Source organism: Lactuca sativa, chromosome 2 (assembly GCF_002870075.4).
Source record: "Lactuca sativa cultivar Salinas chromosome 2, Lsat_Salinas_v11, whole genome shotgun sequence".
NCBI classification, from domain to species: Eukaryota; Viridiplantae; Streptophyta; class Magnoliopsida; order Asterales; family Asteraceae; genus Lactuca; species Lactuca sativa.
The window spans coordinates 92,377,391-92,449,479 of NC_056624.2; the positions used below are offsets into that span (position 1 = coordinate 92,377,391).

Consider the following 72,089-nt stretch of genomic DNA (forward strand, 5'->3'; position numbering starts at 1 on the left):
CAACATAAGCGAAGGAAGATCATCGGACCGAGTTCTGCCCATCATGGTCCGAAGGATTGCCACGAATGTCGAGTAGGGTCAAGCAGCCATTGGTCAAGTTGTAGAAGTGGATGCCAACTCGAATCTCAACACTGTTCACATCCACCAACTTGAAGAAGCCATGGACAGGACAAGGATGACCAACGAGGCCCTGCAGCAACAGCTAGCTGCATCCCGAGCCGGAGTTAGGGAACTCCGAGCATGCCAAAGGACTCATGAACGACACCTTCAGGAAGTTATGCGGCAACTAGCGGATCTGAGGGTTCGCCCAACCAGTAACCGTCGCCCGGAGAAGACGTTTAGTTACCTCACTCTTTTGTTTAAAGGACTAGCTTTCCCTCTCTATGTTTCGTAGATCACTTGCCTGTAAACATTCCTAGCTTAAAAGTACTCTAACTAAACCTCTAAACTGCCAACATATCCTTATGGTTTGATGTAAAACCTACTGTTAGGTCATTCTTCATGAGCTTGTATTACATCATTAATACCAGTAAATTGGCAGTTAACTACTCTATTGCTATGACTCTCATTCTGATCTTTGGATTATGATGATTTAAGCCATGCAACGCTCTATGCATATTCACAATAGACTCTTACTATTGCTATCATTTCTATGGTCTTCCAGTGAAAGATGCCTCCTCGAAAGCGTCCAAACAGAGGAAGACCAGCAACTCAAACCCCTCCTCCGCAGTTCAATCCAGTGCTATTCCAAACGGCTGTGACTGCAACTGTGACAGCAGCCATGGCTCAAATGAACTCTGGTGATGTGAGCGGTGGCAACTCTAGATTTGGTGAAGTCCATCAAAGAGTGTAGGGATGCACTTATAAGGACTTCATGAACTGCAAACCTACCTTCTTCGATGGTACCGGAGGAATTCTAGCGTTGTCTCAGTGGTTTGAAAGAACCAAAGTTGTCTTTGAAATGTGCTCTTGCCCCGAAGAGAGCAAAATCAAGTTCACTACTGCCACCCTCACTAACAGGGCCTTGACATGGTGGAACAGCCATGTCAGTGCACTCTCCTTGGTAACAGCCAATGCCATGGGCTGGGACACTCTGAAAGACCTCATGAGAGGGGAGTACTGCCCTAGGGGCGAAATTCAGAAACTTGAGGAGGAACTCTGGAACCTCAAGATGAAAGGGAATGACATAACAGCTTACACGGCCAGATTCTGCGACTTGGCGGCTATGTGTCCCAGCATGATCCCTTCTGAAAGCAAGAAGATCGAACGATACATTTGGGGTCTAATGCCTCCGTATCAAGGAAATGTTCTAGCCTCACGCCCTACCACTTTTGACAGCGCCAAAGAATTGGCCCAAAGTCTAATCAATCATGAAGTCTCTTCCACTCCAGCAACAGCAACCACAACTGCCACTGCACCACCCGATTCAGCTGACAAAAAGAGAAAGCGTTGGGATAAGAAGAAAGGCAAGAAAACTCAAACCTCCTCCAAGGATCAGCAAATTGTGGCGGTCCATGCTGCCACCACTCCAGCCACTCCTGCACCGACAAAAGCTTATGTTGGGAGCCTGCCCAAGTGTCCCAAGTGCCCTTTCCACCACAACGGCCCCTGCCGTGAATTGCAGTGTTCCAACTACGGCCGGAAGGGCCATACTGTCCGATTTTGTAGGGCCCTACCCAAACCTATCTCGCAAGTTTCCGGCTCGGGAGTGACCCAGACTTGTTATGGTTGCGGTGAAGCTGGTCATTTCAAGAAAAAAATGTCTGAAGGCTGGGAATGTTGGGGGAACTGGGAGACTACACGCTATTGGATACAATGAAGCAGTGGTGGATCCCACAGTAGTCACGGGTACGTTTCTTCTCAACAACTCCTATGTCTGTGTCTTATTCGATAGTGGTGCAGAAAGAAGCTTCATAAACCAAAACTTTAAACACTTACTCAAACAATCCCCACAACCACTAAAAGAAACATTCGTCATAGAAATGGCTAACGGGAAGACCGAAAGCTCTAACGAAATTTACATAGGTTGTACCCTCATGTTAGACGATCATTCATTTCCAATCGATCTCATACCGGTCTCAATCAAGAATTTTGATGCCATTGTTGGCATGGACTGGTTGAGTCTTCATCGCGCCGATATTCTATGTTTCGACAAAGCCATTCGCCTGAATCTTCTGAATCACGAAACTCTATTGATCTATGGAGACAAACCCGGTACGAGCCTACGTATCATCTCCAGTATTCAGGCCCAAAAATACTTGCGTAAAGAATATCGCGCCTTTCTTGCTCACATCGTCGATACAAGCCAAAAAGCGAAAAATCCAAAAGACATCCCTGTTGTATGCGATTTCCCTGACGTCTTTCCGGAAGACCTTCCAGGTTTACCTCCCAAACGTTAGTTTGAGTTCAGAATCGACCTAGTCCCAGGAGCTACCCCCGTAGCTAAGTCGCCCTATCGTTTAGCGCCCGCCGAGATGCAAGAACTATTTGGTCAACTTAACGAGCTGCTCAGCAAGGGCTTTATAAGACCGAGCTTCTCACCTTGGGGAGCTTCGGTCTTGTTCGTGAAAAAGAAGGACGAATCATTCCGTATGTGCATCGATTATAGGGAACTCAACAAACTCACGGTCAAAAACCGCTACCCTCTTCCTCGTATAGACGACCTGTTCGACCAACTGCAAGGGGCGAGTTACTTTTCCAAGATTGATCTTAGGTCCGGGTATCACTAGTTACGAGTGCTTGAGGAGGATGTTCCGAAGACAGCCTTCCGAACCCGTTACAGGCACTACGAGTTCGTAGTGATGCCCTTTGGACTGACAAACGCACCCACGGTATTCATGGACTTGATGAATAGAGTATGTCGTCCATATCTAGATCAGTTCGTCATCGTCTTTATTGATGATATACTCGTCTACTCTCAGAGCGAGGAAGAACACAGAGATCATTTACGACGAGTCCTGGAAAGCCTACGATCAGAGAAGTTATATGCAAAGTTCTCTAAGTGCGAATTTTGGATCCGAAGAGTTGAATTCTTAGGACACGTGGTTAGTGAAGACGGAATCCATGTGGATCCCTCCAAAATTAAAGCTATTGAGAACTGGTCAGCACCAAAGACGCCTACAGAAATTCGACAATTTCTAGGCCTCGCTGGCTACTACCGTAGATTCATCCAAAACTTCTCTCGGATTGCGAAACCTCTCACCATGTTAACACAGAAGGGAGTAACATTCGATTGGGAAGAGAAACAGGAGAAGGCATTTCAGACCCTGAAGCGAGCCCTATGCACCGCACCAGTATTATCCCTTCCCGAAGGAACAGAAGATTTTGTTGTATACTGCGATGCATCGAATCAGGGGCTCGGTTGTGTCTTGATGCAGCGAGGCAAGGTCATCGCCTATGCCTCAAGACAGCTAAAGACACATGAGGTAAACTACACTACTCACGACCTCGAGTTAGGAGCAGTCGTCTTCACACTAAAAATCTGGAGACATTACCTGTATGGCACGAAGAGCATAGTGTACACCGATCATAAAAGCCTCCAACACATACTGAACCAGAAAGATCTCAACATGAGACAATGCCGATGGGTCGAGCTACTCAACGATTACGACTGCAAAATTCGATATCACCCGGGGAAAGCCAACGTGGTAGCAGACACCCTAAGTAGGAAAGAGTATTCTGGTCGAAGAACCAAGTCATTAACGATGACTATCCATTCGCATCTATCCGCACAAATCAAGGAGGCTCAGCTTGAAGCCTTAAAGCCTGAAAATGTGACGTGAGAATCCCTGCGTGGAATGGATAAGAGTTTGGAGGTCAAGGGTGACAAAGCCTACTATCTCATGGGCCGAATCTGGACTTCGCGCCATGGAGGTTTCAGAGATTTGGTCATGAAGGAAGCACACAACACTCGATACTCCGTCCACCCAGGTTCGGATAAGATGTATCTGGATCTCAAAAAGCTATATTGGTGGCCTAACATGAAGGCAGAGATTGCTACCTTCGTGAGTAAGCGCCTTACTTGCACGAAGGTCAAGGTCGAATACCAGAAGCCGTCGGGACTCCTCCAACAACCGGAGATACCGGAATGGAAGTGGGAGCGGATGATAATGGACTTCATAACCAAGCTGCCCAAGACAACGGGTGGGCTGGATACCATTTGGGTCATCGTCGACAGATTGACCAAGTCCGTACACTTCCTACCCATTAAAGAAACAGACAAGATGGAGAAACTCACAAGAACATACATTAAGGAAATAGTACGGCTGCATGGCGTCCCTATATCTATTATCTCTGATAGAGATAGTAGGTTTACTTCAAGATTTTGGCAATCACTCCAAAGCGCATTAGGGACGAGGTTGGACATGAGTACAACTTACCATCCGCAGACAGACGGACAAAGTGAAAGGACTATCCAAGCCCCGGAGGACATGCTGCGAGCCTGTGTGATCGACTTTGGTAAGGCATGGGACACCCATCTACCTCTTGTAGAGTTATCTTACAATAACAGTTACCACACGAGCATCAAGGCAGCTCCATTTAAAGCCCTCTACGGCCGGAAGTGCAGATCCCCTCTGTGCTGGGCTGAGGTGGGTGACACTTAGTTAGCTAAAGGACGAGTTCCTAACAGCGCTCTCACGGGTCCGGAGATTATCAGAGAGACGACCGAAAAGATTGTGTAGATTCGCGAGCGATTAAAAGCCGCCAAGGATTGACAGAAAAGCTACGCAGACAAATGAAGAAAACCTCTGGAATTCCAGGTGGGAGACCATGTCCTTCTGAAAGTCTCACCCTGGAAGGGCACGATACGCTTTGGAAAGCATGGAAAGTTGAATCCAAGGTACATAGGACCTTTTGAGATACTCGCTAGAATCGGCCCCGTAGCTTACAAACTCAACCTACTCCATGAGCTTAGTAACATACATCCTACCTTCCACGTCTTGAACTTGAAAAGTGCCTATCCGACGAGACTCTTGTAATTCCACTTGACGAGATTGAAATCAACAAAAGTCTCAACTTCGTGGAAGAACCTGTGCAAATTAGGGATCGAGAAGTCAAGCGTATGAAGCAGAGTCGCATCCCAATTGTAAAGGTTCGCTGGAATGCTAAGCGAGGACCGGAGTTCACTTGGGAGCGCGAGGATCAAATGAAAAATAAATATCCTCATCTTTTTGCTTAGTTAATATGTAATAGCTTAGTTGGTTGAACTATATTTCTGGACGAAATTCCCCTAACGGGGGGAGGATGTGACAACCTGATAATTTTACACTAAGCAATTGATCCATATATCTATAATTCACTTGAATTTAGCCTCTTGTAATAGTATATTGAGTCCGCGCTAGTGTTTTAGGCTTAATATATCATAGATATGGACCTTAGGAAAGATTAGCAAGGGTGTTGCATCACAAAATCCAGCCAAACACACCAAAAGAGGTGTGTGCGGCCGCACACACTCCGCACACTAGTGTGTGCGGCCAAGCCAGCCGCACACCCATCAGCAAACCCCTCCAGCCTCACACTCAACCCTATATAAAGTAGAGGACCCCCCCCTTCCATTCACTTTTGGCTGCATCCTTTCTCACTCTATACTTTCTCTCTCTAGAAAACCACCCAAGAACACCTAGAAGACTCCCAAAACATGAAGAACACCATCATTTTACTTGTCATAGAGGTGAAACACTTGAATCCATGCCTCAAACTCATAATGTTCTTCATGTTCTTCATCCTATGAAGGAGTGCGGCCGCACACCTTCATCAGGTGGCCGCACACACATAATACCCTCCAAAGTGAGAGTAAGGCCACAAAAATCGACACATGGGACACGAACAAGGAATGTACCGCCGCACACTCTAGTGTGCAGCCTCACTCACAAGTCTGGCCACATACCCCAGCCGCACACTCACCTTTATGGCCATATACACACCCTAATACTCATATTTGGCCTTAAACTTGCATAGATCATTGGGTATAAAACATGGGACACTTAGTCTTAGTGATTTCATGCCCTTAGGAAGGATTTCCCCTAATGTTTAGTCATGAAAACACTTTAGCACTAACTTATATATGTGTCACGGTATGATTAATAGGGGCTGCTTGCGTTCAAAACCTCCGTTGACACTCAACAACAATACGAATTGCAAACTTGAACCCTACAGTAAACGGTGAGTTCATACCCCTTAATGAACCTTTCAAATGTTTTCATATGTTTTAGGGGGAGGATACAAGTCAAATATACATTTTTATGAAAACCAATCACATGTGATTTACTATTCGTAGTTCAAATCACATGTGATTTACCACTATGTTTATTAAAAGAACTTTACGCTTTCAAAACTACTTTGGAAAAATAAACTATTTTCTAAATGCTTTCTTCGGTCAAGATTTTTATTAAATTACTTTTCTTATAAAATGTATCTACACTAATATATCTATATAAGTAAGACTTGAAGGACTTAGGACCGATAGCTCGCCTTATTTCCTGTTCTTGTTTGATGTGGACTTAGGGTATTTGTTATCCGTCCGACTGTCGTTGATTTCTTAGTTATATATCATGTATATTGGTGTTAGATATGAACATTTTCATCTCATTCGATGCCTATATTACTTAATTGCCAAGAACCATATACACTAAGTTAACTATAATAGGTATAGTTAAGGTCACTACTACTTTTTACCGCTACTACTATACATACTATAATTCATACTATTACAAAACGATATACGAATAAGAGAACACACTATGAACTACATAAAAGACTACTACACTATATTACAAGAGAAAGCACTAATCCGGAACATAACACACTAACTCTCTACAAGATAATCTACGCGCTACACACTATGACCAGAGCTTTCCAGAAGTGATACATTCGTGGAAGTGACAAATTTTGAAAATGATAATGGTTACAATGTGGATTTGGGAGGAGACCATGGAATGCATGCTACCTTTAATGTGGGAGATCTTTCACCTTATCTTGATAATGATGGACTTGATGAATTGAGGTCAATTCCTTTCAAAGGGGGAGGGGATGATCCATGCATGGATTATGAAAGCCTAAAAGGTGATGGATTAGTGATTACTAGTGGGCTAGAAGGTGGCTTGGGCTCAATGGTTGGGTTATGCATGGTAACCCACAAATTGAATTAGGGTTGCATGAAGGGTAGGGCAACATTTTTAAGGATTCATAAGTGCTACAAACGTTACTTTTTGCTTCATAAAGCCTCCTAGCCGTTTTTATCACTCTTTGGTGCATTAGGGTTACACTTTAATGTTTCTGATGGCTCATTAATGCTTCTTATGGCTCCTTAATGAAGCATAGACGTTTTTTCTTCATCCTCAAGTGTCTTGGACGTTTTTTTTGTGTTATTTCAAGAGTTTCCTTAATTTTCATTTACTAGTTTTAATGAATATTTGGTTGGTTGGCTTGTAACCACCAAATTTGTAATAAAGGCTTCATATAAAGCCAAGTTTATGCATGGAAAAAGGAATAGACGAATTTTTAAGAAAAAAGCCTTTGTTCAATTGGAATTATTGTTATAATTCACGAATTATCTTGTTAGGACGTGTTCTTGACTTGATACGAACTCAATCCAATAGGTCTTGGATTGTTTTCACCGGTATACAACTTAATAGGTCTTGAGTTGTTACTAATCTATCCAATTCTTTCCATTCACATATCATTCGTGGTTACTATTCTCTCTTAATTTACCTAAACACCACCCTACTCACCAAATCAAGCCCATACACGTATCATAAGTGGTATCAGAGCCTAGTTCCGATTGGGTGTAACTAAGTTCTTGTTCAAAAAAAAATCTGCTAAGTTTGTTTGAATTCAGTTGTTGTCCAAAAATGTTGCGCAAGCTATATGATGAAGAAGATATAGAGGAAGAGAAAATTGAAAAAGATGAGGAAGAAGATTCCGGTCCCATCTACGACACCGATGGAGAAGGGGAATTTTGTGAAAGAATACATTTCTTGGTTGAAGAGGAATTTATTGAAGAAATTGAAGAAGGAACTAATTTTGTGATCGGAGATGAAATTGTTGAAGCAATTGTGGAAGAAATCAATTTTGTTGATATGCACAAAATTGTTGAAGAAATGGTGATTTTTGTTGAACAACTAAAATCATTCCGAGAGCTCACAACCTTGAGAACCAATGACTATAAGTGCCACAAAAATTCAGGTTCTCATATCTTTTATGAACACAATTCCTTTTCTAAAGTGTGGGGTATTTACATTTTTCATCTTTATATTCGTTACAAAGTGTGGGAGATTTTTACACTTTGGATGCCATGGGATGCTTATATTTTGCATTTTGAAGGCCTTAGTGACAAGAAGAAGTATGGTGAGAGGTTGGATTTTACTAATTATGATCTTAATAATGATGTTTTTGTTTTGTCTTCATTCATTGATCAAAAGGAGAAAAATGACTTACGTATTACTTTTGATAAAAAGTTTTGTGCAATTAGAGATGAAGACTTTTCATTCATGGCTCAAAAACAGCAAGACAAATTATTTTTGGATGATGGTAGAATTTTGTACCCTCCAAAAGACGATATGATGATTTCCAAAACAAGATGTGTTCATGGTGGTAGCAATCAGTCACGAAAAAAGACATTGTGTGACAATTCGTATGCCAATTTTTTGTGTTGTCCACAAACAAAAGATATCTTAATTAATTCGTCATTCGTTGTTCAAAAACACCAAGAGCGAAGGCTTGAAGTTTGTGGTGAAAGAAAGACGAACGATGGTATCCATCTTTCTACAAACCATCTTTCTACGAGCAAAGAAGAAAGAATTAATCAATATGAAGATCTAAGTCCCAAGTATTTACATGGGAGGATGCTCATGAAGTTTGGACTCATATTCTTTTGGTGTGCCTTAAATTGGGAAACCATGATATTAAGGCGTACTGCTCATCAACTTACAAATACAAACCATGATCCATTCTTTAAAATGACTACAATTAACCATTTAAATTATTGCAAGGTTAATTTGCAGGGCCAAGTTCATGGGAATGTACGGAAGTGGTTTTTCATCCACAAATGGAAGACGCGGTTAGGATTTCATTTGGCGAGTTCTTTTAGTTATTTGAAGAAAATGTGTATGTGGAGAAGAGACCAACTTGGAGTAAAGAAAAGGTCACATTCCGCAATTAAAATATGTTTTCAAGACCTGCTGTCATGGAAGGTTTATATGGGAGAACAACAAAATTTGGTTCTTACTGAATTGAGGACAATTCCTTTCGAAGAAGGAGGGAATGATACATTCGTGGAAGTGACAAATTTTGAAAATGATAATGGTTACAATGTGGATTTGGGAGGAGACCATGGAATGCATGCTACCTTTAATGTGGGAGATCTTTCACCTTATCTTGATAATGATGGACTTGATGAATTGAGGTCAATTCCTTTCAAAGGGGGAGGGGATGATCCATGCATGGATTATGAAAGCCTAAAAGGTGATGGATTAGTGATTACTAGTGGGCTAGAAGGTGGCTTGGGCTCAATGGTTGGGTTATGCATGGTAACCCACAAATTGAATTAGGGTTGCATGAAGGGTAGGGCAACATTTTTAAGGATTCATAAGTGCTACAAACGTTACTTTTTGCTTCATAAAGCCTCCTAGCCGTTTTTATCACTCTTTGGTTCATTAGGGTTACACTTTAATGTTTCTGATGGCTCATTAATGCTTCTTATGGCTCCTTAATGAAGCATAGACGTTTTTTCTTCATCCTCAAGTGTCTTGGACGTTTTTTTTGTGTTATTTCAAGAGTTTCCTTAATTTTCATTTACTAGTTTTAATGAATATTTGGTTGGTTGGCTTGTAACCACCAAATTTGTAATAAAGGCTTCATATAAAGCCAAGTTTATGCATGGAAAAAGGAATAGACGAATTTTTAAGAAAAAAGCCTTTGTTCAATTGGAATTATTGTTATAATTCACGAATTATCTTGTTAGGACGTGTTCTTGACTTGATACGAACTCAATCCAATAGGTCTTGGATTGTTTTCACCGGTATACAACTTAATAGGTCTTGAGTTGTTACTAATCTATCCAATTCTTTCCATTCACATATCATTCGTGGTTACTATTCTCTCTTAATTTACCTAAACACCACCCTACTCACCAAATCAAGCCCATACACGTATCAAGAAGGAAGGCGATGCTACATGTATAGATCTATACGGGGCAGACACTATTAGATCCCGACTGTTAACTTCAGTCCGAGCCGAGCAGGCCTAGGGATGGCACCACCTCACTACACTGTGTATGACCGGGAAGGTCATGGGATCCTCTATTACTCACACTATAGGACACATACAAGGAATACACTATATCCACACTAAAATACTAAGACTATAGTCTCAGTTAATATCCCGAAGTAAGTAAGTATCTATTACTAATGGAAGTTCGCACCACTGTCACTGTCAGCAGGCATAACTTTTCTTCTATCTACACTACATACTGGAGATTTAGTACCACACTTTTACAACAAACAGTTCTCAATGATAAAACTTACATGCAACCTAGAGTTTTTCACTTACGATATATTTTCTGAAAAATATAGGATTTTCTAGAGTTTTCTACTGATTATAAGTGTACATTGCAGCTTTTCACACTATATGTTCTAATACATTTTATACATTAACCACACTAAATTCTTATGAACTCACCAGCTTTATGCTGATACTCGTTTTCAAAATAACTTGTATCCTCAGGTCAAAGATAGACAGGTACATGTGTAGCATTTTGGAGAAGATGGAGCATACAAGATCCATCTCTTATTTTTGTTATACTTTTGGTGTCTATTGAAACTTTACAGAACACACTTGTAATTAAACTCACTATGTAAATGAAATGGTTGTATGTTTCTTGTTTTTACTATTATGCAATTGTGATGATACTGTACATGACGTCCTCCACCCCGAAACGTATTCCGCCGTTATCGGTTTTGGGATGTGACAGGTGCGACCAAATGCCTCGTCTAACGTCGGTATCAGGTAGAATTCCACCGTGTCCCGAACTTGAAACATATTTAAAGTGCAAAAGGCTTCCATTTGAAGCTTTTGCACCCTCTCTCACTACTCTCTCTCTCTCTCTCTCTCTCTCTCTACAAACTCATTTCTTGGCCAAAATCATCAAATTCAAGCTCCATTTCATCAAGGTAACCTTCCTAACTTGTTGTATAACCTTTCTAGCTTCCAAATCCATGTTCAATCTTTGATCTAGGACCACAAACATGTGTTTATGGCCTTGGAATGCTCTTGGGCCGTGAACACATATAAGTTGGGTTTTAGAGCCTAAAAATCCTCCCAAATCACTCTTGAAGCTTGGAATCGACCTAAGGACTCATTGGAATGGACTTGGAACACCTTGAACTCATCATTTAGGGGGTAAATGAGAGTTTACGGCCCAAGAACATGCTTGGACCATAAACACCCATTTATGGGCAGTAAACTCATTCAGGGTGTTAAGATGCCCCTAAAACACCTCATAAGCCTTTTAGTCTAGAAGCAACCACAATGGAGTTAAGGGCCTTAAACTTGATTAAAACCACTCAAGGAGCTTACGGCCGTAAACCCCCCAAGAATGGGTTCCTGGGCTGTAAACTCCTAAAACTTGGTCAAACGGTGCCCTAAATTCACCCTATGACTTGTAAAATTAGTTTGAATCAAATATGATTAATCTAGGGCCATCAAAACATGAAAGGAAAGAGTATATAGGAGCTTACGGACATAAACACCTAGTTCACGGCCGTAAACTCCATTTGGTAGTCTCTTTGGTGGTTAAATCCATTCTAATGCCTTAGATTAAATCCTAACAACAATTCCCATGTGATATTTGACCCTTGAACACCTTAAAACCCATCATCCATGAGTTCACGGCCGTGAACTCATGTGGACATGGTCTTAGGGCAGTAAACTCCCTAAGGAGTTTACTCTTGAAGAGCAAACACGTTATCTAAGCCCTATACGTCCGTAGATGTCTAATAAGTGTTTTCGCGTCTTGGAGTGTAAAATCATATCTAATTAGTGAATTGAAGTCTAATTAGATACATTTGTATATAATTCCATATTACGTAGGAACCTCGCGCGTTATCAAGCCCAGAACCGACGTCTAGCATCCAAATCGACTCGTTTCTCGACTGGTGAGTTCATACCCCTATACCTTTTTCAGTGTTTTTCAATGTTATCAGTGGGGGGGGGGGGGGGGAATACAGGCAAACTATAAATTTTTTTGAAACTTAAACTGATGTAATTCTATAAATATCTGGCAAACTTTTAGATATCTATACCCCTTATGTATTATGCGGAACATAAGGGATGTTTTATCGATTATAACTACATGGATTTCAGTAAAGGAAACAATCAAACTAATCAAATTATTATGGGAATAATTTGGGATCTTCAATTCTCGTTTTATGAATTCGGATTTCATGCAATGTTAATAGATAAACTATGTTTGATTCAGTTTATCTTTGTTTATTGTAAAGTATTATGTGAGATAGTTGCTTTGTATTAAATCGTTTTACTTTATTATGTTACAAAACGATTATGATATTCGATAGCCATAGAGTACACTGTGAATAATTTAATACTAGCTTGTGAGATTCGTCTTCATTAAACCCTTTGGGTTATCAGTAAATCCTCCCCGAAAGTGTAACCAGAGTCTCTTGGAGGGAAAGCGTGGAATTTGTGAATAGATCTATTCGGGACTGACAATCCCATACCTTACCTGCTAGCTACAGTTAGGCAGGCACGCCTGGGGTGACAAATTCTGGATATCGTCCGACGTCTGACGAACGTCAAGGAGGTCTCGTTGTCATATCAGCATGGTTACCCGACTCACAATACGTATTAATATAAGTTTATTCACGGATTTTATATCTATCTTTGATCTATTACGGGATGGTATTCCCAAGGTTTTTAATCTATAGAATTTATATCTAGTACGGAATGTTATTCCCATGGTTTTTAATCGATAGATTTTATATCTAGTGTGGGATAGTAATCCCATGGTTTTCAATCTATAGTTTTATGTATTAAAACTACCTATTGTGATACGGGATGGTATCCCATGGTTTTAAGTCTATAGTTTCATGTATTAAAACTACCTACTGTGATACGGGACAGTATTCCCATGGTTTTCAATCTAGAGTTATATGTATTAAACTGTCTTAATAAGAAAATATGGGATTTTCTTGGATAACAACTTTTTCAGAAAACTAAAGGAAACATGTTCATTTTCCAAAAACAAAACACTTATGAACTCACCAACTTTATGCTAATTTTCAAACTGCTTGTATTCTCAGGTTCGCATTAGACAGGTACCTCAGCAATCCTTTTGGTGAAGATGGAGTTCGTAGAAGACACGTCATTACTTTTGATCATATATACATGTGTATAACACTTGTGACATTTTACTTTCAAACAAATGTAAATTTCAATATGTAATGTAATGTTTGTTACTTCGCTTACTATGTACATTAGTTGTGATACTTAACATGAAGTCACCTCTGCCCCGGAACGTTTCCGCCCTGGGTTTCGGGGGGTGTCAATTTCTTTATGCTTGAGTTCCACAATAGAAGTCTATGCAATTTAAGCAAAGATTTGATGAGCATTGTTTGATTCTAGAGTTCCACAATAGAATTCTATACAATTTAGCAAAGCTTTCTTGAGCATTGTTTCATTCTTGGGTTCCACATTAGATGTCTATCCAATTTAGCATAGCATTGATGAGGATTGTTTAGTTCTTGAGTTCCACAATAAAAGTAGTCTTTGCAATTTAGCAAAGCTTTGATGAGCATTTTTTAATTCTTGAGTTCCATAATAGAAGTGTATGCAAGTTAAACAAAGATTTGACGAGCATTGTTTCATTCTTGAGTTCCGCATTAGAAGTCTATGCAATTTAGGAAAGCTTTGGTGAGCAATGTTTAGTTCTTGAGTTCCATAAGAGAAGTAGACTTCGCAATTTAGAAAAGCTTTGATCAGCATTTCTTTATTCTTGAGTTCCACAATAGAAGTCTATGCAATTTAAGCAAAGCTTTGACGAGCAATGTTTGATTTTTTAGTTCCACAATATAAGTCTATGCAATTTAAGCAAAGCATTGATGAGCCTTGTTTAATTCTTGCGTTCCACTATAGAAGCAATGTTTGCATAGCAAAGCTTTGATGAGAATTGTTTAAGTCTTGAGTTCCACAATAGAGGTATATGCAATTTATGCAAAGCTTTGATGAGCATTGTTTCATTCTTGAGTTCCACATTAGAAGTCTATGCAATTTAGCAAAGATTTGATGAGCGTTGTTTAATTCTTGAGTTCCATAATAGAAGTAGTCTTCGCAATTTAGCAAAGCTTTGATGAGCATTGTTTAATTCTTGAGTTCCTCAATAGAAGTCTATGCAATTTAAGCAATGCTTTGATGAGCATTGTTTCATTCTTGGCTTCCACATTAGAAGTCTATGCAATTTAGCAAAGCTTTGATGAGCATTGTTTAATTCTTGAGTTCCTCAATAGAAGTCTATGCAATTTAAGCAATGCTTTGATGAGCATTGTTTCATTCTTGGCTTCCACATTAGATGTCTATGCAATTTAGCAAAGCTTTGATGAGCATTGTTTAATTCTTGAGTTCCACAATATAAGTAGTCTTCGCTATTTAGCAATTTTTTATGAGAATTGTTTAAGTCTTGAGTTCCACAATAGAAGTGTATGCAATTTATGCAAATCTTTGATGAGCATTGTTTCATTCTTGAGTTCCACATTAGAAGTCTATGCAATTTACCAAAGCTTTTATATGCATTGTTTATTGAGTTCCACAAAAGAAGTAGTCTTCGCAATTTAGCAAAGCTTTGATGAGCATTGTTTAATTCTTGAGTTCCAAAATAGAAGTCTATGATATTTAAGCAAAGCATTATTAAGAATTATTTCATTCTTTAGTTCCACATTAGAAGTCTATGCAATTAAGCAAAGCTTTGGTAACCATTGTTTAATTCTTGAGTTACACAATAGAAGTCTATACAATTTAAGCAAAGCTCTGATGATCATTGTTTCATTCTTGAGTTCCAGATTAGAAGTCAATGCAATTTAGTAAAGATTTGATGAGCTTTGTTTCAATCTTGAGTTCTACAATAGAAGTAGTCTTCGCAATTTAGCAAAGCTTTGATGAGCATTGTTTAATTCTTGAGTTCCCCAATAGAAGTGTATGCAATTTATGCAAAGCTTTGATGAGCATTGTTTCATTCTTGAGTTCCACATTAGAAGTCTATGAAATTTAGCAAAGCTTTGATGAGCATTGTTTAATTCTTGAGTTTCACAATAGAAGGTAGTCTTTGCAATTTAGCAAAGCTGTGATGAGAATTGTTTAAGTCTTAAGTTCCACAATAGAAGTGTATGCAATTTATGCAAAGCTTTGATGAGCATTGTTTCATTCTTGAGTTCCACATTATAAGTCTAGGCAATTTAGCAAAGCTTTGATATGCATTGTTTATTGAGTTCCAAAATAGAGATAGTCTTCGCAATTTTAGCAAAGCTTTGATGAACATTGTTTAATTCTTGAGTTCCACAATAGAAGTCTATGCAATTTAAGTAAAGCATTGATAAGAATTATTTCATTCTTTAGTTCCACATTAGAAGTCAATGCAATTTAGCAAAGCTTTGATAACCATAGTTTAAATCTTGAGTACCTCAATAAAATTCGTCTTCACAATTTAGCAAAGGTTTGAAGAGCATTGTTTAATTCTTGAGTTACACAATAGAAGTCTATACAATTTAAACAAAGCTCTGATGAGCATTGTTTCATTCTTGAGTTCCAGATACATTTTAGTAAAGATTTGATGAGCGTTGTTTAATTCTTGAGTTCCACAATAGAAGTAGTCTTCTCAATTTAGCAATTTTTTATGAGAATTATTTAAGTCTTGAGTTCCACAATAGAAGTGTATGTAATTTATGCAAAGCTTTGATGAGCATTGTTTCATTCTTGAGTTCCACATTAGAAGTCTATGCAATTTAGCAAAACTTTGATATGCATTGTTTACTGAGTTCCATAACAGGAGTAGTCTTCGCAATTTAGCAAAGCTTTGATGAGCATGGTTTAATTCTTGAGTTCCACAATAGAAGTCTATGCAATTTAAGCAAAGCATTGATAAGAATTATTTCATTCTTTAGTTCCACATTAGAAGTCTATGCAATTTAGCAAAGCTTTGATAACCATTCTTTAATTCTTGAGTACCTCAATAAACGTCGTGTTCGCAATTTAGCAAAGCTTTGAAGAGCATTGTTTAATTCTTGAGTTACACAATAGAAGTCTAAACAACTTAAACAAAGCTCTGATGAGTATTGTTTCATTCTTGAGTTCCAGACGAGAAGTCTATGCAATTTAGTAAAGATTTGATGAGCTTTGTTTCAATCTTGAGTTCCACAATAGAAGTAGTCTTCGCAATTTAGCAAAGCTTTGATGAGCATTGTTTAATTCTTGAGTTCCCCAATAGAAGTGTATGCAATTTATGCAAAGCTTTGATGAGCATTGTTTCATTCTTGAGTTCCACATTAGAAGTCTATGAAATTTAGCAAAGCTTTGATGAGCATTGTTTAATTCTTGAGTTTCACAATAGAAGTAGTCTTCGCAATTTAGCAAAGCTTTGATGAGCATTGTTTAATTCTTGAGTTCCTCAATAGAAGTCTATGTAATTTAAGAAGTGCTTTGATGAGCATTGTTTCATTCTTGAATTCCACATTAGAAGTCTATGCAATTTAGCAAAGCATTGATATGCATTGTTTATTGAGTTCCACAATAGAAGTAGTCTTCGCAATTTAGCAAAGCTTTGATGAGCATGGTTTAAATCTTGAGTTCCACAATAGAAGTCTATGCAATTTTAGCAAAGCATCGATAAGAATTATTTCATTCTTTAGTTCCACATTAAAAGTCTATGCAATTTAGTTCAATAAGCATTGTTTAATTCTTGAGTACTTCAATAAAAGTTGTCTTCAAAATTTAGCAAAGATTTGAAGAGCATTGTTTAATTCTTTAGTTCCACAATAGAAGTCTATACAATTTTAGAAAAGATTTCATGAGCATTGTTTCATTCTTGAGTTCCGCATTAGAAGTCTATGCAATTTAGCAAAGCTTTGATGAGCGTTGTTTAATTGTTGAGTTCCACAATAGAAGTAGTCTTCGCAATTTAGAAAAGCTTTTGATGAGCATTGTTTAATTCTTGAGTTCCTCAATAGAAGTCTATGAAATTTAAGCAATGCTTTCGAGCATTGTTTCATTCTTGAGTTCCACATTAGAAGTCTATGTAATTTAGTAAAGCTTTGTTGAGCATTGTTTAATTCTTGAGTTCCACAATAGAAGTAGTCTTTGTAATTTAGCAAAGCTTTGATGAGCATTTTTTTATTCTTGAGTTCCACAATAGATGTCTATGCGGTTTAAGCAAAGCTTTGACGAGAATTCTTTCATTCATGAGTTCCACATTAGAAGTCTATGCAATTTAGCAAAGCTTTAATGAGCATCGTTTCATTCTTGAGTTCCACAATAGAATTCTATGCAATTTAGCAAAGCTTTCATGAGCATTGTTTCAATCTTGGGTTCCACATTAGATATCTATGCAATTTAGCAAAGCATTGATGAGCATTGTTTAGTTCTTGAGTTCCACAATAGAAGTAGTCTTTGAATTTTAGCAAAGCTTTAATGAACATTGTTTAATTCTTGAGTTTCACAATAGAAGTTTATGCAATTTCAATAAAGCTTTGATGAGCATTGTTTCATTCTTGAGTTCCATATTAGAAGTCTATGCAATTTAGCAAAGCTTTGATGAGCATTGTTTAGTTCTTGAGTTCCATAATAGAATTAGAATTCGCAATTAAGCAAAGCTTTGATGAGCATTATTTGATTTTTTAGTTCCACAATATAAGTCTATGCAATTTAATCAAAGCATTGATGACCATTGTTTAATTCTTGAGTTCCACAATAGCTGCAGTGTTTGCAATTTAGCAAAGCTTTGATGAGAATTGTATAAGTCTTGAGTTCCACAATAGATGTGTATGCAATTTATGTAAAGGTTTGATGAGCATTGTTTCATTCTTGACTTCTACATTAGAAGTCTATGCAATTTAGCAAAGATTTGATGAGCGTTGTTTAATTCTTGAGTTCCACAATAGAAGTAGTCTTCGAAATTTAGCAAAGCTTTGATGAGCATTGTTTAATTCTTTAGTTCCTCAATAGAAGTCTATGTAATTTAAGCAATGCTTTGATGAGCATTGTTTCATTCTTCGGTTCGACATTAGAAGTCTATGCAATTTAGCAAAGCTTTGATAAGCATTGTTTAATTTTTGAGTTCCACAATAGAAGTAGTCTTCGCAATTTAGCAATTCTTTTATGAGAATTGTTTAAGTTTTGAGTTCCACAATAGAAGTTTATGTAATTTATGCAAAGCTTTGATGAGCATTGTTTCATTCTTGAGTTCCACATTAGAAGTCTATGCAATTTAGCTAAGCTTCTATATGCATTGTTTATTGAGTTCCATAAAAGAAGTAGTCTTCGCAATTTAGCAAATCTTTGATGAACATTGTTTAATTCTTTAGTTCTACATTAAAAGTCTATGCAATTTAGTTCAATAAGCATTGTTTAATTCTTGAGTACCTTAAGAAAAATGGTCTTCAAAATTTAGTAAAGATTTGAAGAACACTGTTTAATTCTTGAGTTCCACAATAGAAGTCTATACAATTTAAGCAAAGCTTTGACGAGCATTGTTTCATTCTTGAGTTCCACGTTAGAAGTCTATGCAATTTAGCAAAGCTTTGATGAGCGTTGTTTAATTCTTGAGTTCCACAAAAGAAATAGTCTTCGCAATTTAGAAAAGCTTTGATGAACATTGTTTAATTCTTGAGTTCCTCAATAGAAGTCTATGCAATTTAAGCAATGCTTTGTTGAGCATTATTTCATTCTGGAGTTCCACATTAGAAGTCTATGTAATTTAGCAATGCTTTGATGAGCATTGTTTAATTCTTGGGTTCCACAGTAGAAGTAGTCTTTGTAATTTAGCAAACCTTTGATGAACATTTATTTATTTTTGAGTTCCACAATAGATGTCTATGCAGTTTAAGCAAAGCTTTGACGAGAATTGTTTCATTCATGAGTTCCACATTAGAAGTCTACGCAATTTAGAAAAGCTTTGACGAGCTTCGTTTCATTCTTGAGTTCCACAATAGAAGTCTATGCAATTTAAGCGAAGCTTTGATGAGCATTGTTTGATGAGTTCCACCAGAGAAGTAGTCATTGCAATTTAGCAAAGCTTTGATGAGCATTGTTTAAGTCTTGAATTAGACGATAGAAGTAATCTTCGCAATTTAGCAAAGCATTGATGAGCATTTCTTTATTCTTGAGTTCCACAATAGAAGTCTATGCAATTTAAGCAAATCTTTGACGAGAATTGTTTCATTCTTGAGTTCCACATAAGAAGTCTATGCAATTTAGCAAAGCTTTGATGAGCATCGTTTCATTCTTGAGTTCTACAATAGAAATCTATGCAATTTAAGCAAAGCTTTGATGAGCATTGTTTGATTCTTGAGTTCCACAATAGAAGTCTATGCAAATTAGCACAACTTTCATGAGCGTTTTTTCATTCTTGGGTTCCACATTTGAAGTTTATGCAATTTAGCAAAGCATAATTGACCATTGTTTAGTTCTTGAGTTCCACAATAGAAGTAGTCTTTGCAATTTAGGAAAGCTTTGATGAGCATTGTTTAATTCTTGTGTTCCACAATAAAAGTGTATCCAATTTAAACAAAGCTTTGATGAGCATTGCTTCATTCTTGAGTTCCACATTAAAAGTCTATGCAATTTAGCAAAGTTTTGATGAGCATTGTTTAATTCTTCAGGTCCACAATAGAAGTTGTCCTCGCAATTTAGCAAAGCTTTGATGATCATTTCTTTATGATTGAGTTCCACAATAGATGTCTATGCACTTTAAACAAAGCTTTGATGAGCATTATTTCATTCTCAAGTTCCACATTAGAAGTCTATACAATATAGCAATGCTTTGAAGAGCATTGTTTAGTTCTTGCGCTCCGAAATACAAGTAGTCTTCGCAATTTTGCAAAGCTTTGATGAACATTTCTTTACTCTTGAGTTCCACAATAGAAGTCTACGCAACTTAAGCAAAGCTTTGACGAGCATTGTTTGATTTTTGAGTTCCACAATATAAGTCTATGCAATTTAAGCAACGCATTGATGAGCATTGTTTAACTCTTCAGTTCCACAATAGATGTAGTCTTTGCAATTTAGCAAAGCTTTGTTGAGAATTGTTTAAGTCTTGAGTTCCACAATAAAGGTGTATGCAATTTATGAAAAGTTTTGATGAGCATTGTTTCATTCTTGAGTTCCACATTAGAAGTCTATGCAATTTTGAAAAGCTTTGATATGCATTGTTTATTGAGTTCCAAAATAGAAGTAGTCTTCACAATTTAGCAAAGCTTTGATGAGCATTGTTTAATTCTTGAGTTCCTCAATAGAATTCTATGCATTTTAAGCAATGCTTTGATGAGTGTTGTGTCATTCTTGAGTTCCACATTTTTAAGTCTGTGCAATTTAGCAAAGCTTTGATGAGCAACATTTCATTCTTGAGTTTCACAAAAGAAGTCTATGCAATTTAATCAAAGCTTTGATGCGCATTGTGTTATTCTTGAGTTCCACAATAGAATTTTATGCAATTTAGCAAAGCTTTCATGAGCATTGTTACATTCCTGGGTTCCACATGAGATGTCTATGCAATTTAGCAAAGCATTGATGAGCATTGTTTATTTCTTGAGTTCCACAATAGAAGTAGTCTTTGCAATTTAAACAAAGCTTTGATGAGCATTGTTTCATTCTTGAGTTCCACATTAGAAGTCTATGCAATTAAAGCAAAGTCTTGATGAGCATTGTATAATTCTTGAGTTCCACAATAAAAGAAGTCCTCGCAATTTAGCAAACTTTTGATGAGCATTTCTTTATGCTTGAGTTCCACAATAGAAGTCTATACACTTTAAGCAAAGCTTTGATGAGCATTGTTTCATTCTTGAGTTCCACATTATAAGTCTATGCAATTTATTGATGAACATTGATTAATTCTTGAGTTCCACAATAAAAGTAGTCTTCGCAATTTAGCAAAGCTTTGATGAGCATTTCTTTATTCTTGAGTTCCACAACAGAAGTCTATGCAATTTAAGCAAAGCTTTGACGAGAATTGTTTCATTCTTGAGTTCCACATAAGAGGTCTACGCAATTTAGCAAAGCTTTGATGAGCACCATTTCGTTATTGAGTTCCACAATAGAAGTCTATGCAATTTAAGCAAGGCTTTGATGAGCATTGTTTAATTCTTAAGTTCCACAATAGAATTCTATGCAATTTAGGAAAGCTTTCATGAGCATTGTTTCATTCTTGGTTTGCACATTAGATGTCTATGCAAATTACCAAAGCATTGATGAGCATTGTTTAGTTCTTGAGCTCCACCATAGAAGTAGTGAGTGCAATTTAGAAAAGCTTTGATGAGCATTGTTTAATTCTTGAGTTACACAATAGAAGTAGTCTTCACAATTTAGCAAAGCTTTGATGAGCATTTCTTTATTCTTGAGTTCCACAATAGAAGTCTATGCAATTTAAGCAAATCTTTGACGAGAATTGTTTCATTTTTGAGTTCCACATAAGAAGTCTACGCAATTTAGCAAAGATTTGATGAGCATCGTTTCATTCTTGAGTTCCACAATAGAAGTCTATGCAATTTAAGCAATGTTTTATAAGCATTGTTTGATTCTTGAGTTCCACAATAGAAGTATATGCAATTTAGCAAAGCTTTCATGAGCATTGTTTCATTCTTGGGTTCCACATTTGAAGTTTATGCAATTTAGCAAAGCATTGATGAGCATTGTTTAGTTCTTGAGTTTCACAATAGAAGTAGTCTTTGCAATTTAGGAAAGATTTGATGAGCATTGTTTAATTCTTGTGTTCCATAATAAAAGTGTATGTAATTTAAACAAAGCTTTGATGAGCATTGCTTCATTATTGAGTTCCACATTAGAAGTCTATGCAATTCAGCAAATTTTGATGAGCATTGTTTAATTCTTGAGTTCCATAATAGAGGTAGTCCTCGAAATTTAGCAAAGATTTGATGATCATTTCTTTATGCTTGTGTTCCACAATAGATGTCTATGCACTTTAAACAAAGCTTTGATGAGTGTTGTTTCATTCTTGAGTTCCACAATAGAAGTGTATGAAATTTACGCAAAGCTTTGATGAGCATTGTTTCATTCTTGCGTTCCACATTAGAAGTCTATGCAATTAAGCAATGTTTTGATGAGCATTGTTTAATTCTTGAGTTCCATAACCGAAGTAGTCTTCGCAGTTTTGCAAAGCTTTGATGAGCACTGTTTAATTCTTGAGTTCCACAGTAGAAGTCTATGCAATTTAAGCAATGCTGTGATGAGCATTGTTTCATTCTCGAGTTCCACATTAGAAGTCTATGCAATTTAGCAAAGCTTTGATGAGCATTGTTTAGTTCTTGAGTTCCACAATACAAGTAGTCTTCGCAATTTAGCAATGTTTTGATGAGCATTTCTTTACTCTTGAGTTCCAGAATATAAGTCTACTCAATTTAAGCAAAGCTTTGACGAGCATTGTTTGATTTTTGAATTCCACAATATAAGTCTATGCAATTTAAGCAACGCATTGATGAGCATAGTTTAATTCTTCAGTTCCACGATAGATGTAGTCTTTGCAATTTAGCAAAGCTTTGATGAGAATTGTTTAAGTCTTGAGTTCCACAATAAAGGTGTATGCAATTTATGCAAAGCTTTGATGAGCATTGTTTCATTCTTGAGTTCCACATTAGAAGTCTATGCAATTTTGCAAAGCTTTGATATGCATTGTTTATTAAGTTCCACAATAGAAGTAGTCTTCAAAATTTAGCAAAGCTTTGATGAGCATTTATTAATTCTTGAGTTCCTCAATAGAAGTCTATGCAGTTTAAGCAATGCTTGGATGAGCGTTGTTTCATTCTTGAGTTCCACATTTTTAAGACTGTTCAATTTAGCAAATCTTTGATGAGCATCGTTTCATACTTGAGTTTCACAAAAGAAGTCTATGCAATTTAAGCAAAGCTTTGATGCGCATTGTTTGATTCTTGAGTTCCATAATAGAATTATATGCAATTTAGCAAAGCTTTCATGAGCATTGTTACATTATTGGGTTCCACATGAGATGTCTATGCAATTTAGCAAAGCATTGATTAGTATTGTTTATTTCTTGAGTTCAACAATAGAAGTATTCTTTGCATTTTAAACAAAGCTTGGATGAGCATTGTTTCATTCTTGAGTTCCACATTAGAAGTCTATGCAATTAAAGCATAGTTTTGATGAGCATTGTTTAATTCTTGAGTTCTACAATAAAAGTAGTCCTCGCAATTTAGCAAAGCTTTGATGAGCATTTCTTTATGCTTGAGCTCCACAATACATGTCTATGCACTTTAAGCAAAGATTTGACGAGCATTGTTTCATTCTTGAGTTCCACATTATAAGTCTATGCAATTTAGCAAAGCTTTGATGAGCTTTGTTTAATTCTTGAGTTCCACAATAGCAGTAGTCTTCGCAATTTAGAAAAGCTTTTAATGAGCATTGTTTAATTCTTTAGTTCCTCAACAGAAGTCTATGAAATTTAAGCAATGCTTTGGAGCATTGTTTCATTCTTGAGTTCCACATTAGAAGTCTATGCAATTTAGTAAAGCTTTGTTGAGCATTGTTTAATTCTTGAGTTCCACAATAGAAGTAGTCTTTGTAATTTAGCAAAGCTTTGATGAGCATTTCTTTATTCTTGAGTTCCACAATAGATGTCTATGCAGTTTAAGCAAAGATTTGACGAGAATTCTTTCATTCATGAGTTCCACATTAGAAGTCTACGCAATTTAGCAAAGCTTTGATGAGCATCGTTTCATTCTTGAGTTCCACAATAGAATTCTATGCAATTTAGCAAAGCTTTCATGAGCATTGTTTCAATTTTGGGTTCCACATTAGATATCTATGCAATTTAGTAAAGCATTGATCAGCATTGTTTAGTTCTTGAGTTCCACAATAGAAGTAGTCTTTGAATTTTAGCAAAGCTTTAATGAACATTGTTTAATTCTTGAGTTCCACAATAGAAGTTTATGCAATTTAAATATAGCTTTGATGAGCATTGTTTCATTCTTGAGTTTCATATTAGAAGTCTATGCAATTTCGCAAAGCTTTAATGAGCATTGTTTAGTTCTTGAGTTTCATAATTGATGTGATCTCACCCGAAAACTAGGTTTGAACACACTGTGCCCGATCGTTCTATTGGTTGTTGTAATGTGATGGTGGAAACCGCGACCCATTGCCTATAAAGAGACAAGAACCTTGGTATAGAAACGCCACAACCAACCCACCAAGTTGATTGATAAGTTTTGAACGCCACAAGTTACATAACTTGATAAGTTCCTAAAGTTCCAAAAAGAACGACAAAGAGTATAAAACTCACATTGTTTTTATTCCAAACTTGATTGATTAAAATGAGAACATAAGCAACCTATTTATATGCGATTTGGAGACACCTCAAAAGTCATGAATTAAAGATGCAACTTTAATTCAATCAACTTTAAGGCATTAAATTCCATGACTTAAAACTATGAATCTAGACATACTTATGAGCAGGGTTCAAGTAACATATGACTCTTACAACTCCTACTAACTTATTTAGGAGAATAAAAACGAAAATTACATAATTAAATTATAAAAATTCGAAATGGGCTTGTTAATGGCTCTTATTGGGTCTTGTAAATCTTTCTTGGACTTATGGTAATCCAACCTTAATCGGGTCAAATGGGTCTTCATGCACTTTCTTGAGTACAAACTTCTCTAATCAGCCCGTTTAAAGCCTTATTGAATGCTTTATAGCTCGTGCCTTTGCAAGTGAACTATTTTTGAGCGAAACACATGAGTGAGTGTTGGGAGGAAGTAAATTATTATTATTATTATTATTATTATTATTTTTGGCAGAAATATAAGATGGGTGATCAAAACCCCCCACCAAACCTTCAAGTTCAAGCTATGATGGATGAGATGCGAGGTTTGATGACAAATGAATTTAACCAAGTACATGAAAGAATGGACCGAATGGAGGCACAAGTACAAAGAACTCGATCTCGAGCATCATCACAGTTTTCTAACGGGGAAGAGGAGGATGATGGTTGGGAACCTGAAAGGCGACCAAATAGAAGGAGGTCACGAAGAGATGACAATTTAAGTTCTATTAAAATGAAAGTTCCTTCTTTCAAAGGCAAATCAGACCCGGACGCGTACATTGAATGGGAGACAAAAATGGAGTTCATATTTGATTGTCATGAATATTCCAACCGTAAGAAGGTAAAACTAGTCGTAGTTGAGTTTTCTGATTATGCACTAACATGGTGGGATCAACTTCTAATCACTAGACGGAGAAATGGAGAAAGGCCTATTGAGACATGGGATGAAATGAAGAGTGTCATGCGAAGACGGTTTGTGCCAAGTCATTACTTTCGTGATCTCCACAATAAACTTCAAAGCTTAAAACAAGGCAGCAAGTGTGTTGATGATTACTTCAAAGAAATGGAGGTTATGATGGTTCGTGCCAATATTGAGGAGGATCCTGAGGCAACCATGGCCAGATTCTTAAATGGCTTAAATCTTGAAATTCGTGATCGCGTTGAGATGCAACATTATGTTGAAATTGAAGACATGGTCCATTTGGCTGTTAAAATTGAAAAACAATTAAAAAGAGGTGGCGGGTCTCGAAATAACACTTGGAAGGCTAGTACTTCAAAAAATCAGAAAATACACCTACTTCTTCTTCTAATTCCAAATCTGATCCTAAAACAACAAACTCTTCAAAAGGAAAAACTGATTCTTCTACTTTTAGGAATCGTGACATAAAGTGTTTCAAGTGTCAAGGAAGGGGTCATATTGCAAGTCAATGTCCAAATAAGCTTACCATGGTGGTTAGAGAAAATGGCAAGATCGAAACGGATGAATCAGATTCTATAGTTTCACCGGAAGATTGTAGTGATGATGAAGAGGTGGCTGTTCAAGGTGATTTGTTGGTTGCAAGACGAGCTCTAAACATTCAATCCAAGGAGGGAGACGATGCCCAAAGGGAGAATATATTTCATACTCGTTGCTATGTTCATGGCAAGGTATGTAGTGTTATAATTGATGGTGGGAGTTGTACTAACGTTGCAAGTACTTCCATGGTTGAAAAGTTAGGTATACCCACGATGAAGCATCAAAAACCATACAAACTTCAATGGCTCAATGATAGTGGTGAGGTGCGAGTTACAAAACAGGTGATGGTTTCATTTCGGATTGGAAGATATGAAGACGAGGTGTTGTGTGATGTTGTTCCTATGCAAGCCACTCACTTGCTGCTAGGTAGACCATGGCAATATGATAGACACGTAAGTCACGACGGTTTCACTAACAAATACACTTTTGTTTACAAAACAAAACCGGTAACTCTTGTACCAATGTCACCAATTCAAGTTTACCAAGATCAAGTAAAACTTCAACAAGATGCGAAAAAAGAGAGCGAAGGAAAAAAAGAGAGTGAGAAAAAAAAAGATGATGAACAAAAAAAAAAATGAGTGAGAAAACAGAAGAAAATGAACAAAAAAAAAGAAAGTGAACAAAAAAAAGAGAGTGAAAAAAACAAAGAAAACATGAAAACAAGAGGGAAAGAAAAAAAGGAAAATAAATATATTGCACTGGCAAAAAAAAGTGAGATAAAAGAAGCTTTTAAATCAGAAATGCATTTTGTGCTTCTTTTGTTCAAAGAAGCTCCAATAGCCACTAACATTTCAGCCGGAACTCTTCCGAGCGATGTTACCACTCTCTTGCAGGAATTTGGAGACTTGTTTGCTGAAGATGTTCCAAATGGATTGCCACCAATTCGTGGGATTGAACACCAAATTGACTTTATGCCTGGGGCGTCTATTCCCAACAAACCAGCCTATAGAACAAGCCCTGAAGAAACCAAGGAGCTACAAAGGCAAGTTGAAGAGTTACTTGCAAAGGGATTGGTTCAAGAAAGTATGAGCCCTTGTGTCGTTCCAGTCTTGTTGGTGCCAAAGAAGGATGGTTCTTGGAGAATGTGCGTAGATTGTCGTGCCATCAACAATATTACGGTAAAGTATCGTCATCCCATTCCCCGACTCGATGATATGCTTGATGAGTTGTATGGAGCAAAACTTTTTTCCAAAATTGATTTAAAAAGCGGGTATCACCAAATTCGCATGAAAGATGGTGATGAGTGGAAAACAGCTTTTAAAACAAAACATGGTTTATATGAATGGTTAGTAATGCCTTTTGGCCTAACTAATGCTCCTAGTACCTTCATGAGATTAATGAAACCATGTTTTGCGTGAATATATTGGCAAATTTGTGGTTGTTTACTTCGATGATATTTTGATTTATTCAAAGTGTCCAAAAGATCACCTTGAGCATCTGACATGTGTTTTGAGTGTGCTTAGGAAAGAAAGGCTATATGCTAACTTGAAGAAGTGTACCTTTTGTACTGACCAAGTTGTTTTCCTTGGGTATGTGGTGAGCTCCCAAGGAGTGGCTGTTGATGAAGAAAAGGTAAAAGTCATCCAAGATTGGCCAACTCCAAAGACTATAAGTGAAGTTAGAAGTTTTCATGGCCTGGCAAGTTTTTATCGCCGGTTTGTCAAACATTTTAGCACTTTAGCATCACCACTTACAGAAATCATCAAAAAGAATGTTGGGTTTAAATGGGGCAAAGAACAAGAGCATGCTTTTCAACAACTCAAGTTTCACTTAACTCATGCTCCTTTGTTGTCTTTGCCTAATTTTGACAAAACATTTGAAATTGAATGTGATGCATCAGGAATTGGAATTGGTGCTGTTTTGATGCAAGAGGGTAAACCTTTGGCATATTTCAGTGAAAAATTAAGTGGGGCAACTTTAAATTACCCAACTTATGACAAAGAGCTTTATTCTTTGGTCCGAGCATTGAAAACATGGCAACATTATCTGTGGGCTAAAGAATTTGTAATTCATTCAGATCATGAGTCCTTAAAGTTTCTAAAAGGACAACACAAATTAAACAAAAGACATGCTAGGTGGATGGAGTTCATTGAGACATTTCCTTATGTCATCCGATACAAGAAAGGTAAGGAAAATGTTGTGGCTGATGCTTTGTCACGTAGACACTCTCTACTTTCTTCTCTAGATTTCAAAATTCTAGGATTTGAACAAATCAAGGAATTATACCACAATGACGTTGATTTTGGGCAGATTTACCAAGCTTGTGAACAATGCTCTTTTGAAAAGTTTTTCTTACATAATGGTTTTTTGTTCAAAGAATCAAGACTTTGCATTCCTAAATCTTCCTTGCGTGAGCTTTTAGTTAGAGAAGCACATAGTGGAGGCCTTATGGGACATTTTGGGATCGCAAAAACATTATCTACTTTGCAGGAACATTTCTTTTGGCCAAAAATGAAGGTGGATGTTGGAAGAATTTGCAATAATTGTATTGTGTGCAAGCAAGCCAAATCCAAGGTTCAACATCATGGTTTATATACTCCACTTCCAATACCATGTGAACCATGGGTTGATATTTCAATGGACTTCGTGTTGGGTCTACCAAGATCCAAAAGTGGAAAGGACTCTATTTTTGTGATTGTTGATAGGTTTTCTAAAATGGCTCATTTTATTGCGTGCAATAAAACTAATGATGCATCTCACATTGCTGATTTGTTTTTTAGAGAAATTGTCAGGTTGCATGGAATGCCAAAAACCATTGTCTCAGATCGGGATTCTAAGTTTTTGAGTTATTTTTGGAAAACTTTATGGGCAAAATTAGGGACAAAACTCTTGTTTTCAACAACTTGCCACCCACAAACGGATGGTCAAACAGAAATGGTGAATAGGACCTTGTCCACCTTGTTGAGGGCTTTAATAAAGAAGAACATCAAAACATGGGAGGATTGTTTGCCACATGTTGAGTTTGCATACAATCGTGCCACTCATTCTGCTACAAAAATGTCACCATTTGAAATTGTATACGGTTTTAATCCTTTAACTCCTTTGGATTTATCACCTTTGCCTTTTTCTGAGCAGGTTAACTTAGATGGAAACAAAAAGGCTGAATTTGTGAAACAGATACATGAGAAAGCAAGACTAAATATAGAAAGAAGAACGGAGCAATATTCAAAACAAGCGAATAAAGGGCGACGCAAGATGATTTTTGAACCGGGTGATTGGGTTTGGTTACATATGAGAAAAGAACGATTTCCAGCCCAACGACGTTCAAAATTGCTTCCAAGAGGGGACGGTCCTTTCCAAGTTTTAGAGCGTATCAATGACAATGCATACAAATTGGACCTGCCGGGTGAGTATAATGTTAGTGCAACTTTCAATGTAACTGATCTAGCTCCTTTTGATGTAGGTTCTGATTTGAGGACAAATCCTTTTCAAGAGGAGGGGAATGATGCAAACCCACAGCTATCAACAAAGGATCCAAATCAAATGCCAGATGGACCAGTTACGAGGGCACGAGCTAAAACATTCAAAGAGGCTTTAAATGGATTGGTTAGAGAAGTTTGTACTCAAGAAAGTGTATGGAGACCCATTGGACCCAATCAAAGTTGGATTACCATAATTCAAGTCCAAGAGTGATTTACAAGATACAATAAGAGCCTTTATAAGCCCATTTCGTTTTTTTTCTATATTTTTATGTAATTTTCGTTTTTATATATCCTAAATAAGTGTTGGGGAGATAAAAGGGTCTTAGGTTACATGAAGCTTGTGATAAACCATGTCTAGGTTCATAGTTTTAAACTTGGGGGTTAAATGCCTTAAATTAAAGACACTTCTTTAATTCATGGCTCTTTAGGTGCTCTTCCCACACTATAAAAACGTGGTATTTGTATCCATTTGAAATCAATCAAGTTTTGAATACAATTTGTGAGTTTTTAACTCTTTTTTCGTTCTTTGTGAACTTTAGAACTTATCAGGTTTTCATAGCTTGTGGCGTTCAAACTTATCAATCAATTTGGTGGGTTGATTGCGAAAAATAGGTTTGAACACACTTTGCCCGATCGTTCTATTGGTTGTTGTAATGTGATGGTGGAAACCGCGACCCATTGCCTATAAAGAGACAAGAACCTTGGTATAGAAACGCCACAACCAACCCACCAAGTTGATTGATAAGTTTTGAACGCCACAAGTTACATAACTTGATAAGTTCCTAAAGTTCCAAAAAGAACGACAAAGAGTATAAAACTCACATTGTTTTTATTCCAAACTTGATTGATTAAAATGAGAACATAAGCAACCTATTTATATGCGATTTGGAGACACCTCAAAAGTCATGAATTAAAGATGCAACTTTAATTCAATCAACTTTAAGGCATTAAATTCCATGACTTAAAACTATGAATCTAGACATACTTATGAGCAGGGTTCAAGTAACATATGACTCTTACAACTCCTACTAACTTATTTAGGAGAATAAAAACGAAAATTACATAATTAAATTATAAAAATTCGAAATGGACTTGTTAATGGCTCTTATTGGGTCTTGTAAATCTTTCTTGGACTTGAATTATGGTAATCCAACCATAATCGGGTCAAATGGGTCTTCATGCACTTTCTTGAGTACAAACTTCTCTAATCAGCCCGTTTAAAGCCTTATTGAATGCTTTATAGCTCGTGCCTTTGCAAGTTGTCCATTTTCACAATGTTATTAGATGAATCATATCATTCCCCTTTCCTTGAAGATGATTCGACCTCGAATCTAAATAATGTTGAGCATTTTGTTTGTACTCGAATCATCTCATATCATTCTCCTTTTTTTCAAGATGGTTCATCATGCAAAAAAAAAAGTTGTACTTGGAATTTTATTCTTTCTCTCTTTTTTTTTCATTTTCCCTTTCTTTCTTTTTTTCTTTTCTCTTCATCTTCTTTCTTCACATTTTTTTCTTTTCTTTTTCATTCTATTTTTTCCGAACATTCTTTTTCATCGATTTTTCTTTTCAACAAATACAAGAAAAAAAATAAGAAAACTTGAACCAAAACCCAATAATAAGAACCACACCAACTTGTGATATGACCCACTATTAATACTTGTATCTTGATTCAATAAAAAGAAATATAGACGAGGAGAGGAAAACTTAGAGATTCAATAAACACTAGTAAGAACCATGCCAACCTGTGACAAGACCCATTACCAATACGTGTATCTTGAATTCCATGTAATCGAGAATAAGAAAGATAAAAAAAACAAAAAAAAAGGATATGCAAACCAATAGATCTGGCTCTGATACCAAATGATGTGATCTCACCCAAAATTGAGGTTTGAACACGTTTCGCCCGATCGTTCTTTTGGTTACAGAATTGTAAAACAAAGGTGGAAACCGCGACCCGTTGTCTATAAAGAGACAAGAACCTTGGTATAAAACGCCACAATCAACCCACCAAATTGATTGATAAGTTTGAACGCCACAAGCTATGAAAACCTGATAAGTTCTAAAGTTCACAAAGAACGAAAAAAGAGTTAAAAACTCACAAATTGTATTCAAAACTTGATTGATTTCAAATGGATACAAATACCATGTTTTTATAGTGTGGGAAGAGCACCTAAAGAGCCATGAATTAAAGAAGTGTCTTTAATTTAAGGCATTTAACCCCCAAGTTTAAAACTATGAACCTAGACATGGTTTATCACAAGGTTCATGTAACCTAAGACCCTTTTATCTCCCCAACACTTATTTAGGATATATAAAAACGAAAATTACATAAAAATATAGAAAAAAAATGAAATGGGCTTATAAAGGCTCTTATTGTATCTTGTAAATCACTCTTGGACTTGAATTATGGTAATCCAACTTTGATTGGGTCCAATGGGTCTCCATACACTTTCTTGAGTACAAACTTCTCTAACCAATCCATTTAAAGCCTCTTTGAATGTTTTAGCTCGTGCCCTCGTAACTGGTCCATCTGGCATTTGATTTGGATCCTTTGTTGACAGCTGTGGGTTTGCATCAATAATAGAATTAGAATTCGCAATTAAGCAAAGCTTTGACGAACATTATTTGATTTTTTAGTTCCACAATATAAGTCTATGCAATTTAGTCAAAGCATTGATAACCATTGTTTAATTCTTGAGTTCCACAATAGCAGCAGTGTTTGCAATTTAGCAAAGCTTTGATGAGAATTGTATAAGTCTTGAGTTCCACAATAGATGTGTATGCAATTTATGCAAAGGTTTGATGAGCATTGTTTCATTCTTGACTTCCACATTAGAAGTCTATGCAATTTAGCAAAGATTTAATAAGCGTTGTTTAATTCTTGAGTTCCACAATAGAAGTAGTCTTCGCAATTTAGCAAAGCTTTGATGAGCATTGTTTAATTCTTGAGTTCCTCAATAGAAGTCTACGTAATTTAAGCAATGCTTTGATGAGCATTGTTTCATTCTTCGGTTCCACATTAGAAGTCTATGCAATTTAGCAAAGCTTTGATGAGCATTGTTTAATTCTTGAGTTCCACAATAGAAGTAGTCTTCGCAATTTAGCAATTTTTTTATGAGAATTGTTTAAGTTTTGAGTTCCACAATAGAAGTGTATGTAATTTATGCAAAGCTTTGACGAGCATTGTTTCATTCTTGAGTTCCACATTAGAAGTCTATGCAATTTAGCAAAGCTTCTATATGCATTGTTTATTGAGTTCCATAAAAGAAGTAGTGTTCGCAATTTAGCAAATCTTTGATGAGCATTGTTTAATTCTTTAGTTCTACATTAAAAGTCTATGAAATTTAGTTCAATAAGCATTGTTTAATTCTTGAGTACGTTAATAAAAGTGGTCTTCGAAATTTAGTAAATATTTGAAGAACATTGTTTAGTTCTTGATGTGACAACCCAAGTTGTTCCGTTACGTTTTCCTCGTTACCGTTAACGGAATATTCCAGTTTATAAAAGTTCCATTAATTAGAGGTCGTCAATTCAATAAACATTCCATTTGTTTGCCCCTTTTATGCCGTTAAGTCGTGGTAAAAGAAAATAAAAGCACTTAACACACATATCCATTTATTTGGAAAATGTTGAGTTTTAATATTACGACCACTAAATCGGGTGCGACCTAAAGCCCCGTTTAACGGCAGTATCGGGTAGAATTCCACTGAGCCCCGACTCGGAAACCTATATAAAGGTGAGTGGAGTCCATTGGAGACTTTTTACAGTCTCTCTCTATACTCTCTCTCTAGACCCGTTTTCGCCCCAAATCCGCAACCAAACGCTTCCAAATTGTAAGTCCGTTTACCCTAGCTTATTCTAAACATATTGATTCATGTTTATAGCCCAAAATTCGGACTTAGAAGCTGTTAGAATGGAGTTTACGGCCTAAGCTCCTTCTTAGGCCGTAAACCCCTTAAACAAGGCCAAAAGACCCCAAACTTGTCCCTATAGGCTTGGAAATAAATTAAGGGAATTGCCTAGGAGTGTTTAAACATCAAAACACAATGATTTAGGGCATAAATGAGAGTTTACGGCCCAAGCACATGCTTAGGCCGTAAACCCCTCAAAACCTTGTCAAAATGCCCCAAAAACATTCCCAAATCACCCTTAGGCTTCATACATAATTTAGGGACTTAGTATTTTGGGTTTAGCACAATTAAACACAATGAAATGAAAGGGAAAAAGGAGTTTACGGCCCAGGTGTATACCAAGGCCGTAAACACCCCTAAATGTGCCAAAAGTGTGGTTTTTGCCCCCCAAATGGCCTTAGACATTTGCCATAAAATACTAGGATTGAAACAAGGGCTTAAACACAAGAAATGGAGGGATAAAAAGGAGTTTACGGCCCAAGCAAGTGTCTAGGCCGTAAACTCCCCAAAACACATCCAAATGATGGTTTTAATCCCCCAAAATGGCATCACACTCCATTAGAAATTGCTAGAAAGGTAATAGGGGCTTAAAACTTCACTTAACTCAAAGAATGAGAGTTTACGGCCGTAAACTCCCATAGGAGTGTCCCTAGGCCGTAAACTCCTATAAGGTGCCCTTAGAAGCCTTAAACCCACTCATGCCTTTTTAGAAAAGTACTTAGAATAATCCCATGAACAAGCTAGAAGCCTTAAAACACCATAGAACCCATCACCATGAGTTTACGGCCGTAAACTCATGGTGAGTAGTCCCTAGGCCGTAAACTATGTGATAAGGGTTTACTCTTGGAGAGTAAACTCCATTCCTAAGCCATATGCACCTTTAGACGTTACCCGGGTCACCCAAACACTTAACCAAAGTGTTTTCCGCTCCTGTGAGCACGTATATTTGTTTAAATTAGTATTAATCTACTAATTGTATGTGAACATATGTTATCATATGTTAAATAGGTCATTGTGTGTGTTCGAGTCCTTGCGTGACACCGAGCGCCCAGACGACACCTTCATCGGACCTACTTACACCAAGTGAGTTCATACCCCTGAATGAACCTTTTAAATGTTTTTACATGTTTTATAGGGGGGGGGGAATACAAGTTAAACATGCCAGTTATCATATCAATCACATGTGATTGATAACCCGCATGCACAAGATTTTACCACTATATACTGTTTTACCGAGTAGGACACTATAATGGTTTTCAATTGTTTCAAAACTCTTACTTATACTGTTTTAACTAGATTCATTCTAAACTGATTTATGAAAGATTTTCTAAGGTTTTCAAACATATTTTACAAAAGAATACAATTTGTGATTTTCTCTGGACATAAAGGTTTTTCATCAAAGATTCCCTTTTTCGACATATACTTTACTTGTTAAATATTGCTGCTTCGCTTATACTTATTTTATACTCCTACTCTGTAATGCTTTCACTTATATTTGAAGTCACTTATACCTGATGGACGTTTATACTTATTCACACTCATACTTAGTGATGCGATTCTACTTCGCTTATACTTAATATCGACTATACTTCACTTATACTCGATACGCTCTTACTTCACTTATTGTCGTCTCTACTTCGGGATACGCTTATACTTGTTCGACACTCCTACTTCATTTGAGACCGATCCTACTTCACTTATTAGACACTCCTACTTCACAAGAATCACTTCTACTTGATACACACTCAGTCATAGTTAGATGTATGTCTGTGCTTGTATAGATGCATATAGATAATGATTGAAGGACTCAGGAAGGCTTGTCTGCCCTATTTCCTTTTCTTCGTTGAGATGTGGTCTGGTGGGATCGGATGTCCATCCGAAGGCCGTTTGATTCATTACTTATATATTATGTACACAAGCATAGACATACGGGTTTACTTCAGTCAATTCAGTTAAGAGTCTCTACCTCTAGTTCAACACTTACATTAGAAACCCACTAGTTGGAAGTCTCTACCCACTATTTGGGATGCATCTTCAGGACACGGCCTTCTCCGTCGTCTAGTTGGTAACCAGAGTCTCCTGTAGGGAGAGCGGACATTGTGTGTATAGATCTATACGGGATTGACAACCCCGCACCCAGACTGCTAGCTACAGTCCCAGCCTACCAAGCCAACGGGTGACAAATGTCACATTTTAGACGCTTGTAGAGCGTCTGTACTCTAGTCAGTATGGTTACGAGTATCCCGGGTTACCTTATAATTCATTGGCTTTAAGGTAACGGTATTTCGCCATCAATTTACACTGTATGCTGGTAACTCACTTTCAGAGTCATACTGTTTTGACCTTACAAGACATATCTTTCATTTGATGTTGTCTGGGGTCTGTATTCACTGTATTCACAGGATCCACTGTATTCATTGTATTCACTGTGTGTTTTAGACCTTGCTAGACGTATCTTTCATTTGATATTGTCTGCGGTCTGTATTCACCGTTTTAGACTCTACTAGTTGTACCTTTCATTTGGTACCTTCTGGGGTCTGTGTCTCCACTTGTTAGACTGAACCAGGCATGTCGTTGTTTTGATACTTTCCTGGAGTCTATGGTTCCTTGCCTTAGTCAGCAGTCCTCACTGTTGAGGCATATGATATTCCCTGATGTCGTTTGCTTTCCTCAATAATCAAATTCAGTATTTTGATAGTGACAGCAACTTAGGGAAAAATACTTTTTTTTACCACACATCACTAACCAGTCTTGGTAGAAGGCTGCTTTTATTAAAGAAAATATAGGATTTTCTGGAAAGAACTCTAATACACTGTAAACACTTAAACTATTACTTTAAAAAGTTATTTGAATGAAATGCCACTAAATACTTATGAACTCACCAACATTTATAAAAATGCTGATACTCGCTTTTCAAATAACTTGTATTCTCAGGTTAGCATTAAACAGGTACATCCCCGGAGCTGTTGATGAAGATAGCTTAGTATCGCGCTGTATTTATTCTATTACTTGTATTACTTTGATGTATTAATGTAACCATGTAAAACTATTATTATTAATGCAATGTTTTGTTGTACTTTGATTACTATAATGCATGTGTTGTGATACTTGACATGACGTCATCCACCCCAGAACGTTTCCGACGTTCCGGTTTTGGGGTGTGACACTTCAATTCCACAATAGAAGTCTATACAATTTATGTAAAGCTTTGACGAGCATTGTTTCATTCTTGAGTTCCACGTTAGAAGTCTATGCAATTTAGCAAAGCTTTGATGAGCGTTGTTTAATTCTTGAGTTCCACAATAGAAGTAGTCTTCGCAATTTAGAAAAGCTTTGATGAGCATTGTTTAATTCTTGAGTTCCTCAATAGAAGTCTATGCAATTTAAGCAATGCTTTGTTGAGCATTGTTTCATTCTGGAGTTCCACATTAGACGTCTATGCAATTTAGCAATGCTTTGATGAGCATTGTTTAATTCTTGAGTTCCACAATAGAAGTAGTCTTTGTAATTTAGCAAAGCTTTGATGAGCATTTCTTTATTTTTGAGTTCCATAATTGATGTCTATGCAGTTTAAGCAATGTTTTGACGAGAATTGTTTCATTCATGAGTTCCACATTAGAAGTCTACGCAATTTAGAAAAGCTTTGACAAGCTTCGTTTCATTCTTGAGTTCCACAATAGAAGTCTATGCAATTTAAGCAAAGGTTTGATGAGCATTGTTTGATTCTTAAGTTCCACAATATAATTCTTTGCAATTTAGTAAAGCTTTCATGAGCATTGTTTCATTCTTTGTTTCCACATTAGATGTCTATGCAATTTAGTAAAGCATTGATGAGCATAGTTCTTGAGTTCCACCAGTGAAGTAGTCATTGCAATTTAGCAAAGCTTTGATGAGCATTGTTTAAGTCTTGAGTTAGACAATAGAAGTAATCTTTGCAATTTAGCAAAGCATTGATGAGCATTTCTTTATTCTTGAGTTCCACAATAGAAGTCTATGCAATTTAAGCAAATCTTTGTCGAGAATTGTTTCATTCTTGAGTTCCACATAAGAAGTCTACGCAATTTAGCAAAGCTTTGATGAGCATTATTTCATTCTTGAGTTCCACAATAGAAATCTATGCAATTTAAGCAAAGCTTTGATGAGCATTGTTTGATTCTTGAGTTCCACAATAGAAGTCTATGCAATTTAGCACAACCTTCATGAGCATTTTTTTCATTCTTGGGTTCCACATTTGAAGTTTATGCAATTTAGCAAAGCATAATTGACCATTGTTTAGTTCTTGAGTTCCACAATAGAAGTAGTCTTTGCAATTTAGGAAAGCTTTGATGAGCATTGTTTAATTTTTGTGTTCCACAATAAAAGTGTCTGCAATTTAAACAAAGCTTTGATGAGCATTGCTTCATTCTTGAGTTCCACATTAAAAGTCTATGCAATTTAGCAAAGTTTTGATGAGCATTGTTTAATTCTTCAGTTCCACAATAGAAGTTGTCCTCGCAATTTAGCAAAGCTTTGATGATCATTTCTTTATGATTGAGTTCCACAATAGATGTCTATGCACTTTAAACAAAGCTTTGATGAGCTTTGTTTCATTCTCAAGTTCCACATTAGAAGTCTATACAATTTAGCAAAATGCTTTGAAGAGCATTGTTTAGTTCTTGAGCTCCGAAATACAAGTAGTCTTCGCAATTTGGCAAAGCTTTGATGAACATTTCTTTACTCTTGAGTTCCACAATAGAAGTGTACGCCATTTAAGCAAAGCTTTGACGAGCACTGTTTGATTTTTGAGATCCACAATATAAGTCTATGCAATCTATGCAACGCATTGATGAGCATTGTTTAACCCTTCAGTTCCACAATAGATGTAGTCTTTGCAATTTAGCAAAGCTTTGTTGAGAATTGTTTAAGTCTTGAGTTCCACAATAAAGGTGTATGCAATTTATGCAAAGTTTTGATGAGCAATGTTTCATTCTTGAGTTCCACATTAGAAGTGTACGCAATTTTGCAAAGCTTTGATATGCATTGTTTATTGAGTTCCAAAATAGATGTAGTCTTCACAATTTAGCAAAGCTTTGATGAGCATTGTTTAATTCTTGAGTTACTCAATAGAAGTCAATGCAGTTTAAGCAATGCTTTGATGAGTGTTGTGTCATTCTTGAGTTCCACATTTTTAAGTCTGTGCAATTTAGCAAAGCTTTGATAAGCAACATTTCATTCTTGAGTTTCACAAAAGAAGTCTATGCAATTTAATCAAAGCTTTGATGCGCATTGTGTTATTCTTAAGTTCCACAATAGAAATTTATGCAATTTAGCAAAGCTTTCATGAGCATTGTTACATTCCTGGGTTCCACATGAGATGTCTATGCAATTTAGCAAAGCATTGATGAGCATTGTTTATTTCTTGAGTTCTACAATAGAATTCTGTTCACTTTAAGCAAAGCTTTGATGAGCATTGTTTCATTCTTGAGTTCCACATTATAAGTCTATGCAATTTAGCAAAGCTTTGATGTGCATTGATTAATTCTTGAGTTCCACAATAAAAGTAGTCTTCACAATTTAGCAAAGCTTTGATGAGCATTTCTTTATTCTTGAGTTCCACAACAGAAGTCTATGCAATTTAAGCAAAGCTTTGACGAGAATTGTTTCATTCTTGAGTTCCACATAAGAAGTCTACGCAATTTAGCAAAGCTTTGATGAGCATCATTTCATTCTTGAGTTCCACAATAGAAGTCTATGCAATTTAAGCAAGGCTTTGATGAGCATTGTTTTATTCTTAAGTTCCACAATAGAATTCTATGCAATTTAGGAAAGCTTTCATGAGCATTGTTTCATTCTTGGTTTCCACATTAGATGTCTATGCAAATTACCAAAGCATTGATGAGCATTGTTTAGTTCTTGAGCTGCACCATAGAAGTAGTCATTGCAATTTAGCAAAGCTTTGATGAGCATTGTTTAATTCTTGAGTTACACAATAGAAGTAGTCTTCGCAATTTAGCAAAGCTTTGATGAGCATTTCTTTATTCTTGAGTTCCACAATAGAAGTCTATGCAATTTAAGCAAATGTTTGATGAGAATTGTTTCATTTTTGAGTTCCACATAAGAAGTCTACGCAATTTAGCAAAGAGTTGATGAGCATCGTTTCATTCTTGAGTTCCACAATAGAAGTCTATGCAATTTAAGCAAAGTTTTATAAGCATTGTTTGATTCTTGAGTTCCACAATAGAAGTCTATGCAATTTAGCCAAGCTTTCATGAGCATTGTTTCATTCTTGGGTTCCACATTAGAAGTCTATGCAATTTAGCAAAGCTTTGATGAGCATTGTTTAGTTCTTGAGTTCCACAATACAAGTACTCTTCGCAATTTAACAATGCTTTGATGAGCATTTCTTTACTCTTGAGTTCCACAATAGAAGTCTACGCAATTTAAGCAAAGCTTTGACGAGCATTGCTTGTTTTTTGAGTTCCACAATATAAGTCTATGCAATTTAAGCAACGCATTGATAAGCATAGTTTAATTCTTCAGTTCCACAATAGATGTAGTCTTTGCAATTTAGCAAAGCTTTGATGAGAATTGTTTAAGTCTTGAGTTCCACATTAAAGGTGTATGCAATTTATGCAAAGCTTTGATGAACATTGTTTCATTCTTGAGTTCCACATTAGAAGTCTATGCAATTTTGCAAAGCTTTGATATGCAATGTTTATTAAGTTCCACAATAGAAGTAGTCTTCACAATTTAGCAAAGCTTTGATGTGCATTTTTTAATTCTTGAGCTACTCAATAGAAGTCTATGCAGTTTAAGCAATGCTTGGATGAGCGTTGTTTCATACTTGAGTTCCACATATTTAAGTCTGTTCAATTAAGCAAATCTTTGATGAGCATCGTTTCATACTTGAGTTTCACAAAAGAAGTTTATGCAATTTATTCAAAGCTTTGATGCGCATTGTTTGATTCTTGAGTTCCACAATAGAATTATATGCAATTTAGCAAAGCTTTCATGAGCATTGTTACATTATTGGGTTCCACATGAGATGTCTATGCAATTTAGCAAAGCATTGATGAGCATTGTTTATTTCTTGAGTTCAACAATAGAAGTAGTCTTTGCATTTTAAACAAAGCTTGGATGAGCATTGTTTCTTTCTTGAGTTCCACATTAGAAGTCTATGCAATTAAAGCATAGTTTTGATGAGCATTGTTTAATTCTTGAGTTTCACAATAAAAGTAGTCCTCGCAATTTAGCAAAGCTTTGATGAGCATTTCCTTATGCTTGAGCTCCACAATAGATGTCTATGCACTTTAAGCAAAGATTTGATGAGCATTGTTTCATTCTTGAGTTCCACATTATAAGTCTATGCAATTTAGCAAAGCTTTGATGAGCATTGATTAATTCTTGAGTTCCACAATAGAAGTAGTCTTCGCAATTTAACAAAGCTTTGATGAGCATTTCTTTATTCTTGAGTTCCATAACAGAAGTCTATGCAATTTAAGCAAAGCTTTGACGAGAATTGTTTCATTCTTGAGTTCCACATAAGAAGTCTAGGCAATTTAGCAAAGCTTTGATGAGCATCGTTTCGTTCTTGACTTCCACAATACAAGTCTATGCAATTTAAGCAAAGATTTGATGAGCATTGTTTGATTCTTGAGTTCCACAACAGAAGTCTATGCAATTTAGCAAAGCTTTCATGAGCATTGTTTCATTCTTGGGTTCCACATTAGAAGTTTATGCCATTTAGCAAAGCATTGATGAGCATTGTTTAGTTCTTGAGTTCCACAATAGAAGTAGTCTTTGCAATTTAGCAAAGCTTTGATGAGCATTGTTTAATTCTCGAGTTCCATAATAAAAGTGTATGCTATTTAAACAAAGCTTTGATTAGCATTGTTTCATTCTTGAGTTCCACATTAGAAGTCTATGCAATTTAGCAAAGTTTTGATGAGCATCGTTTAATTCTCTAGTTCCACAATAGAAGTAGTCCTCGCAATTTAGCAAAGCTTTGATGATCATGTCGTTATGCTTGAGTTCCACAATAGATGTCTATGCACTTTTAATAAAGCTTTCATGAGCATTGTTTCATTTTTGAGTTCCACAACAGAAGTGTATGCAGTTTAAGCAAAGCTTTTATGAGCATTCTTTCATTCCTTAGTTCCGCATTAGAAGTCTATGCAATTTAGCAATGTTTTGATGAACATTGTTTAATTCTTGAGTTCCATAACAGAAGTAGTCTTCGTAATTTAGCAAAGGTTTGATGAGCACTGTTTAATTCTTGAGTTCTACAGTAGAAGTCAATGTAATTTAAGCAATGCTTTGATGAGCATTGTTTCATTCTTGAGTTCCACATTAAAAGTCTATGCAATTTAGCACAACTTTAATGAGCATTGTTTAGTTCTTGAGTTCCACAATAGAAGTAGTCTTCGCAATTTAGCAAAGTTTTGATGAGCATTTCTTTATTCTTTTTGTTTTGAAAGAGCCAAAGCTCAGCAAACTTTATTAAAAAGAATACAAGAATACAACATCAAAAAGTCAAACAAAATACAATATTAACCAACCTATCCATAACCAACTACCAAACCACTTTCTAATAACAAGAAATAACCATCCAAAAACCCAATAAACCCTAAAATCCTTAAAGGTAGCCCAAAGACTTATTGAAAGAGGGAAAAAAGGTTAACCCCCAGACAATTCCCATCCTCTAACATGATCCTGAGTTTTTAATCTTTTCAAAATGGCCATCCACAAAATAAACGAGTTGCGAGGAATGCAATTAGTATACCAAACAATATCATGCCAAGGAACTTTATCTCCAAAGTTATTAATATCACACCACACCTGTTTACAAGAAATTTTTTTACACATACCCTTCTTATCCCTCCAACCTGCAACATCCCTCAAATTATGATCAATACAAAACATAGGAGCATCCTTCAATCCAGGGAACTTGTTAACCCATTTAACCAGCCAAGTATAAGTATCATAGTCAAGAACATCACTGACCAAAGAAGAATCGCTAAACCCATTACTAACCCAGTCTCTTCTAGATATAATTGAACAAAGAATACCCAATGGGTGCCACCAATCATGCCATAGAGATGTATTCCTACCATTTCCCACACACGAAACAATATGGGGCCTGACAATTTTCCTCATCTCCAGAAACCTCTTCCTAGTCCAACTCATACTTTTTCTACAAAATGTCCCAAAAATTTCTGTTACCAATATAATTGACTCTCACCCACTGCACCCACAGGGAATTTTTGTTATTAATCACATTCCACACATGTTTAGCTAGCAAAGCATCATTCCATTTCCTTAAATTCTTGACTCCCAGACCACTATACTCCTTAGGCTTACAAATATCATACCAATTGACTTTAGCTTTGCCTTTGACTATCTCACCATTCGCCCATAAGAAACTTCTGCACATCTTTTCAATCTCATTAATAGTAGCAATGGGAATTTTAAAGATCGAAGCCCAATAAACATGAATGGATGTTAAAACAGAGTTAATGAGCTGCAACCTACCAGCAAACGATAAAGTCTTACTTTTCCAATTGAAAATTCTCATCTTAATCTTCTCTATCAGCTTTTTACAATCTCTATCAAACAGCTTAGTAACACACATAGGCACACCCAAATATTTAAACGGAAATGCACGATGCTAAGATCCGTCCCATACAAACTCGGTAGCGAAATGGCAGAATCAGTCCCTCCATTTGACAATCTCTTCATTTTAAATCCGAATTTTACATTTTAGCCCCTTGCTTCTCTAATTCGTTTCATAATAAATCCAAACTTACCATTCAGCCCCCGAGCCTCACAAATCTTTTCAAATTAATTCTCAATAATTTACCAACTTCTAAAATTGTATCAATTTACTCCCCAAAACCAACACCCCGCTAAATATTATTTATTTATTTAATAAACGGGATGTTACAATTCTCCCCCACTTAAATTAGATTTCGTCCTCGAAATCTTTCCTCACCATTCCTCACACGCCCGACAACTTGAACGGCATGGCTAAGCTCGAGTATAACCTCAGCCATTCAATCCAACAGAGCTTTCTCAACCAACCACATGTACATGCAACCATTAAGTTCGCTTTATTCCAAACAATATTACATCCGATCCACAGTCACACATCACCTCCGACCTTTGTAGTCTAACACTCACTAACTTCATGCGTGTTGCGGTCCTTCTCAAGCCAAACAGACCGACTTTCTCAGGTCAAAAACATCAAATGGAAACCTCAACTACCCAAAAGAAATCCTCCAAGAATCTGAAATCTTCACTAATTTATCCGTTACCCAGATAGGGTCAAACTCAAACTTGAGAGTCTGATTCAACAGCAGAATTGGAACCTCTCAAATCCAGTCTGATACTCAACTCACAACCCATGATTTACGAGTCCACGCATACATTACTTCTCCGATTCCCTCCAATGTGCCACAACCTCTACTCAATTCGAGATATAACGGATCCCAATCATCATGGAGACCACATTCTCACCCCTGCCCCTGCCACCAGGTTCCTATAGACTCAATTATTAGGGCTACCCAAGCCTAAAACTTTTCTGCGTTAAGCTCTGATCAGAGAGCACTTCATCACAATGTTCTCTCGCTGACTAGTGGGTACTACGGCTCCCCGCAGTATCACAGCGACCTCTCATTGAACATTGAGTACTACGGCTCCCCGTAGCATCACCACATCCTCTTACTGAATAGTGAGTACTACGGCTCCCCGTAGCATCACCACAACCTCTCACTGAATAGTGAGTACTACGGCTCCCCGTAGCATCACCACAACCTCTCACTGAATAGTGAGTACTACGGCTTCCCGTAGCATCACCACACCCCTCACTGAATAGTGAGTACTACGGATCCACGTAGCATCACCACAATCTCTCACTGAATAGTGAGTACTACGGCTCCCCGTAACATCACCACAACCTCTCTACACTGACTCATTGAAGCTGCAGCTACCGCGGTCTTACCGCACTTACTCTTATCACTTCACAATCTCATCCTCAGGTTGACACCACACTACGATCATTAACTCATGCTATGCGGCCCAGCATAGATAGGTACACACACACCCATCCAGGCTAAACATCACTACTTTGGACGACCACCGTCATGACAAAACCTCTTTTTCTCGCTGCAATTCACATTCTCAGATAAATCTATTTGATGTCAATTAGGTGAAGGGCCCCCACCGAAACCATAGACACTTGATACACCACTCGTCATCTCATAACTCAAGACTTGAAATAAACTGAAATTTAGGACATCATACCCGGATGTCTCGGCACACCATCAAAAAATCTCATGATGTCTTGCCCCCCCCCCACCACTGATCCCCTACTCACGACATCATACTCAAATACCGCAATGTACTCTGTCGGAATCTCGCAACTGATCTTCCTCTCACACATCTTATAACTTCGAAAATCCCAATCCTCAACTTGAAACACAGAGAAATCATCGATGACTCAAAACACGATGTCGACAATCCTAAACTCCCTACTCTGTCACTCAAAACCTCTGCAAGGATATTCATACCAACTCTAAAGCTGGTTGCACGATCATCTTTTACCCTTTCCAAAGAGCATAGAACAATCCATTCATCGAATTGACCACCTTGAAAATTCTTACCTACTACAAGGCCTTTGCCTAACGGCCACCTGTTGTACAGACACTCATCCTTTCTTGAACACGTACCACATGCACAATCTCGCTCTGCACTTCGCCTTGACCATCAATAATCCTGGTCTCAGGAATCCGCACCGCAGGTCTCTATATCCAGTTCTCTAACCGCTCTTCAACAGATCTCTGATCTCCTCAAAAGCACCCGATCCTCCCCCACTCAAGGTTTGAACCATCACCAATTGGTTCACCAACAATCTATCCCACAGATTTTTTTTACCAGCAACATCGCACCTACTCTTGGAAGGTGATACGTAATGCTCAATGATCTCCCCAATGGAGATCGAGCAACTCCAATTACCCGAATCTCAGATGAAATCCTCAGAAACTTCTCATCATGACTACCCCTAGTCATTCAGAATCTCGTATCATCCCACTACCGGACATCTCAACTGTCCAGTAGTAACTCTGACTCTTAATCTGAAATAATGAACTATCATACTCCTCATCCTCGACTCTTCAATCAACGTCCCATCATGTGGATTGTAATAAGAGCGGAGCCCTCATTACCATACTCGATACTCCTCATAGACAATAAGAGCCACCGCCCAATATCCTCTTCTTGATCGCCTGCCGCTGCAGCTAATACATGCCCTACTATGCTCAAATAGGGTGTATCCTTGTCCTTAACAATCTCAGTCCCCACTGACAACCTGCTCAGCCCGACTGCGAACGGTAGTTGTCCCTGTCGGTTTGAAAGCTGGCGTCACTATACCCTCGCACCTTCAAGTCATCACTTCCTCCGAGGACTAAGAACCATTCCTTCGTCCTCCGAAGGTACTTAAGGATATTCTTCACCGCAATCCAATGTGCTTTGCCAGGATTCCCTTGATATCTGCTAACCATGCTTAAAGCGAAGGCTACATCAGGTCGAGTACAAGTCATAGCGTACATGATTGAGCCAACTGCGGAAGCGTATGGTACTCGGCTCATTTCTGCTATCTCAGCTTCGGTACTCGGACTTTGAGTCTTACTCAATTTGGCATTACTTTGTATCGGTAGTTCTCCCTTCTTTGAGTTTTCCATACTAAAACGTTTTAGTACCTTCTCTAAGTAAGTATTTTGACTAAGTCCAATTAGTCTCTTACTTCTTTCTCTTACTATCCTTATTCCCAAAATGTAAGAAGCCTCTCCGAGGTCCTTCATAGCGAAACACTTCCCGAGCCAGGACTTTACCTCCTGCAGAGTCGGGATGTCGTTTCCTATGAGTAATATGTCATCGACATATAGAACGAGGAAGCTTACTATACTCCCACTGGCTTTGACATATACACAAGATTCGTCTTTGCTTCGTACAAATCCAAACTCTTTGACTTTCTCATCGAAACAAAGATTCCATCTGCGAGATGCTTGCTTAAGTCCATAAATGGACTTCTCAAGCTTACACACTCTATCCGGATGCTTCGGATCCACAAACCCCTCTGGCTGAGCCATGTAAACATCCTCAGCCAACTTTCCGTTAAGGAAAGCGGTCTTGACATCCATTTGCCAAATCTCATAATTATGAAATGCGGCAATTGCTAACATCACTCTAATAGATTTAATCTTCGCAACTGGTGAGAAGGTCTCATCATAGTCAACTCCGGGAGTTTGAGTAAAGCCCTTCGCGACCAATCGCGCTTTATATGTGTGTACGTTCCCATCCACGTCGGTCTTCTTCTTGAAGATCCATTTGCACCCAACGGTCTTACGTCCGGGCACGTAATCAACCAAATTCCAAACTTGGTTATCATACATGGATTGGATCTCGCTATCCATTGCCTCTTTCCATTTTACAGACTCCGGGCCTGCCATGGCTTCCTTATAGCTATTAGGTTCATCAAGATTTATTAGTGTACCATCACTAATATACGTGTCCCCTTCGGTAGTAATATGAAAACCATAAAACTGGGGTTGAACTCTAAATCTATCGGAACGTCTAAGAGGTAAGGATTCGTCAATCGGTTCAACCGGAGTTTCCTCCTCGGGTTGAACGCCAGCGGTAGAGGTTCCTTCATCTATCTCTTCAAGTTCGATTTGCCTCCCACTGTCTCCTTGGCTTATGAGTTCTCGCTCTCGGAAAACTCCTCTCCTCGCAACATTTTCCTTCGGTCTATAGAAGAGATATCCAAAGGAAGTTTGCGGGTAGCCGATGAAAATACATCGCTCACTTCGAGGTTCAAGCTTGTCGTGAGTATCTCGTCTTACGAAAGCCTCGCAACCCCAAACCTTGATATGTGCCAACGAGGGAGCTTTCCCTGTCCACATCTCGTGAGGTGTTTTGGCAACCTTCTTAGTAGGGACTCGGTTAAGGATATGGGCGGCAGTCTCTAAGGCATACCCCCAGAAAGAAATTGGTAGTGAAGCACGACTCATCATAGAGCGAACCATATCCAATAAGGTTCGATTACGCCTTTCTGCCACACCATTCAACTGCGGTGTCCTAGGAGGCGTCAATTGCGAAACTATTCCACACTCCTTGAGATAATCGTGGAATTCAAGACTTAGGTACTCTCCTCCTCGATCGGATCGAAGCATCTTGATTTTCCTGCCCAATTGATTCTCCACTTCATTCTTGAACTCTTTGAACTTTTCAAAGGTGTCTGACTTTTGCTTGATTAAGTAGATATACCCATATCTACTATAGTCATCGGTAAAAGTCACATAGAAGCGGTTCCCATCCTTCGTGGTTGATCTAAACGGTCCACATACATCGGTATGTATTAGGTCCAATAGACCCTCGCCCCTTTCACAAGTACTCGTGAAGGGCGACTTAGTCATCTTTCCAAGCAAACAAGACTCGCATGTGTCATCTTCCCTAAGGTCGAATGACTCCAACACTCCTTCCTTTTGGAGTTGGGCTATGCGTTTCTTGTTGACATGTCCAAGACGACAATGCCACAAGGATGCTTTATCCATACTAGTGGAAGAATCAATATTCAAAACATCATTTCCAAAGTCATCAACAATCATAACAGTTTCATATATTCCATTACATGGTATAGCTTCAAAGTAAAAGACACCATTTAGATAAGCCAAAATAGAACCATTCTCATTATTAAAAGAAAATCTAAATCCTTGTCTATATAAACCATGAAATGAAATGATGTTTCTTGCCATTTCTGGCGAATAGCAACAATTGTTCAAATCTAAAACTAAACTATTCCTAAGCACTAAGGAATACACTCCAATCTTGGTCACAGGCGACGATCTTCTGTTCCCCATGATTAGATTGATCCTTCCTTGCTCCACATCCCTACTTCTTCTTAGTCCCTGCACATTAGAACAAATGTGATAACCACAACCGGTATCAAGAACCCAAGAAATAACATGATTAGAATCGTTAGATTTGATTGTATATGTACCTGCGAAAGATGGCTTGATCTTTCCTTCTTTGATTGCTTGCAGGTAATCCGGGCAGCTTCTCTTCCAATGTCCTATCTTGTGGCAGTGGTGGCACTCTGCCTCCTTCGGGTTAGAGCAGGGCTTGGCGGGATCAACTTTGGTCCCACTAGAAGAGGCACCATCTCGGGCTTTCACCTTGCGATAGTTCTTCGATGAAGCTTTCCTCTTCTTTCCCTTCCCTTGTCCAATAGCCAAGACAGGAGCAGCGGGCGGATTGGGAGTAGGTGCAACAGACTTGTCTTTGAAGTTGCTCTCAGCAACCCTCAAGAGACCTTGGAGCTTGCTTAGGGTGACCTCTTCTTTGTTCATGTGGTAGGTCATCCTAAATTGGTTGTACATCGGAGGTAAAGAGTGAAGCACCATGTCGATTGCCAAGTCCTCACCGAAGTCAACATTTAACTTGCGAAGGCGGTCGACATACCTTTGCATCTTTTGCAAGTGCACGGTAAGAGATTCTCCATGACCCATCTTCGCGGAAATCATGTTAGTGAAAATCTCGTACCTCTCTTGTCTCGCGTTTTGGTGATACCTCTCCAATAAGTCTTGGTGCATCTCGTACGGGTACATGTCCTCGTAGGACTTTTGGAATTCGGAGTTCATGGTGGCGATCATGATGCAATGTACCTTCGTTGCATCTCGCTCATGAGTTTCAAATGCGGTGATTTCGGCTGGAGTAGCGATTTCGGTGTTGATTTTCTCGAGCTTCTCATCAAGGACATACTCTTTGTCCTCATACCGAGCAATGGTGCGAATGTATCTTATCCATTCGCTAAAGTTCGTTCCATCGAAGGTGACCTTTTGGCAAAGGCTCATCAATGTGAAAGAACTAGCAGCAGCGTTGTTTGCGTTCGACATCTACAATTAGAAAAGGACAAAGATAGATTAGAATAAGAATCCCTAATTATCACCCAATAAGAAAATTAGGGCTAGGATCCAACAATAACATTTACATACTAGAAAAGGGATGCCGTAATCTAACATGCAAATAAATTGAAGGTAAGTGAATGACGATTCACTAATTCTCCATCACGAAACTTAAACTATTAGTCCTAAGTGTTTTTGAGAATTCCTAGGTTCGGATGAGATTCATTGAAACTATTCAATGGCATGTTTAAATCTCGATATGCCCCTCTTGTTTGTGACTGGGATGCCGAGGATCACAAAGCGGGTGTGAATTACCATGCAAATTCACATGGCGCCTTCATTGTAACAATCACCTATTCGATGTGCCGGTAAACCACACACGCTCCATTGAACTATGATAAACAACGAATCACCCTTTGCCACCTTCGCTTAGAACCAATTAGTGTGCCGGTAAACCACACGCGCTCCACTAACATCTTAGCAAGGTGCAAAGTGTAATTTCATGGGATTGCATCAATTCACTTTTCCTAAAGTAACTAGGATTGGGATTTTTTTTTTTTTTAAGAAAATGTGTAGTTACTTTATATTTCTTATTATACTTTTAATGAGAGGATGAGGTTGCCCTATCCTACTCGTTCGGCTAACGACCCTCCACCAATCAAGCAAGCGGTGGGTGTGAGTGTACACCCATTAAGCGCCATTTTATAGGCCGCAACCTTATACCCACCTTATAGACCGGCTTCGTGAATGAGGCCTACTATCGGTAAGACTAGCATTTAGTTATACATATATATATTATTCTAGTAATATCATATTAGTATAGGGTTGTATTTTAAAACTTTTAAAATCTAGGGCTTGAAATTTAAGTTGTCTAAATTAAAGCTTTTAATCACAAAAGTAAATTTCAAAACATGAGGGTAGGTTTTAAACATTTAAAACATGGAGGATCAAATAACAAATAATTCCAATTAACAATTAATATCCTAATTATCTATATTTGATTTATTCAAGATTTCTTTTTAAGATAATTACCAAAATAATCAAAATAATTAATTAATTATCATATAAGGAAATTAAATATTTAATTAGTTGATAATTACCTTTAACTAGATCAAGATAATAGTTATATTTATCAGAAAAACGAATTAATATTGATCTAATTAGTTTATGGTAAGTTAAGATAAGATAAACACAAAGAAATCCCGAATCTGGCCATTCCTGACGCCTGGACTCGCCGAGTGCACAAAGGGACTCGCCGAGTCAGGCCTACTCGCCGAGTCCACTTTGAGACTCGCCGAGTCCATGACTCAGAAACCTAAAAATCGAATTTTGCAGGTTTGTTTCAGTTAATCAAGCAACAATTTACAGAAAACCAAGCTAGGCTCTGATACCACTGATGGGTTTTAGCCATAAGAACTTTCCTATGTGCGCATGCAAAACCCTAATGCTTGGATCTAGGCTTTCTAATAAACATGCTTTGTATCCAAGACTTCTAATTACTAATTAGGTTAAATAACAACATTGAAACAGATCTAGAATCACACCTTTGGGTTCCTTGTTGATCTTGAGGTCTTGGAGCTTCTAGAGTCACAAATGTCACTCCTCTAATGGCTTACAAACACTAAAGCAAGGAGGATGATTTGGGAGAGAGGAGAGGGAAGGAATTTCGACCAGAGTTCTCTTACTTAATCAGAGGTGTCGAATTCCCTATGCCATGGGGTCTATTTATACTTGTAGACTCCTTAAGGGTTACAACCTAAACCCTAATTGGATAATCTTCTCTTAAGGCTATCCAAATCCATTCCTAGATAAGCATATGGACGATTTTAGCTTTCCTAATCCTCTTAGAATTCGTCCATAGTATATCCAAATGGATTTACAGTCTAAAGCTTAACTATCAAACAATTGACAGTTTATACCCATTTATTTAATTAATCTCTTTAAGTCACCAAATTAATTCTAATTAACTCTATGACTTATATTAATCAAATAACAAATATATTATTCATTATCCCATAATATATATTAATAATATTTACTCTCTCTTATTAAATCATCCTATCAAGTTGCTATGGTGAAGGCAACCCAAAAGGACCATGCACAACCGGATATAGTTACGGCCTTAGACACTATTCCAACAATAATGTGGAAAACCATTTGTGAAAATATAAAATACAACATTTTATAACATTTTTCACAAATAATACGGTAATGTGTTCTACAAGTTCAAACGGTTATCTGTTATGATTGTCAACGTTAAAAGCATATGAAATATGAAACACAACACATGTAAAACAAGTTTTTGAGTACAAATATTCCTTGTACTTTGCTTGTATCCCCCTGAAAACAGTGTAAACATTGAAAAAGGGTAGGGGTATGAACTCACCAGGCGAGAAAATGTGACGGTTTGGATGCTAAGTGTCGGTTCGGGGCTTGATAACGCGCGAGGTTCCTATGTAATATGAAATGATATACAAATGTATCTAATTAGACTTTAAATCACTAATTAGATATGATTATACACTCCAATACAAGAAAACACTTCAAATCAAGTGTTTGGAGTGACCCGGGTGACATCTACGGACATATAGGGCTCGGATAATGTGTTTGCTCTTCAAGAGTAAACTCCTTAGTGAGTTTACGGCCCTAAGATCATGACCACATGAGTTCACGGCCGTGAACTCATGGTTGATGGGTTTTAAGGTGCTAAATGGTCAAATATCACTTGGGGAATGTTGGTATGATTTAATCTAAGGCATATGAATGAATTAAACCACCAAAGGTATTACCAAATGGAGTTTACGGCTGTAAACTAGGAGTTTATGACCGTAAGCTCCTATATATCCATTCATTTCATGATTTGGTGGCCCTAGATCAATCACATGTGATTCAAACTAATTTTACAAGCCTTAGAATGAATTTAGGGCATCATTTGACTAGTGTATATGAGTTTACGGCCCAAGAACCCATTCTTGGGGGGTTTACGGCTGTGAAATCCTATAGGGAAGGTTTTCATCATGTTTAAGGCCCCTAAATCGATTGTGGTTGGTTCAAGACTTTAATCCAAGGCTATTGGTGTGTTTAAGTGGCATTTAAACACTTGAAATTGAGTTTACTACCCATGATAATGAGTTTAGGGCCCAAGAATGTTCTTGGGCAGTAAACTCAAGTTTACTCCCCAAAAGTTAAGTTCAAGGTGTTCTAAGTCCGTTCTATTAAGCCATTTAGCCATATCTAAGCTCTAAAGGTGGATTGGAAGGGTTTTAAGGCTCAGAAACCCCATCTATGTGTGTTCACGGCCCAAGAGTGTTCCAGGGCCGTAAACACATGAATATGGTCCTTTTTCATAGATAAAACATGAATATGAAGGCTAAGGATGTTAATCTATGAGTTAGGGTAGTTACCTTGATGATTTGGAGCCTTAATTTGATGATTTTGGACCTAAATCTTGGGTTTGAGGAGAGAGGTTAGAGAGAGAGTAGTGAGAGTGTGAAAAAGCTTCAAAATGAAGTCTTTTGAGCTTTAAATAGGTTCTAAGTTTGGGACACGGTGGAATTCTACCCAATACCGACGTTAGACGTGGCTTTTGGTCGCACCCGATTAAGTTACCGTAACCCGATATGGCCGATTCTAAAATTTTCCGATTACTAAAATGGGGTGTTATTATGAGTTCTAAATGCGTTTGGACACCCATTAAGTCATAATAGCAAATCTCAAATTTATGACTTAATTTAATAACGTAAACGGAAACGAATTCGAAAACGACGAATTTATTAACGGAAAGGGTTACAAATGATGAAACGAACTTCGGGTTGTCACATTATCCCCCTGTTAGAGGGAATTTCGTCCTGAAATTCAAAATTAAGATACAAATCATGGATCTGGGAAGAGATGCGGATACTTCTGTTCCATCGAGTCTTCACGCTCCCATGTGAATTCCGGTCCCCGCTTGGCATTCCAGTGAACCTTCACTATCGGGATGCAGCTTTGTTTCGTGTGTTTGATCTCTCGATCCATGATTTTGATCGGTTCCTCCACGAAGTTCAAGTTTTCGTTGATCTCGATCTCGTCTAGGGGAATCACGAGTGTTTCATCGGATAAGCACTTCTTAAGGTTAGAGACGTGGAATACTGGATGGATGTTACTAAGCTCATGGGGTAATCGAAGTTTATAGGCTACCGGACCGATCCTGGTGAGGATCTCAAAGGGTCCAATGTACCTCGGATTAAGTTTCCCACGCTTTCCAAAGCGTACCATGCCTTTCCAAGGAGAGACCTTCAACAGGGCACGATCTCCAACCTGGAACTCCAGAGGTTTCCGTCGGTTATCATCGTAACTCTTTTGGCGATCTCGTGAAGCTTTCAACCGTTCCCAGATTTGGATGATCTTTTCGGTAGTTTTGTGAATGATTTCAGGACCAGTGAGAGCACTGTCGGGGAATCGACTCTTGGCTAGCTGCGTGTCTCCTACCTCGGTCCAGCACAGAGGAGATCTACACTTGCGACCGTAGAGAGCTTCAAACGGGGCAGCCTTGATGCTGGTGTGGTAACTGTTGTTGTACGAGAACTCGATCAAAGGCAGATGTGTGTCCCACGACTTTCCGAAATCGATGACACATGCTCTAAGCATGTCTTCCAGGGTTTGGATAGTTCTCTCACTCTATCCATCGGTCTGGGGATGATAAGCCGTGCTCATTTCTAGTTTAGTTCCAAGAGCCTTCTGGAGAGACTGCCAAAATCTGGAGGTAAACCTGCTATCTCGATCAGAGATAATGGACGCAGGTACACCGTGCAGTCGGACTACCTCTTGGATGTAGAGTCGCGTGAGTCTTTCCATCTTGAATGATTCTTTGATCGGAATGAAGTGAGCGGATTTTGTCAAACGATCGACAATTACCCAAATGGTATCGTACCCACTCAGACATTTGGGTAACTTGGTGATGAAATCCATGGTAATCATCTCCCATTTCCACTTAGGTATCTCGGGTTACTGGAGCAGACCCGAGGGTTTCTGATACTCGAATTTCACTTTGGCGCAAGTCAAGCACTTGCCCACGAATGTAGCGATTTCGGCTTTCATGTTTGGCCACCAGTATTGTTTCTTGAGATCCAGGTACATCTTATCCGAACCTGGGTGAACAGAGTATCTAGTCTTGTGCGCTTCCTCCATGACAATCTCCCTGAATCCTCCGAACTTTGGGATCCAGATTCGGTCCATGAAACAGTAGACTCCGTCACCTCTGATCTCAAGTTTCTTATCCATTCCCCTCAAAGCTTTGTTTGACACGTTCTCGGGTTTGAGGGCTTCTAATTGGGCTTCTCGGATTTGCATGGATAAATAGGAATGGATAGTCATCGTCAGGGTCTTCACTTTGCGGCTTGAACTTTCCTTTCGGCTAAGGGCATCTGCTACCATATTGGCCTTGCCGGGATGGTAGCGGATCTCGCACTCATAATCACTGAGTAGCTCTACCCATCGACGTTGCCTCATGTTTAAGTCTTTCTGATCGAAGATGTGTTGCAGGCTCTTATGGTCAGTGAAAATCGTACACTTGGTTTCGTAGAGATAATGTCTCCAAATCTTCAGTGCAAAGACTATGGCTCCTAACTCCAAGTCGTACGTGGTATAGTTGACCTCGTGTTCCTTCAGCTGTCTCGAGGCATAAGCAATTACTTTTCCTCTTCGCATAAGCACACAACCTAAGCCCTGATTAGACGCATCACAATAGACAACGAAGTCTTCTGTCCCTTCGGGTAGGGACAGAACGGGCGCGCTGCACAAGGCTTGCTTTAATGTTTGGAACACAGTCTCTTGCTTTTCACTCCAACAAAAGGGTACACCTTTCTGTGTCAGAGTGGTTAGAGGTTTGGCGATTCTGGAAAAATTCTGAATAAATCTTCGATAATAGCCGGCGAGACCCAAGAATTGACGGATTTCTGTGGGTGTCTTCGGTGCCGAACCAATTCTCAATCGCTTTAATCTTGGAAGGATCCACATGAATACCCTCCTTGCTTACCACGTGACCGAGGAAAGTCACCTTCCGGATCCAAAATTCACACTTGGAAAATTTCGCGTACAACTTCTCGGATCTAAGGGTTTCCAACACTAACCTCAAGTGTTGTTTGTGGTCTTCTGATGGATTTTAGCCATAAGAACTTTCCTATGTGCGCATGCAAAACCCTATTGCTTGGATCTAGGCTTTCTATCAAACATGCTTTTGAATCCAAGACTTCTAATGGCTAATTAGGTTAAACAAGAACATTAAAACAGATCTAGAATCATACCTTTGAGTTCCTTGTTGATCTTGAGGTCTTGGAGCTTCTAGAGTCACAAATGTCACTCCTCTAATGGCTTACAAACACCAAAGCAAGGAGGATGATTTGGGAGAGAGGAGAGGGGAGGAATTTCGACCAGAGTTCTCTTACTTAATCAGAGGTGTCGAATTCCCTATGCCATGGGGTCTATTTATACTTGTAGACTCCTTAAGGGTTACAACCTAAACCCTAATTGGATAATCTTCTCTTAAGGCTATCCAAATCCATTCCTAGATAAGCATATGGACGATTTTAGCTTTCCTAATCCTCTTAGAATTCGTCCATAGTATATCCAAATGGATTTACAGTCTAAAGCTTAACTATCAAACAATTGACAGTTTATACCCCTTTATTTAATTAATCTCTTTAAGTCACCAAATTAATTCTAATTAACTCTATGACTTATATTAATCAAATAACAAATATATTATTCATTATCCCATAATATATATTAATAATATTTACTCTCTCTTATTAAATCATCCTATCAAGTTGCTATGGTGAAGGCAACCCAAAAGGACCATGCACAACCGGATATAGTTACGGCCTTAGACACTATTCCAACAGTCTCCCACTTGGATAAGTCTAGTAACTATACAAGTACAATTCGGTTTGCAATCGTTGCTCTCAAAGACGCTGTCAACTCTGATCTAATCAATCTTGTCCTTTAGATAAGGGAACGTACAGTCCTCTGTTAGATATCATGCTGACAATCCTATGGAATGGTTAGTCAAGCATTTAGGTTTCTCGATCTCTGATTTATTTGACATAGAACTTAATCGAACACATCAATTCAGTTCTGACCGGGCCCGGCACATAAGTCAAATCAAATCATCGAGCGGCCGAGATATCGCTTTTACCTTCTTAGATAAAAGTTACAGATAAACTTCGACTTATATGCATTTACTTATTCATTTACCAACTATACACAACAATACGTTTTATAACATCAAGTTACTGATGCGTTTTCGTATTATCAATGTACAATCAATTAACAAATAATAAACCATATATCTAGGTTTTAAGACTATATGATATTATCGTCTTGCGATCACCTTTTATATCTTATTCCATAAGGTGATTCCAGCAAGCGTGGGTTTATTCCAATGCTCAAAACTAGTTCATAAGCACTCATGAACGTTGCAGCAATCCTTTGCTATGTCTAACACCATTTAGACATTCTACACACCAATTCATGACAATCTTCTTTCATATCTACTTCCAATATATGAACGATTGTGGACCATTTGAACAATTCTATTATTCCTAATAATTTCAATTATTCTGGAAGTCAAAACATGCAAAGTGAAACAATAGTTAAACAATTAACATAAGATAGTAACATTACTCATAAATAAAACTCCTTTATTTAATCATCAAATGTTAATTACATTTATCTATTATACGTTTCTAATACAATCTAATCTATGCTAATATCATCCTTCAGCCCAATACTCCTAACATGCTGTAAGTGCTTAACCCTACTCAGTCCCTTCGTAAGCGGATCTGCTGGGGTTATCTTCTGATGATATCCTCTTCACTACGAGTTGTCCTTCTTCTACACGATGTCTAATGAAGTGATATTTTCTGTCGATATGTCGAGATCTACCATGATCCCTCGGTTCCTTGGTCAAGGCAACCGCACCTTCGTTATCACAGAAAATCTCCATGGGCTCCTTTATGGCCGGTACAACTCCAAGATCACCGATGAAGTTCTTCAGCCATATCGCCTCCTTCGACGCTTCGCTCGCTGCGATGTACTCTGATTCGCACGTTGAATCAGCTACGGTTTCCTGCTTGGAACTTTTCCATGTCACTGCTCCTCCATTTAGGGTAAAGACCCAGCCCGACTGCGAACGGTAGTTGTCCCTGTCGGTTTGAAAGCTGGCGTCACTATACCCTCGCACCTTCAAGTCATCACTCCCTCCAAGGACTAAGAACCATTCTCTCGTTCTCCGAAGGTACTTAAGGATGTTCTTCACCGCAATCCAATGTGCTTTGCCAGGGTTCCCTTGATATCTGCTAACCATGCTCAAAGCGAAGGCTACATCAGGGCGAGTACAAGTCATAGCGTACATGATTGAGCCAACTGCGGAAGCGTATGGTACTCGGCTCATTTCTGCTATCTCGGCTTCGGTACTCGGACTTTGAGTCTTACTCAACTTGGCATTTCCTTGTATCGGTAGTTCTCCCTTCTTTGAGTTTTCCATACTAAAACGTTTTAGTACCTTCTCCAAGTAAGTATTCTGACTAAGTCCAATTAGTCTCTTACTTCTTTCTCTTACTATCCTTATTCCCAAAATGTAAGAAGCCTCTCCGAGGTCCTTCATAGCGAAGCACTTCCCGAGCCAGGACTTAACCTCCTGCAGAGTCGGGATGTCGTTTCCTATGAATAATATGTCATCGACATATAGAACGAGGAAGCTTACTATACTCCCACTGGCTTTGACATACACACAAGATTCGTCTTCGCTTCGTACAAATCCAAACTCTTTGACTTTCTCATCGAAACAAAGATTCCATCTGCGAGATGCTTGCTTAAGTCCATAAATGGACTTCTCAAGCTTACACACTCTATCCGGATGCTTCGGATCCACAAACCCCTCTGGCTGAGCCATGTAAACATCCTCAGCCAACTTTCCGTTAAGGAAAGCGGTCTTGACATCCATTTGCCAAATCTCATAATCATGAAATGCGGCAATTGCTAACATCACTCTAATAGATTTAATCTTCGCAACTGGTGAGAAGGTCTCATCATAGTCAACTCCGGGAGTTTGAGTAAAGCCCTTCGCGACCAATCGCGCTTTATATGTGTGTACGTTCCCATCCACGTCGGTCTTCTTCTTGAAGATCCATTTGCACCCAACGGTCTTACGTCCGGGCACGTAATCAACCAAATTCCAAACTTGGTTATCATACATGGATTGGATCTCGCTATCCATTGCCTCTTTCCATTTTACAGACTCCGGGCCTGCCATGGCTTCCTTGTAGCTATTAGGTTCATCAAGATTTACTAGTGTACCATCACTAATATACGTGTCCCCTTCGGTAGTAATATGAAATCCATAAAACTGGGGATGAACTCTAACTCTATCGGAACGTCTAAGAGGTAAGGATTCGTCAATTGGTTCAACCGGAGTTCCCTCCTCGGGTTGAGTGCCAGCGGTAGAGGTTCCTTCATCCATCGACTCTTGAATCTCTTCAAGTTCGATTTGCCTCCCACTGTCTCCTTGGCTTATGAGTTCTCGCTCTCGGAAAACTCCTCTCCTCGCAACGAAGACAACATTTTCCTTCGGTCTATAGAAGAGATATCCAAAGGATGTCTGCGGGTAGCCGATGAAAATACATCGCTCACTTCGAGGTTCAAGCTTGTCGTGAGTATCTCGTCTTACGAAAGCCTCGCAACCCCAAACCTTGATATGTGCCAACGAGGGAGCTTTCCCTGTCCACATCTCGTGAGGTGTTTTGGCAACCTTCTTAGTAGGGACTCGGTTAAGGATATGGGCGGCAGTCTCTAAGGCATACCCCCAGAAAGAAATTGGTAGTGAAGCACGACTCATCATAGAGCGAACCATATCCAATAAGGTTCGATTACGCCTTTCTGCCACACCATTCAACTGCGGTGTCCTAGGAGGCGTCAATTGCGAAACTATTCCACACTCCTTGAGATAATCGTGGAATTCAAGACTTAGGTACTCTCCTCCTCGATCGGATCGAAGCATCTTGATTTTCCTGCCCAATTGATTCTCCACTTCATTCTTGAACTCTTTGAACTTTTCAAAGGTGTCTGACTTTTGCTTGATTAAGTAGATATACCCATATCTACTATAGTCATCGGTAAAAGTCACATAGAAGCGGTTCCCATCCTTCGTGGTTGATCTAAACGGTCCACATACATCGGTATGTATTAGGTCCAATAGACCCTCGCCCCTTTCACAAGTACTCGTGAAGGGCGACTTAGTCATCTTTCCAAGCAAACAAGACTCGCATGTGTCATCTTCCCTAAGGTCGAATGACTCCAACACTCCATCCTTTTGGAGTTGGGCTATGCGTTTCTTGTTGACATGTCCAAGACGACAATGCCACAAAGATGCTTTATCCATACTAGTGGAAGAATCAATATTCAAAACATCATTTCCTAAGTTATCAACAATCATAACAGTTTCATATATTCCATTACATGGTATAGCTTCAAAGTAAAAGACACCATTTAGATAATCCAAAATAGAACCATTCTCATTATTAAAGGAAAATCTAAAACCTTGTCTATACAAACCATGAAATGAAATGATGTTTCTAGCCATTTCTGGCGAATAGCAACAATTGTTCAAATTTAAAACTAAACTATTCTTAAGCACCAAAAAATACACTCCAATCTTGGTCACAGGCGACGATCTTCTGTTCCCCATGATTAGATTGATCCTTCCTTGCTCCACATCCCTACTTCCTTTTAGTCCCTGCACATTAGAACAAATGTGATAACCACAACCGGTGTCAAGAACCCAAGAAATAGCATGATTAGAATCGTTAGATTTTATTGCATATATACCTGCGAAAGATGGCTTGATCTTTCCTTCCTTGATGGCTTGCAGGTAGTCCGGGCAGCTTCGCTTCCAATGTCCTATCTTGTGGCAGTGGTGGCACTCTGCCTCCTTCGGATTAGAGCAGGGCTTGGCGGGATCAACTTTGGTCCCACTAGAAGAGGAACCATCTCGGGCTTTCACCTTTCGATAGTTATTTGAAGAAGCTTTCCTCTTCTTTCCCTTCCCTTGACCAATTGCCAAGACAAGAGCAGCAGACGGATTGGGAGTTGGTGCAACAGACTTGTCCTTGAAATTGCTCTCAGCAACCCTCAAGAGACCTTGGAGCTTACTTAGAGTGACCTCCTCTTTGTTCATGTGGTAGGTCATCCTAAATTGATTGTACATCGGAGGCAAAGAGTGAAGCACCATGTCGATTGCCAAGTCCTCACCGAAGTCAACATTTAACTTGCGAAGGCGGTCGACATACCTTTGCATCTTTTGCAAGTGCACGGTAAGAGATTCTCCATGACCCATCTTCGCGGAAATCATGTTAGTGAAAATCTCGTACCTCTCTTGTCTCGCGTTTTGGTGATACCTCTCCAATAAGTCTTGGTGCATCTCGTACGGGTACATGTCCTCGTAGGACTTTTGGAATTCGGAGTTCATGGTGGCGATCATGATGCAATGTACCTTCGTTGCATCTCGCTCATGAGTTTCAAATGCGGTGATTTCGGCTGGAGTAGCGATTTCGGTGTTGATTTTCTCGAGCTTCTCATCAAGGACATACTCTTTGTCCTCATAGCGAGCAATGGTGCGAATGTATCTTATCCATTCGCTAAAGTTCGTTCCATCGAAGGTGACCTTTTGGCAAAGGCTCATCAATGTGAAAGAACTAGCAGCAGCGTTGTTTGCGTTCGACATCTATAATTAGAAAAGGACAAAGATAGATTAGAATAAGAATCCCTAATTATCACCCAATAAGAAAATTAGGGCTAGGATCCAACAATAACATTTACATACTAGAAAAGGGATGCCGTAATCTAACATGCAAATAAATTGAAGGTAAGTGAATGACGATTCACTAATTCTCCATCACGAAACTTAAACTATTAGTCCTAAGTGTTTTTGAGAATTCCTAGGTTCGGATGAGATTCATTGAAACTATTCAATGGCATGTTTAAATCTCGATATGCCCCTCTTGTTTGTGACTGGGATGCCGAGGATCACAAAGCGGGTGTGAATTACCATGCAAATTCACATGGCACCTTCATTGTAACAATCACCTATTCGATGTGCCGGTAAACCACACACGCTCCATTGAACTATGATAAACAACGAATCACCCTTTGCCACCTTCGCTTAGAACCAATTAGTGTGCCGGTAAACCACACACGCTCCACCAACATCTTAGCAAGGTGCAAAGTGTAATTTCATGGGATTGCATCAATTCACTTTTCCTAAAGTAACTAGGATTGGGAAATTTTAAAATATGTGTAGTTACTTTGTATTTCTTATTATACTTTTAATGAGAGGATGAGGTTGCCCTATCCTACCCGTTCGGCTAACGACCCTCCACCAATCAAGCAAGCGGTGGGTGTGAGTGTACACCCATTAAACGCCATTTTATAGGCCGCAACCTTATACCCACCTTATAGATCGGCTTCGTGAATGAGGCCTACTAACGGTAAGACTAGCATTTAGTTATACATATATATATTATTCTAGTAATATCATATTAGTATAGGGTTGTATTTTAAAACTTTTAAAATCTAGGGCTTGAAATTTAAGTTGTCTAAATTAAAGCTTTTAATCACAAAAGTAAATTTCAAAACATGAGGGTAGGTTTTAAACATTTAAAACATGGAGGATCAAATAACAAATAATTCCAATTAACAATTAATATCCTAATTATCTATATTTGATTTATTCAAGATTTCTTTTTTTTTTTTTTTTTTTTTTTTTTTTTAAGATAATTACCAAAATAATCAAAATAATTAATTAATTATCATATAAGGAAATTAAATATTTAATTAGTTGATAATTACCTTTAACTAGATCAAGATAATAGTTATATTTATCAGAAAAACGAATTAATATTGATCTAATTAGTTTATGGTAAGTTAAGATAAGATAAACACAAAGAAATCCCGAATCTGGCCATTCCTGACGCCTGGACTCGCCGAGTGCACAAAGGGACTCGCCGAGTCAGGCCTACTCGCCGAGTCCACTTTGAGACTCGCCGAGTCCATGACTCAGAAACCTAAAAATCGAATTTTGCAAGTTTGTTTCAGTTAATCAAGCAACAATTTACAGAAAACCAAGCTAGGCTCTGATACCACTGATGGATTTTAGCCATAAGAACTTTCCTATGTGCGCATGCAAAACCCTATTGCTTGGATCTAGGCTTTCTATCAAACATGCTTTTGAATCCAAGACTTCTAATGGCTAATTAGGTTAAACAAGAACATTAAAACAGATCTAGAATCATACCTTTGAGTTCCTTGTTGATCTTGAGGTCTTGGAGCTTCTAGAGTCACAAATGTCACTCCTCTAATGGCTTACAAACACCAAAGCAAGGAGGATGATTTGGGAGAGAGGAGAGGGGAGGAATTTCGACCAGAGTTCTCTTACTTAATCAGAGGTGTCGAATTCCCTATGCCATGGGGTCTATTTATACTTGTAGACTCCTTAAGGGTTACAACCTAAACCCTAATTGGATAATCTTCTCTTAAGGCTATCCAAATCCATTCCTAGATAAGCATATGGACGATTTTAGCTTTCCTAATCCTCTTAGAATTCGTCCATAGTATATCCAAATGGATTTACAGTCTAAAGCTTAACTATCAAACAATTGACAGTTTATACCCCTTTATTTAATTAATCTCTTTAAGTCACCAAATTAATTCTAATTAACTCTATGACTTATATTAATCAAATAACAAATATATTATTCATTATCCCATAATATATATTAATAATATTTACTCTCTCTTATTAAATCATCCTATCAAGTTGCTATGGTGAAGGCAACCCAAAAGGACCATGCACAACCGGATATAGTTACGGCCTTAGACACTATTCCAACATCTTCTTCGCTCTGGAGTAGACAAGTATGTCATCAATGAGCACAATGACGAACTTGTCTAGAAAAGGGTGACACACCCGGTTCATCAGGTCCATGAACACTGCCGGTGCGTTGGTTAGACCGAAGGGCATTACTATGAACTCGTAGTGTCCATACCGAGTCCTGAAAGCTGTTTTGGAAACATCACTCTCATGAACTCGTAGCGGATGGTACCCTGACCTAAGGTCTATTTTTGAGAAGTAGTTGGCTCCTTGAAGTTGGTCGAAGAGGTCATCGATTCGAGGAAGAGGATATCGGTTCTTGACGATCAACTTATTCAGCTCACGGTAGTCGATACACATCCGGAAGGATCCATCTTTCTTCTTCACAAACAAAACCGGAGCTCCCCAGGGTGAGGAACTCGGTCTGATGAACCCTTTGCTGAGCAACTCATTGAGCTGGTTGGATAACTCCTGCATTTCTGCTGGAGCTAAGCGATATGGAGACTTGGCTACGGGGGTAGCTCCAGGGATTAGGTCGATGCGAAATTCGACCTGACGTTCGGGAGGCACTCCCGGAAGCTCTTCGGGAAAGACATCAGGAAAGTTATAGACTTCGGGGATGCTCGCGAGGTCTTCAACTTCCTATTTCTCGTTGATTACATGAGCTAGGAATGCTTGGCATTCCTTTTGCAAGAGTTTCTGAGCTTTGATGCAGGAAATGATGCGAAGATTGGAGCTGAGTTTATCGCCATAGATTATGAGAATTTGACCCACAGGGAGGTTGAGGCAGATTGCCTTTTCGAAATAAAGGATATCAGCATGATTGGGACTTAACCAATCCATGCCAATGATAACATCAAAGCTCTTTATAGAAACTGGCATAAGATCGATGGGAAATGAATGATCGTTCAGGGTAAGGGTATAACCTATGAACACATCGCTAGCGCTTTCTTTCTCACCGTTAGCCATCTCGACGGTAAACGTTTCGGTTAATGGTTGGGGATTAGGTTTAAGATTATGTTTGAACGTATGACTAACAAAGCTTCTTTCAGCACCCGAATCGAAAAGGATACTAGCATAAGAGGTGTCGAGAAGGAACGTACCCGAGACAACGGTGGGATCGGCGACTGCCTCTTCTCGTCCCATGGCTAGGACTCTCCCGGTGTTATCAGCTGTTGCCTTCTTGGGGCAGTTTCTCTTGAAATGCCCAACTTCTCCATAATTATAGCAGGTTTGACCAACACCTGCTCCAGAAGATTGATTGGTTGATTGGGCTGGTGCTTTGCAGAATCGGATCGTGTGCCCCTTTTTACCACAGTTGGTGCATGACAGATCACGGCAGGGGCTGGGGTTATGGTGGTATTTGCACTTTTCACACTGGGGAAGGTTACCAGCATACCTACTAGTAGGTGTTTGAGCTGTGGATCCCACAGCAGAAGCAGCAGCAACAGGGGTAGTAGCAACATGGACTGCTACATTCTGTTGTTTCTTTGAGGACCCTTGAGAAGATTGACCCTTCTTCTTCTTCCAAAACTTCCTTTTCTCACCACTCCTCTTGGTCGGTTCAGGAGTGGTGGTTGCTTCCTCAACATCGTCACTGTGGTCAATCAGAGTTTGGGCTAGGTTTTTGGCGCTGTCATATGTATCCGGTTTCGCAGCTAAGACGTTTCCTTTGGTCGGTTGGGTTAGCCCCCAGATAAATCTCTCGATCTTTTTACTCTCTGGGGTAACCAATCCCGGACAGAGTAGCGCCAGGTCATCAAATCTCGAAGTGTATGCGGCAATATCATAACCCTTCATCTTCAGGTTCCAGAGCTCGTGCTCTAATTTCTGTATTTCACCCGGAGGGCAGTACTCAGCTAGAAGAAGTTCCTTCATGGCCTCCCAACCCATGACATTAGCTACCGGTAGAGTTAAGGATTTGACTCGGCCGTTCCACCAAGTCAAGGCTTTACCAGTGAAGGTACAAGCGGCGAACTTCACTTTATCAGATTCCGAACAGGCACAGATTTCAAAGATAGATTCAATTTTCTCGAACCATCGGGTGAGGGAAATGACACCTCCAGTGCCATCGAAGGATGTGGGTTTCGCGTTCATGAAATCTTTATAGGAACACTCCTTTCGGTGTCCCTGGCTACCTTCCTGGTTTTGGGGCTGGGGACCACCTCCTGAACCACCGGGGTTCATTTGCGACATGGCGGCTGCTACTGCGGCAGTAACAGCTGCCTAGAACATTACAAGATCAAATTGGGGAGGAGGTGGTGGCGGAGGAGGATTGTTGTTCTTTGAACTGGGTCTTTTTCTTGGAGGCATCTTGATCTATAAATATTAGGAAAGAGAGGATGGTAAGTCCTCTGAATTGAATCAAGAGATATGACAGATATTGAATTCTATTAAGCGATAAAGCAGGAATGAGTTATCAAAGCAGATAAATTATCGCTAAAAGAATGATCGAGGAGCAACGTTGAAATGAGGATTTCTCTAACGAAGCTGGCACTAGAAATACTCCCATAGTATTTCATGATTCCTTGCGACGACGGCTCATTGTTTGGGTATTGGGTAAGTTTTAGGCATGCTGAACACTACAGTCACTCCCAAGCACATGTTGGCCGTGTCTCGAATGAATATAGTTGGCAAGGCTATATTGATCCTAGACACGACTACATAACTACTCAGGTTTAACCACAACGTACAACACCCATTTACTTATGTTTTGTTCTACTTGTAGTTACGGATTTCGACGGTTAGGTATACTTATATACTTTTTGAAAATACTTATATTTTAGAGTATACTTTTAGTTCAGAGCACTTAGGCCCCTTAGTGTTTATATTCTTATACCATGTAAGGTTTGGTATACTTAACTCACTATAAACAAGGGCTCTGATACCAATCTGTCACACCCCGAAACCCAGGGCGGAAACGTTTCGGGGGGGAGGTGACTTCATGTTAAGTATCACAACCAATGTACATAGTAAGCGAAGTAAACAAACATTACATTACATATTAAAATTTACATTTGTTTGAAAGTAAAAAGTTACAAGTGTTATATATATATATATATATATATATATATATATATATATATATATATATTCAAAAGTAAAGACGTGTCTTCTACGCACTCCATCTTCGCTAAAAAGAATTGATGGGTACCTGTCTAATGCGGACCTGAGAATACAAGCAGTTTGAAAATCAACATAAAGCTGGTGAGTTCATAAACGGTTTTGTTTTCTGAAAATGTATTAGTTTCCTTTCTGTTTTCTGAAAAAGTTACGTACCAAGAAAATCTCATATTTTCTTAAAAGTTGGTTACTAATTCGAAATGTAATGTAAAAGATGTATACTGAAAACATGGTTACCCTTGTGAATTGTAAAGTTTAGTTATCTGGTTTGTTACACGAATCTGGTTATGTACAAATGTTACCCCAGGAAAATCCCATGTTTTCCTAAAAGTTGGTTACCAATCCAAATTGTAATATAAAAGATGTATTCCGAAAACCTGGTTATTCTTGTGAAATGTATTAGTTTTAACACATATATAAAACTAATATGTACAAGTAAACTAGTTACTTTATTCATTATTACTATCAAGTAAATCTCTGTTATCCAAATTGCGAGTTCCATAACCATACGATAGACTAGATATGGCAATAAGTAGTCCATATCACTTTATGACTTTCGTCACCCTTGAACCTTTTGGTTCGGCTGTAGCTAGCAGCCATGTGTGGGGTAGTCAGCCCCGTATAGATCTATACATTCCCTATCTAAGAGATTCTGGTTATGGGTGCGGTCCTCCACTCGCGTATCTCTGTGGAGTGTTCTCCGAGGACGTGTCTCCAATTTATAGGAATAACAAATTTACTAGTAATAATACAGAAAGATACTGTTACAAACAATGATCCTCCACTCGCGTATCTCTGTGGAGTGTTACTGAGGACAAAACAGTGTACTAAGTTTCATGTTCAAAGTTCAAATGTTATGCTTTTAATTGATATAATGTGGAAAACCATTTGTGAAACTATAAAATACAACTTTCTATAACATTTTTCACAAATAATACGATAATGTGTTCTGCAAGTTCAAACGGTTATCTGTTATGATTGTCAACGTTAAAAGCATATGAAACATGAAACACAACACATGTAAAACAAGTTTTTGAGTACAAGTATTCCTTGTACTTTGCTTGTATTCCCCCCTGAAAACAGTGAAAAACATTGAAAAAGGGTAGGGGTATGAACTCACCAGGCGAGAAAACGTGACGGTTTGGATGCTAAGTGTCGGTTCGGGGCTTGATAACGCGCGAGGTTCCTATGTAATATGAAATGATATACAAATGTATCTAATTAGACTTTAAATCACTAATTAGATATGATTATACACTCCAATACAAGAAAACACTTCAAATCAAGTGTTTGGAGTGACCCGGGTGACATCTACGGACATATAGGGCTCGGATAATGTGTTTGCTCTTCAAGAGTAAACTCCTTAGTGAGTTTACGGCCCTAAGATCATGACCACATGAGTTCACGGCCGTGAACTCATGGTTGATGGGTTTTAAGGTGCTAAATGGTCAAATATCACTTGGGGAATGTTGGTATGATTTAATCTAAGGCATATGAATGAATTAAACCACCAAAGGTATTACCAAATGGAGTTTACGGCTGTAAAATAGGAGTCTACGACCGTAAGCTCCTATATATCCATTCATTTCATGATTTGGTGGCCCTAGATCAATCACATGTGATTCAAACTAATTTTACAAGCCTTAGAATGAATTTTGGGCATTATTTGACTAGTGTATATGAGTTTACGGCCCAAGAACCCATTCTTGGGGAGTTTATGGCCGTGAACTCCTATAAGGAAGGTTTTCATCATGTTTAAGACCCCTAAATCGATTGTGGTTGGTTCAAGACTTTAATCCAAGGCTATTGGTGTGTTTAAGTGGCATTTAAACACTTGAAATTGAGTTTACTACCCATGATAATGAGTTTACGGCCCAAGAATGTTCTTGGGCAGTAAACTCAAGTTTACTCCCCAAAAGTTAAGTTCAAGGTGTTCTAAGTCCGTTCTATTAAGCCATTTAGCCATATCTAAGCTCTAAAGGTGGATTGGAAGGGTTTTAAGGCTCAGAAACCCCATCTATGTGTGTTCACGGCCCAAGAGTGTTCCAGGGCCGTAAACACATGAATATGGTCCTTTTTCATAGATAAAACATGAATATGAAGGCTAAGGATGTTAATCTATGAGTTAGGGTAGTTACCTTGATGATTTGGAGCCTTAATTTGATGATTTTGGACCTAAATCTTGGGTTTGAGGCGAGAGGTTAGAGAGAGAGAGAGAGAGAGAGTAGTGAGAGAGTGAAAAAGCTTCAAAATGAAGTCTTTTGAGCTTTAAATAGGTTCTAAGTTCGGGACACGGTGGAATTCTACCCGATACCGACGTTAGACGTGGCTTTTGGTCACACCCGATTAAGTTACCGTAACCCGATATGGTCGAAATTTTCCGATTACTAAAATGGGGTGTTATTATGAGTTCTAAATGCGTTTGGACACCCATTAAGTCATAATAGCAAATCTCAAATTTATGACTTAATTTAATAACGTAAACGGAAACGAATTTGAAAACGACGAATTTATTAACGGAAAGGGTTACAAATGATGAAACAAACTTCGGGTTGTCACAAAAACAAATCATCAAATCTGCATACTTCAATTCGCAAGTTCATTAATCCCCCAAACAATATGTTGTGTTGGTTTTGCTTTCTGCATAAATGAAATAGCAGAAAAAAGATCAAATTTGTATTCTAATAAACAATTCACACATACATATAAAAAAAATTCACACTCAAATCAACAAAAAAGTTACTAAGCAGAATAATAACGATTTATCAGCTTACTATTAATTCATACACATAAATCAGTTAAATTCATTTTGTAATCACACTTACCGGAGAAGACATGAAGGGACGGAAGGGTTCGTCGGTGATACAAAAGTGATGGAGGCGGTGTACACAACGATGAGTGCTGAAATTGAGCTATAATCGTGGTGCCTGCAAATCCATCCGAGTCCTGCTTCCTAAGAACATTAAAATTGAGCTATAAAATACTCATAAAGGAACCAATAATTTAGAACTACATACCCCATAAATCAGGTGGAAATCAACCCACCGTGCTCCAAAAGTACTCGTCGGTTTCTCCTTCACCATTTCTTTGACCTTGCTAAATAAAAAGCTGACGGACACAGAGTCAGAAAACGTCAACCGAAGCATATTCATCCTAGAAAGTCACCTAATTTGGGGAAAAAGGCAGAGGTGTTGGAGTAGAGTTGCGTCGGTTTGAAAAGAGAAGGAAGCAGTATTGAGGCGGTGGAATAAGTGAAGGGTCGTCGATATTTAATTGCGATTTAATGGAGGGAGAAAGATAATGACTGATGTCCATAGCGGTGCAACATCTGATTATCTGATCAAGTGGGAGAGGTGGTGGAGAGAGTAACCGACTAAAAAACAAATAAAAATAATATGGCAAAGTGTAAAAAAATATCAAGAAGACCTATCGAAAAGAACAATTCTATATGAAAGACAACTTTAGGTCGAAGAAAGAAAACGTAAAAAAATAAGACGACCAAAAAAAAAAAACCAAAAAAAAACCAAAAAAGTTACTGTAGATAAGACTCCCTGCAACTAAGTATATATATAATTAATATTTTTTTTTATTGTTTTTATCCGGTTAATCAATTTACTTATCTGATGTGAATATTTCTTCAAAATCAATTAACTTATACTTTACTAATGGTCTGGAACTAATTTTTATTATCCTGATAATTTGTATATGACGTTCTTGTTTCACATTATCTTTTTCTTTCTAATTTGATCCATTATATATTATTAATTATTTATACGTATTTTGATTAATATTATTTATTTAAATAGTAAATAAATATATAATTGTTAATTTAATAATTATTAACTATGAATAATTAGAATATTTAAAAAAAATATATAAAATAGTGGCTGGACCACATTTAAAAGAAAATTGGGATTTTATTAATATAACCTGACGTTACATGCAGGGGTGAGCACAAACCGCATTGCAATTAAAATTAACCGCAAAAACCACATAAACCACAACCGCAATAAAAACCGATGGTGAAGTTTTATGTTTTTCAAAAACCGCAATTTTGAGGTGCGGTGCAATTATTAGTTTTTAAATACCGTAAAAAAACCGCACTGCACCGTATATATTATATACATTTTTTTATTAATTATTAATATATAAAATATTAAAAATACGACAAGTTTCATGGATGAAAGATGGATAAAACACTTAGAAGACAAAAATGTTGTTTTTTTATGTTTAACCTTGAAAAATGGTAAAATCAGACAATTTTAAGATATTTATTGTTAATTACTATTGATTTGACGTTTTTAAAATATTAGTTGTTTGTGATTTAAATTAATTGTTTTATACCTTATGGTTTTTTATTATTATTATAAGTAATATGTTTGAACTCTTAAAACCGTTTAAACTCTAAACTATGGTTAAAAAGCACACAAAATAACCGCACCAAATCCTTGTGGTTAATAACCGCAACACAAAAAAGATCTAACCGCACCGCAAAAATAACTCCCTAACCGCACCAAGCGGTTTTGAAAATAGATTAACCGCATTTACGGTTAGTAACGAGATTTTAGCTAATAATCGCACCGAAACGCACAAAGAATTCCCGTGGTTACATTGTGATGTGAAAGACGAGAGACATTGTACTTGATAACGTTACTCTTTATCCTTTTTCTCATAGGAGCTGTTGTACATATATACTCATTTCAAGTCCACAAAAATACGGAAAAAAGAAAAGATTTGGAGAAAATGTGCAAAAATACCAAAACCAATCACGAGAGAAAGAGATAACTTGCTTCGATTACTAACCTCATCGTGCGCCATCAAGCTTCCTTGTCCTTAAACCCGTTAACCCTTCTACAGTATTCGCTCTTAAAGCTTTAGGAATTTGGTTTTTGAATGGTTGATAAAGTTATCGGATGGGAGCTCAGAAGAGCGTCCATGCTGGCAAAGGTCTGTTTCTTTTTTCATTTTTCTCAATTGACTGTGTCGCTCTCTTTGCTATTCGCAAAGCGCAGTTATTTAATTCGTGAATTCGCCCACATTGTTTGATAAAACCCTAGAATTTGTGTGTCAGTGACCTTATGGTTTGATTAATTTGTTGCTACTTCATACAGCCAAGATAGACTTCAATGTTGATTTCACGCACAGGCTTTGTGCTGCTATGATGGTTCATTCTTTCAGGTTTTTTCTGGTTCATACTTTCCTTTCTTTTAGTAATTGATATTTTCCCTGTGAGTTCTTGCTAGTAATTCCCCTATTTATAGTCTGGGTGCCGGGATATGAATATTCTACTATGTGCGTTTAATCCAAAACCCATTAGCAATGAACGAAATCACCCAAAATTATAAATGCAGAAGAATTATTTTGCATTTACCAGACGTCCCATTATTCTTTCTAGCTAATATGCTCCCGTTGACTTCATTTGCCTATCTTAGCGAGTCATCTAGACTGTGCTTACCTTTCAAATAAACTCCAGTTGAAACTTGAAACTTGCTATTATAGATTCCATATTCTCTTTTTGATATTTTATTGATTATGACCCCTATTGCTTTTGTTTATTGTTTCTTTGTATGAAACAGAAATTCAGGCACTAGTAGTCCACTTTCGCTTATTGTTGGGAGGTATGATTAGCATTTCAGTTGCATCAACTTTTCAGTAAAAAAACTTGCCTCTTGCTTATACAACTATTAGGCTTAGATAAGTACTAGTA

General features: G+C 38.0%; 2 protein-coding genes across 3 annotated transcripts in view; both read left to right on the forward strand.

The window, feature by feature from the left end:
• Nucleotides 1–25,050: 25,050 nt before the first annotated feature.
• On the forward strand, nt 25,051–29,825 carry LOC128132351 (uncharacterized). Its single transcript, XM_052768873.1, has 6 exons — nt 25,051–25,801; nt 25,852–26,474; nt 26,916–27,177; nt 27,599–28,244; nt 28,377–29,147; nt 29,301–29,825. Exons 1-6 carry the CDS (start codon nt 25,051–25,053, stop codon nt 29,713–29,715), a joined length of 3,468 nt encoding a protein of 1,155 aa, XP_052624833.1. The 3' UTR covers nt 29,716–29,825.
• A 41,266-nt stretch (nt 29,826–71,091) lies between these two features.
• LOC111918353 (outer envelope protein 39, chloroplastic) overlaps nt 71,092–72,089 on the forward strand; it is a 5,895-nt gene continuing 4,897 nt past the window's right edge. Inside the window, exons 1-3 of one of the 2 annotated variants that reach the window (XM_023914025.3) lie at nt 71,093–71,329; nt 71,494–71,560; nt 71,959–72,000. In XM_023914025.3, coding sequence (XP_023769793.1) covers nt 71,296–71,329; nt 71,494–71,560; nt 71,959–72,000 — 143 coding nt within the window. In that variant the 5' untranslated portion in view covers nt 71,093–71,295. Of the gene's footprint in view, nt 71,330–71,493; nt 71,561–71,958; nt 72,001–72,089 lie in introns of both variants that reach the window. The other variant, XM_023914027.3, reaches the window with a different exon arrangement.

Coding starts and splice junctions, on each gene's coding strand:
- LOC128132351 (XM_052768873.1), top strand. CDS start 25,051: ATGGGTGATCAAAACCCCCCACCAAACCTTCAAGTTCAAGCTATGATG. Junction 26,475..26,915: donor CATGGCAATATGATAGACAC/GTAAGTCACGAC, acceptor ACTCTCTTGCAG/GAATTTGGAGACTTGTTTGC. Junction 28,245..28,376: donor GCTGATGCTTTGTCACGTAG/ACACTCTCTACT, acceptor AAAGTTTTTCTT/ACATAATGGTTTTTTGTTCA.